Raw genomic sequence first — 68,080 nt, 5'->3', positions numbered from 1 at the left:
CCCGTTCCCCTAATCCTAACCCGTACGCTAACACTAACCCGCGCCCTCACACGCACGCTCCCCCTAAAGCGTTGCCGTACCCTCACCTGGACCCTAAACCATCCCCGTCCCCTAACCCTAGCCCGAACCCTAACCCTTCCCCGAAGCCTGACCCTCACCCGTCCCCTAATCCTAACCCGTACGCTAACACTAACCCACGCCCTCACACGCAGGATCCCCCTAAAGCGTTGCCGTACCCTCACCTGGACCCTAAACCGTCCCCGTCCCCTAACCCTAACCCTAGCCCGAACCCTAACCCTAACCCTTCCCCGAAGCCTGACCCTCACCCGTCCCCTAATCCTAACCCGAACGCTAACACTAACCCGCGCCCTCACACGCACGCTCCCTCTAAAGCGTTGTCGTACCCTCACCTGGACGCTAAACCGTCCCCGTCCCCTAAACCTAACCCTAGCCCGAACCCTAACCCTAACCCTTCCCCGAAGCCTGACCCTCACCCGTCCCCTAATCCTAACCCGTACGCTAACGCTAACCCGCTCCCTCACACGTACGCTCCCCCTAAAGCGTTGTCGTACCCGCACCTGGACCCTAAAACCTTCCCCGTCCCCTAACCCTAACCCTAGCCCGAACCCTAACCCTAACCCTTCCCCGAAGCCTGACCCTCACCCGTCCCCTAATCCTAAACCGTACGCTAACGCTAACCCGCGCCCTCACACGTACGCTCCCCCTAAAGCGTTGTCGTACCCTCACCTGGACCCTAAACCGTCCCCGTCCCCTAACCCTAACCCTAGCCCGAACCCTAACCCTAACCCTTCCCCGAAGCCTGACCCTCACCCGTCCCCTAATCCTAACCCGTACGCTAACGCTAACCCGCGCTCTCACACGTACGCTCCCCCTAAAGCGTTGTCGTACCCTCACCTGGACCCTAAACCGTCCCCGTCCCCTAACCCTAACCCTAGCCCGAACCCTAACCCTAACCCTTCCCTAAAGCCTGACCCTCACCCGTCCCCTGATCCTAACCCGTACGCTAACGCTAACACGCGCCCTCACACGTACGCTCCACCTAAACCGTTGTCGTACCCTCACCTGGACCCTAAACCGTCCCCGTCCCCTAACCCTAACCCTAGCCCGAACCCTAACCCTAACCCTTCCCCGAAGCCTGACCCTCTCCCGTCCCATAATCCTAACCCGTACGCTAACGGTAACCCGAGCCCTCACACGTACGCTCCCCCTAAAGCGTTGTCGTACCCTCACCTGGACCCTTAACCGTACCCGTCCCCTAACCCTAACCCTAGCCCGAACCCTAACCCTAACACTTCCCCGAAGCCTGACCCTCACCCGTCCCCTAATCCTAACCCGTACGCTAACGCTAACCCTCGCCCTCACACGTACGCTCCCCCTAAAGCGTTGTCGTACCCTCACCTGGACCCTAAACCGTCCCCGTCCCCTAACCCTAAGCCTAGCCCGAACCCTAACCCTAACCCTTCCCCGAAGCCTGAACACTCACCCGTCCCCTAATCGTAACCCGTACACTAAGGCTAACCAGCGCCCTCACACGTACGCTACCCCTAAAGCATTGTCGTACCCTCACCTGGACCCTAAACCGTCCCCGTCCGTTAACCCTAACCCTAGCCCGAACCCTAACCCTAACCCTTCCCCGAAGCCTGACCCTCACCCGTCCCCTAATCCTAACCTGTACAATAACGCTAACCCGTGCCCTCACACGTACACTCCCCCTAAAGCGTTTTCGTACCATCACCTGGACCCTAAACCGTCCCTGTCCCCTAACCCTAACCCTAGCCCAAACCGTAACCCTAACCCTTCCCCGAAGCCTGACCCTCACCCGTCCCCTAATTCTAACCTGTACGCTAACGCTAACCCGCGCCCTCACACGTACGCTCCCCCTAAAGCGTTGTCGTACCCTCACCTGGACCCGAAACCGTCCCCGTCCCCTCACCCTAACCCGAACCCTAACCCTAACCCTTCCCCGAAGCCTGACCCTCACCCGTCCCCTAATCCTAACCCGTACGCTAACGCTAACTGGCGCCCTCACACGTTCGCTCCCCCTAAAGCGTTGCCGTACCCTCACCTGGACACTAAACCGTCCCCATCCCCTAACTCTATCCCTAGACCGAACCCTAACCCTAACCCTTCCCCGAAGCCTGACCCTCACCCGTCCCCTAATCCTAACCTGTACGCTAACGCTAACACGCGCCCTCACCCCTACGCTCCCCCTAAAGCGTTGTCGTAACCTCACCTGGACCCTAAACCGTCCCCGTCCCCTAACCCTAACCCTAGCCCGAACCCTAACCCTAACCCTTCCCGAAGCCTGACCCTCACCCGTGCCCTAATCCTAACCCGTACGGTAACGCTAACCCGCGCCCTAACACGTACGCTCCCCCTAAGGCGTTGTCGTACCCTCACCTGGACCCTAAACCGTCCCCGTCCCCTAACCCTAACCCTAGCCCGAACCCTAACCCTAACCCTTCCCCGAAGCCTGACCCTCACCCGTCCCCTAATCCTAACCCGTATGCTAACGCTAACCTGCGCCCTCACACGTACGCTCCCCCTAAAGCGTTGTCGTACCCTCACCTGGACCCTAAACCGTCCCCGTCCCCTAACCCTAACCCTAGCCCGAACCCTAACCCTAACCCTTCCCCAAAGCCTGACCCTCACCCGTCCCCTAATCCTAAACCGTACGCTAACGGTAACCCGCGCCCTCACACGTACGCTCCCCCTAAAGCGTTGTCGTACCCTCACCTGGACCCTTAACCGTACCCGTCCCCTAACCCTAACCCTAGCCCGAACCCTAACCCTAACACTTCCCCGAAGCCTGACCCTCACCCGTCTCCTAATCCTAACCCGTACGCTAACGCTAACCCGCGCCCTCACACGTACGCTCCCCCTAAAGCGTTGTCTTACCCTCACCTGGACCCTAAACCGTCCCCGTCCCCTAACCCTAACCCTAGCCCGAACCCTAACCCTAACCCTTCCCCGAAGCCTGACACTCACCCGTCCCCTAATCCTAACCCGTACACTAACGCTAACCAGCGCCCTCACACGTACGCTACCCCTAAAGCGTTGTCGTACCCTCACCTGGACCCTAAACCGTCCCCGTCCGCTAACCCTACCCCTAGCCCGAACCCTAACCCTAACCCTTCCCCGAAGCCTGACCCTCACCCGTCCCCTAATCCTAACCTGTACAATAACGCTAACCCGTGCCCTCACACGTACACTCCCCCTAAAGCGTTTTCCTACCATCACCTGGACCCTAAACAGTCCCTGTCCCCTAACCCTAACCCTAGCCCGAACCCTAACCCTATCCCTTCCCCGAAGCTTGACCCTCACCCGTCCCCTAATCCTAACCCGTACGCTAACGCTAACCCGCGCCCTCACACGTACGCTCCCCCTAAAGCGTTTTCGTACCCTCACATGGACCCTAAACCGTCCCCGTCCCCTATCCCTAACCCTAACCCTAGCCCGAACCCTAACCCTAACCCTTCCCCGAAGCCTGACCCTCACCCGTCCCATAATCCTCACCCGTACGCTAACACTAACCCGTGCCCTCACACGTACGCTCACCCTAAACCGTTGTCGTACCCACACCCGTACCCTAAACCGTCCCCGTCCCCTAACCGTAACCCTAGCCCAAACCCTAACCCTAACCCTTCCCCGAAGCCTTACCCTCACACTTCACCTAATCCTAACCCGTACGCTAACACTAACCTGTGCCCTCAAACGTAGGCTCACCCTAAACCGTTGTCGTACCCTCACCCTGACCCTAAACCATCCCCGTCCCCTAACCCTAACCCTAGCCCGGATTCTAACCCTAACCCTTCCCTGAAGCCTTACCCTCACCCGTCCCCTAAGCCTAACCCGTACGCTAACACTAACCCGTGCCCTCACACGTACGCTCACCCTAAACCATTGTCGTACCCTCACCCGTACCCTAAACCTTCCCAGTCCCCTAACCCTAACCCTAGCCCGAACCCTAACCCTAACCCTTCCCCGAAGCCTGACCCTCACCCGTCCCCTAAGCCTAACCCGTACGCTAACACTAACCCATGCCCTCACACGTACGCTCACCCTAAACAGTTGTCGTACCCTCACGCGGACCCTAAACCGTCCCCTTCCCCTAACCCTAACCCTAGCCCGAACCCTAACCCTAACCCTTTCCCGAAGCCTTACCCTCACCCGTCCCCTAATCCTAACCCGTATGCTAACACTAACCCGTGCCCTCACACGTACCCTCACCCTGAACCTTTGTTGTACCCTAACCTGTCCCCTAAACCTTCCCCGTCCCCGTCCCCTAACCCTAACCCTAACCCTTACCCTTACCCGAAGCCTTACCCTATCCTGTCCCCTAATCCTAACCCGTACGTTAACACTAACCCGTGCCCTCACACGTACGCTCACCCTAAACTGCTGTCGTACCCTAACTTGTCCCCTAAACCTTCCCCGTCCCCTAACCCTAACCCTAACCCTAACCCTAACCCTTACCCGAAGCCTTACCCTAACCCGTCCCCTAATCCTAACCCGTACGCTAACACTAACCCATGCCCTCACACGTACGCTCACCCTAAACAGTTTTCGTACCCTAACTTGTCCCCTAAACCTTCCCCGTCCCCTAACCCTAACCCTAACCCTAACCCTTACCCGAAGACTTACCCTAACCCGTCCCCTAATCCTATCCCGTTCGCTAACACTAACCCGTGCCCTCACACGTACGCTCACCCTAAACCGTTGTTGTACCCTAACCTGTCCCCTAAACCATCCCCGTCCTCTAACCCTAACCCTAACCCTTACCCAAAGCCTTACCCTAACCCGTCCCCTAATCCTAACCCGTACGCTAACACTAACCGATGCCCTCACACGTCCGTTCACCCTATACCGTTGTTGTACCCTAACCTGTCTCCTAAACCGTCCCCGTCCCCGTCCCATAACCCTATCCCTAACTCTTACCCGAAGCCTTACACTAACCCGTCCCCTAATCCTAATCCGTACGCTAACACTAACCCGTACACTAACACGTATGCTCACCCTAAACCGTCGTACCCTAAACTTTACCCTAAACTGTTCCCTAACCCTAACCCTAACACTTACCGTAACCCGTCCCCTAATCCTAACCCGTACGCTAACACTAACCCGTACCCTAACACTTACGGTCGCCCTAAACCGTTGTCGTACCTTACCCTGCACCCTAAACCGTTCCCGTCCCCTAACCCTAACCCTAACCCTAACCCTTACCCGAAGCCTTACCCTAACCCATCCCCTAATCCTAACCCGTACGCCAACACTAACTCATACCCTAACACGTACGCTCACCCTAAACCATTGTCGTACCCTAACCTGTACCCTAAACCGTCCCCATCCCCATACCCTAACCCTTACCCGAAGCCATACTCTAACCCGTCCCCTAATCCTAACCCGTACGCTAACACTAACCCGTGCCCTCACACGTACGCTCATCCTAAACCGTTGTAGTACCCTAACCTGTACCCTAAACCGTCCCCGTCCCCTAAACCTAACTGTATCCCTAACCGTTACCTGAAGCCTTACCCTAACCCGTCCCCTAATCCTAACCCATACGCTAACACTAACCCGTTCCCTAACACGTACACTCACCCTAAACCGTTGTTGTACCCTATCCTGTACCCTCTACCATTCCCATTCCCTAATCCTAACCCTAACCCTAAACCTAACGCTTATCCGATGCCTTTACCTAACCCCTACCCTAATCCTAACCCGTACATTAACCCTAACCCGTACCCTAAAATGTATGCTAACCCTAAACCTTTGTCATACCCTAACCTGTACCCTAAACTGACCCCGTTCCCTAACCCTAACCCTAACCCTTACCTGAAGCCTTAACCTAACCCGTACCATAATTCTAACCCATACACTGACACTAACCCGTACACTAACATGTACTTTAACCCTAAACCGTTGTCATACACTAACCTGTACCCTAAGCCGTCCCCATTCCCTAACTCTAACCCTAAAACCAACCCTAACCCTAACAGTTACCTGAAGCCTTACCCTAACTTTTACCATAATTCTAACCCATACACTAACACTAACCCGTACCCTAACACGTACGCTAAGCCTAAATAGTTGTCATATGCTGACCTGTACCCTAAACTGTCCCCGTTCTCTATCCCCAACTCTTACCCTATCCTTAACTCTTACCCGAAGCCTTACCATAACCTGTACCCTAATCTTACCTGGTACACTACACTAACCCATGTCCTAAAACGTATGCTAAACCTAAACCGTTCTCATACCCTATACTGTACCCTGAAACGTCACCATTACCTAACCCTAACCCTAACCCTTACCCGAAACCTTACCCTAACCGGTACCCTAATCCTAACCCTTACACTAACATTAACCTGTACCCTAACATGTACGGTAATCCAAAATCTTTGTCGTACACTAACCTGTACCCTAAACCGGCCCCGTACCCTAACCCTACCCCTACCCCTTACCTGAAGCCTTACCCTAACCCGTACCCTAATCCTAAACCGTACACTAACTCTAACCCATATCCTAACACGTATGCTAACCCTAAACCGTTGTTGTTGCCTAACGTGTATCCTAAACTGTCCACATTCCCTAACCCAAATGCTAACCGTAAACCTAACCCTTACCCGAAGCTTTATGCTCACTCGTACACTAACTCTAACACGTACCCTAACACGTACGCTAACCCTAAAACCGTTGTCATACACTAAACTGTACCCTAAAGTGTCCCCATTCCCTAACCCTATCCCTAAAGCTAGCCCTAAACCTATCCCTTACCTGAAGCCTTACCCTTACCCGTACCATAATCCTAACCCGTACACTAACACTAACCCGTAACCTAACACGTACGCTAACACTAAACTGTTGTCGTACCCTAACCTGTACCCTAAAACGTCCCTGTTCCCTAAACCTAACCTTAACCCTAACCCTAACACTTACCCGAAGCCTTACCCTAACCCATACCATAATCCTAACCTGTACACTAACACCAAACCATACGATAAGAAGTACACTAACCCTAAACTGTTGTCATACCCAAACCTGTACCATAAACCATCCCCGTTTCCTAACCCTTACCGGAAGCTTTACACTAACCCACACCCTAATCCTAACCTGTACACTAACACTAAACCATACCCTAAGAAGTACGCTAACCCTAAACTGTTGTTGTAAACTAACCTGTACCCTAAACCATCCCTGTTCCCTAACACTAGCACTAAACCTTACCCGAAGTCTTACCCTAACCCGTACCCTACTCCTAACCCATACACTAACACTAAACCGTAACCTAATACATACGCTAGCCCTAAAAATTTGTCACACACTAACCTGTACCCTAAACCGTCCCTGTTCTCTAACCCTAACCCTAGCCCTAACCTTAACCCTAAACCTTGCTGGAAGCATTACCCTAACCCGTACCCTAATCCTTAACCGTACACTAACAGGTACCCTCACATGTACGCTAACCCTAAACCATTGTCGCACACTAAATTGTACCCTAAACCGTCCCCGTTCCCCAGCCTTAACCCTAACCCTAACCCTTACCCGAAGCTTTACCCTAACCCGCACCCTAATCCTAACCCGTGCACTAACACTAAACCATACCCTAAGAAGTACATTAACCCTAAACAGTTGTCGTACACTAACCTCTACCCTAAACGGTCCCCATTCCCTAACCCTATCCCTAACCCTAAACCTTACCCGAAGCCTTACCCTAACCCGTACCCTAATCCTAACGTGTACACTAACACTAACCCATACCCTAACACGTATGCTAACACTAAAACATTGTCGAACCCTAACCTGTACCCTAAACCGTCCCCGATCCCTAACCCTAACCCTTTCCCGAAGCCTTACCCTAACCCATACCCTAAATCTAACCCATACACTAACACTAACCCATACCCTAACACGTACACTAACCCTAAATCTTTGTCGTACACTAACCTGTACCCTAAACCGTCCCTGTTCCTTAACCGTAACCCTAACCCTTACCCGAAGCCTTACCCTATCCCGTACCCTAATCCTAACCCATGCACTAACACTAATCCATACCCTAACACGTACACTAACCCTAAACTGTTGTCGTACCCTAACCTGTACCTTATCCCTTACCCGTTCCCTAACTCTTACCCTATCCCTAACCCCAATCATTACCCTAAGCCAACATCACTAATTATTAGAGCAATGCAAATCAAAACTACAATGAGGTATCACCTCACACCTCTTAGAATTGGCATCATCAGGAAATCTACAAACAACAAATGCTGGAGAGGGTGTGGATAATAGGAACCCTCTTCCACTATTGGTGGGAATGTAAATTGATACAGTCACTATGGAGAACTGTATGGATGTTCCTTAAAAACCTAAAAATAGAATTACCATATGATCCAGCAATCCCACTACTGGACATATACCCAGAGAAGACCATCAATTGAAAGGACACATTCACCACAATATTCTTTGCAGCACTATTTACAATAGTCAGGTAATGGAAGCAACCTAAATGCCCAGAGGCAGACGAATGGATAAAGATGTAGTACATATATAAAATGGAATATTACTCAGCCATAAAAAGCAATGAAATTGGGTCATTTGTACAGACATCGATGGATCTAGAGACTGTCCTACAGAGTGAAGTAAGTCAGAAAGGGGAAAACAAAGATTGTATATTAATGTATATATGTGGAACCTAGAAAAATGGTACAGATGAACCGGTTTGCAGGGCAGAAATAGAGACACAGATATAGAGAACAAATGTATGGACACCAAGAGTGTAAAGCTGTGGGGGGGGCGGGGTGGGAGGTGATGGGAGATTGGGATTAACATGTATACATTTATATGTATAAAATAGATAACCAATAAGAACCTGCTGTATAAACAAGTAAATAAAATAAAATTAAAAATTTTTTAAAATAAAATTTTAAAAAACAGAAAGAAAGTTATTCCCTTCACATACATGTATTTATAGGAATGAATTATTTCCATGCTTATATCTATGAATACAAAAAAGGGGAATAAAATCTACCTTGAACCAAAAAAGAGAAAAACGAAAAAAGAACCCACCAGTTATACAGAGGAAAACCCTATCAGGGTACTTGCTCCAGTGGGAAACAATGCTGAAGTTGGTCAGAGGTGGGAAATCGTCTCCCATGCAGCCAGCAGCCCCCCACCCCACAAGGAGCATCCTCATTTCAAAGCTGGGGGACCGTGCCGAAGCGTCTGTGAGTAAACGTGAGCTGAGCCCCAGGCCAGCTGCTGCTGAACTGTTCCCACCCTTCCCAGGTAAAACACCTGAATATGTACAAGGACTTGAAAGCCTACAGGAAGGGCCGTGGAGCCACACCAGCGACAGCACACCAGCCGACTTGGTGCCTGCAGGCCAGCCAGGATTGTCCTGGCCCCGGGCGCTCTTCTGGAAGCTTTCCATTTCCCTGCCTGAGATACCCCTCCTGTCCAGGCCCCCACTGCTTTTTTCCTTCCTCACCTCTGCCCGGGGAGAAATTCCAGCGGCAGTTACGGGTGACACATCCTCTTCTTTAGCAGGTGGCAGCTTGGCAACTCCTGCAGAAAGTCCAGCAGAGCCCCACTCACACTGGGCCACCCACAAAGGCGTAGCCCCTCACTCCCACCCACCAGCCCAGCCCCGACACTGCTGATGGGGCAGAGAATATGGCGTCAGGCACAGCTGCAGGGCCTCTTGCTGCCTGGAGCGGTGTTTATATTGACCTCAACCCAGGCACACCTGGGGAGGGCTGGCCCATACATTCAGGCTGCCCAGGTCAGCCAATCCTCACCCCTCAGGGGCTCACAGTTGCAGAAAATGGACCTTGCTGAACCGGCCACGTCCAAGGAACAGGTGTGGGCTCCTGAGAGTCAGGATAGACAAGGGACTGCAGCTCTGGCTTGTTTTCTAATCATTTTATCTGGCCCATGAGTGGGAGACAACTTCAAAAAGACCCTCTCCTAATGAGAGGAACCCAGGAGTCAGGGAGAGGAGGGGTGGTGGGTGGAGACAGAGGCCTGGTGCCCCAGCAGCAGTGGAAATCTCTGGAAGGCCAGGCGGAGGGTGGCCGCACAGAGTGATGCCCAGGGTCACAGACCTGTAGGCGCTGCTGTTTGTTAGTTCAAGTCCTGCTCTGAGGTGCTCTGTGTCAGCTCTGAGCGACAGGTGAGCTGGGGGTGCTCTGCAATGAGGGCTATGTGCATGGTTCCTGTGTGCCCAGCCCTGCCAGGGTACCAGCCCAGGGGAGCTCTGTATCCTGGGAGGGGCCTGACCACGAGAGCCTCATGGGCTGCTGGGTAGCTGCACAGGTGAGCTCCATACCCTGGGAGGGGCCTGACCATGAGAGCCCCGTGGGCTGCTGGGGACCTGGTAAGGGATGTCAGGACAGTCAGTGAAGCCACCGAGGATATACATCCAGTAGCTCCTAATTCCTACACCCTGCTGGTCATTCTACCATCCACCAGGACATGGCATTCTGTATTAGACTTCAATGATGCCTTCTTCTGTATTCCATTAGTCCCAGAGTCACAAGAAATTTTGGCTTGTGAGTGGCAGGACTCAACATACAACAAAAACAATGCTGCTGGGCCGTCCTGCCCCAAGGGTTCAAAAATACCCACACCATCTTTGGGGAAACGTTAGCTAAACACCTAAAAGTTCTACCTCTGCAAAGGGGAACCCTCCTTCAATATGCAGACGACATTCTGATCGTCAGCCCTACTAAGGAGGCCTCTGAACTACCTAGACAATAAAGGATAGAAGGTGTCGAAAAAAAAGGCTCAAATATCACAGACTATGGTGACCTCCCTGGGCTTCATTCTCACAGAAGGTCGGAGAAGCCCATCCCAGGAAAGGGAAGAAGCCATTTGCAACCTTACCCCTTCTAAAACTAGAAGACAGCTTAGGGGTTCCTGGGGAGGCCGAGGATTGCTGCATCTGGATCCCGAACTACAGTCAAATAGATGGGCCTCTATATGAAACACTGAAAGGAAAAGATGATGATCCTTTCGAATAGAATCCAGAAGCAGCCTTTCAAGAATGCAAAGAGCAGTCAATTCAGACCCTTGCCCTGGAACTCCCTAATTTAGCTAAACCCTTTGAACTTTACATCCCCATAGAATGTGACTCGCCCTTGGAGTATTAGTGCAAAAACTGGGACCACTTGAAATGGAACACTGCAAGAATGCCCTCCAGGTAGGATAAACTACAGTCACCAATGGCTTGGCCCACCACCCCATCCGGCCAGGGTACTGGGGGTATCTAAGAACCTGGAAATCAGCAGCCCGCAAATCCAGCTCCCTCCTAAGGGAAAAGGACCCCACGTGGTTATCCTAACTACCCACCATGCCCTGAAGTTGCAGGGGTCGCTCTGTGGGCACGCTGACCTCGAGTGAGGAGGCCCTCCAACTCCAACCTCCAGAGAGACAACCGGGGAAAACAGGCCCCCATGACGACTCGTGTGACCATCACTTGACCTGGAGCTTCTCTCAGAAAACAACAAGAGTGTGCCCCAAAAGAGCAGACTACTGCTTGCAGGACTTACTGCACCCAGAGAGGAGCTAATAAGCTTGTCAGGGGAACCATATATCATGCTGTCACCATAGAAAAGCCTACAGACACCGCAGTGACGGTGCCCAATGAGAGCGGCTGGACTCCTGGCTACTTGAAAAGGCCGTTGACTCAGTGGCCGTCATGGTCCTGGATCACCACCGGGCCTGGACTGTCTGGGAGTTGAGCGGGCAGGGCTCTGACATCTGGTGCTGTTTGTACGTTAATTTAGGGGCCTAATTGAAGAAAGCACAGACTACTGGTCAGAGCATCTAGGCTGGCAGAAACCGTCAGCCTAAGGTGGCCAAACAAATGTGGGGCGGAATAAAACCGGCCACCCCAGCATCTCTGCGCATCTCTCTCCTGGACCCTTAAAAGTCATTAGAATCTATATCACTTCCAATGCTGGCGCTCAGGCGGATGAGCAGTGAGGCAGGAGGCCTGGGGAAAATCAACCTCACCTAGAGGCTGCTGGGGAGAAGTTCTGCCCCTCCCCACGAGTATGAGGACTCCCAACTCAGCACGAAGCAGTTACAGAAGAGGGGTCTGCACCCACAGCGCCCCAAGAATGAGGAATGGGACAAAAGGCAGAGGAGTGGTTCGTCACCGGCAAAGCCCATGAAAAATTCCTGGGAGATAAAAATAAAATCTGGGCAATAAAATAAAGTCTAATCTTTTTTCCTCTGTGCTTTGTCTAATTTCACATGCTCCTAGGGTCCCGCAAGCAGAGTTCCCACACCCGGTTTCCTAATGCACCCGATTTCCTAATGCAGAATGGCTGGGTCGACACTTCAGCTCCTTGGGCCCCATGCAGACTCCGCGACATAGAGCCTGAGCTGCAGCCAACCCACCCCTCAAGAGCTCCGCTCCTCCCTCCCGCTGATGCTGCTGGGATCCCTACACAGCAGCTCAGCCCACAGCCCGTGGGGCAGTGCACGTTCTCATCTCTCCATTCTCTGAAGAAAATATAGAGTTTCACTTGCTTCTGAACCAAACTCAGTCTCAATCTGTTGGCTCCAAAGACACTGGGCAAGGAGAGCCTTGTTGGGGCCCACTCTGGTGGATCAGTAACAGAAATTGACAACATTGTAACTTCAATTAACACATGTGTGAGCAAAACTGTAATTAACATATAGCAGTGTATAAGGCTCGGGTAAAATAAGATGTTTCTAACACTTCCATTGGATATTTCCATCACTTTATATAGAGCACAGGGGCACTGCAATTCACCCGTTCCCTAACCCTAACCCTAACCCTAACCTTAATCCTAAACCTAACCCTTACACTACACGGTACCCTAACCCTAACCCTAACCCTAACCCTAACACTAACCCGTTGTCGTACCCTAAAATGGAGCCTGAACCGTCCCCATTCCCTAACGCTAACCCTAAACCTAACCTTAAACCTAACCCTAACCCTAAACCTAATCCTAAACCATACACTAACACTAACGCATACCCTAACACGTACACTAACCCTAAACCATTGTCGTACCCAAACCTGTACCATAAACAGTACCTGTTCCCTAACCCTAAAACTTACCCGAAGCCTTACCCTAACCCGGACCCTAACCCTAACCCTAACCCTAACACTAACACATACCCTAACACATACGCTAACCCTAAACTGTTGTCATACACTAACCTGTATCCTAAACCGTACCCGTTTCCTAACCCTAACCCTAAACCTAAATCTAACCCTTACCCGAAGCCTTACCCTAACCTGTACCCTAACCCTAACCCTAACACTAACCCATACCCTAACACATACGCTAACCCTAAACTGTTGTCATACACTAACCTGTACCCTAAACCGTACCCGTTCCCTAACCCTAACCCTAAACCTAAATCTAACCCTTACCCGAAGCCTTACCTTAACCCGTACCCTAATCCTAACCCATATACTAACACTAACTGGTAACCTAACACGTACGCTAACCCTAAACCACTGTCGTACCCTAACCTGTACCCTAAACCGTCCCGGTTCCCTAACCCTATCCCTAACCCTAAACCTAACCCTTACCCGAAGCCTTACCTTAACCCGTACCCTAACCCTAATGCGTACACTAACACTAACCTGTACCCTAACACGTACGCTAACCCTAAACTGTTGTCGTACCCTAACCTGTACCCTAAACCGTACCCATTCCCTAACCCTAACCCTAATCCTAACCCTAAACTTAAACTTTATCCGAAGCGTTACCCTAACGCGTACCCTAATCCTAACCCGTACATTAACACTAACCTATACCCTAACACGTACGCTAACCCTAAACCGTTGTCATACCCTATCCTGTACCCTAAACCATCCCCGTTCCCTGACCCTAACCCTAACCCTAAAACTGACCCTTACCCAAAGCCTTACCCTAACGCATACCCTAATCCTCACCCGTACACTAACACTTACCCGTACCCTAACACGTACACTAACCCCAAACTGTTGTCATACACTAAACTGTACTCTAAACCGTCCCTGTTCCCTAACCCTAACATTAACCCTAACCCTTACCCACAGCCTTACCCTAACCCATACCCTAATCCTAACCCATACACTAACACTAACCCATACCCTAACACGTACGCTAACCCTAAACCGTTGTCATTTCCTAACCTGTACCCTAAACCGTCCCTGTTCCCTAACCCTAAACCTAATGCTAAACCTAACCCTTAACCCGAAGCCTTACCCCAACCCGTACCCTAATCCTAACCCGTAAACTAACACTAACTCATACCCTAACACGTACGCTAACCCTAAACCATTGTCGTACCCTAACCTGTATCTGAAACCATCCCCGTTCCCTATCCCTAACCCTAACCCTAACCCTTACCCGAAACCTTACCCTAACCCATACGCTAATCCTAACACATACACTAACACTAACCCATATGCTAACAGGTATGCTAACCCTAAACCATTGTCATACCCTAACCTGTACCCTAAACCATCCCTGTTCCCTAACCCTAACCCTAACCCTAATACTTACTCGAAGCCTTACCCTAACATGTACCCTAATCCTAACCTGTACACTAACACTAACCCATACCCTAACACGTACACTAACCCTAAACCGTTGTCGTACCCTGACCTGTACACTAAACCATACCCGTTCCCTAACCCCGACCCTAACCTTAACCGTAACTGTAACCCTTATCTGAAGCCTTACCCTAACCCGTACCATGATGCTAACACTTACACTAATGCTAACCCATACCCTAACACGTACGCTAACCCTAGAGCTTGGTCGTACCCTAACATTTACCCTAAACTGTACCCCTAACCTAACCCTAACCCTAACCCTAACCGTAACCGTAACCCTTACACGAAGCCTTACCCAAACACGTACCTTAATCCTAACCCGTACACTAACAGTAACCATTACCCTAACACGTACGCTAACCCTAGAGTGTTGTCGTACCCTAAACTGTAACATAAACCGTACCTGTTCCCTAACCCTAACCCTAACCGTAACCGTAACTCTTACCCGAAGCCTTACCCTCATCCGTACCTTAATCCTTACCCGTACACTAACACTTACCCATACCCTAACATGTACGCTAACCTTAGAGCATTGTCATACCCTAACCTGTACCCTAAACCGTACCCGTTACCTAACCCTAACCCTAAACCTAACCTTAATTGTAACCCTTACCCGAAGCTTTACCCTAAACTGTACCTTAATCCTAACCCATACTCTAATACTTACACGTATGCTAACCATAGAGCAGTGTTGTACACTAACCTGTACCCTAAAACGTACCAGTACCCTAACGCTAACCCTAAGCCTAACCATAACCGTAATCCTTACTGGAAGGCTTAACTTAACCCATAACTTAATCCTAAACTGTACACTAACTCTACCCCTTACCCTAACAGGTATGCTAACCCTAGAGCATTGTCGTGCACTGACCTGTACCCTAAACCGTACCCTTTCCCTAACCCTAACACTAACACTAAACCTAGCCGTAACCCTTACCAGAAGCCTTGCCATGACCCGTTCCTTAATCCTAATCCATACACTAATACTGACCTGTACCTTAACATGTACGCTAACCCTAGAGCGTTGAAGTACTGTAACCTGTACCCTAAACCGTACCCATTCCCTATCCCTAACTCTAACCCTAACCCTAACCCTTACCCAAAGACTTACCCTAACCCATACATTAATCCTAACCCATACACTAACACTAACCCGTACTCTGACACGTATGCTAACCCTAGAGCATTGTCATACACTAACCTGTACCTTAAAACGTCCCTGTTCCCACACCTTAACCCTAAACCTAACCATAACTGTAAACCTTACCCGGAGCCTGACCCTAAACCGAACCTCGATCCTAACCGGTACACTAACACTAACCCATACCGTAACACATACACTAACACTAGAGCGTTATCGTACACTCAACTGTACCATAAATCGTACCCGTTCCCTAACCCTAACCCGAACCATAACCGTAACCGTAACTCTTATCCACAGCCTTACCCAAACACGTACCTTAATCCTACCCCGTACACTAACACTAAACCATACCCTAACATGTATGCTAACCCTAGAGCATTGTCCTACCCTAACCTGTACCCTAAACTGTACCCATTCCCTAACACTAACCCTAACCTTAACCGTAACTGTAACCCTTACCCGAAGCCTTACCCTAATCTGTAACTGAATCCTAAACCATACCCTGACACTAACTCGTACCCTAACACGTACGCTAACCCTAGAGCGTTGTCGTAAACTAACCTGTACCCTAAATCATACCCGTTCCCTAACCCTAACCATAACCATAACCGTAACCTTTACCTGAAGACTTACCCTAACCAGTACCTTAATCCTAAAATGTACACTAATGCTAACCCATACCCTAAAACATACGGTAACCCTAGAGCATTGTCGTATCCTAACCTATATCCTAAAATGTACCCGTTCCCTAAACCTAACCCTAATTTTAACCGTAACCATATCCCTTACCTGAAGCCTTACCTTAACCCATACCTTAATCCTAACCCGTACACTAACACTAAACCATACCCTAAAATGTACGCTAACCCTAGAGCATTGTCATACACTCACCTGTACCCTAAACCGTACCCGTTCCCTAACCCTAACCCTAACTCTAACTGTTACCGTAACACTTACCCGAAGCCTAACCCTAACCCGTACCTTAATCCTAACCCGTACGCTGTCAATAACCCATACCCTAACATGTACCCGAACCCTAGAGCATTGACGTAACCTAACCTGTACCCTAAATCATACCCGTTCCCTAACCCTAATCCTAACCCTAACTGTAACCCTTACCAAGAGCCTTATCCTAACCCGTACCTTAATCCTAACCCGTACACTAACACTAACTCGTACCCTAACACATACGCTAACTCTAGAGTGTTGTCGTACACTAACCTGTACCCTAAACCGTACCCATTCCGTAACACTAACCCTAACCCTAACTGTAACCATAACACTTACCTGAAGCCTTTCCGTAACCCGTACCTTAGTCCTAACCAGTACACTAGCATTAACCCATACCCTAGCACATACGCTACCCTAGAGCATTGTCGTACACTAACCTGTACCCTAAACCATACCTGTTCCCTAACCCTAACCGTAAGCATAATCCTTACCCGAAGCCTTACCCTATCCCTAAATTAATCCTAACCCATACACTAACCCATCACCGAACACGTATGCTAACCCTAGAGCGTTGTCATACCCTAACCTGTACCCGAAACCGTACAGGTTCCCTAACCGTAACCCTAACCATAACCATAACTGTAACCCTTACCCGCAGCCTTACCCTAACCCGTACCTTAATCCTAACCTGTACACTAACACTAACCCGTACCATAACACGTACCCTAACCCTAGAGCGTGGTCATACCCTAACCTGTACCCTAAATCATACCCATTACCTTACCCTCACCCTAAATCTAACAGTAACCGGAACCCTTACCAGAAGCCTTACCCTAACCCGTACCTTAATCCTAACCCGTACACTAACACTAACTTGTACCCTAACACGTACACTAACCCTAGAGTGTTGTCGTACACTAACCTGTATCCTTAACCATACCCGTTCCCTAACACTAACCCTAACCTTAACCGTAACCGTAACCTTACCCGAAGCCTTACACTAACCCGTACATTAATCCTAACCTGTACACTAACACTAACCTGTCACCTAACACATATGCTAACCCTAGAGCGTTGTCATACACTAACCTATACCCGAAACCGTACAGGTTCCCTAAACCTAACCCTAACCCTAATCTTAACTGTATCCAAATCCCTTACCCGAAGCCTTACCCTAACCCGTACCTTAATCCTAACTCATACACTAACACTAACCCATACCCTAACACATACAGTAATGCTACAGTGTTGTCGTACACTAACTTGTACCCTAAACCGTACCCGTTCCCTAACTCTAACCCTAACACAAACTGTAACCGTAAACCTTACCCAAATCCTTACCCTAACCCGTACCTTAATCCTAAACCGTACACTAACAATAACCCTTACCATAATACGTACACTAACCCTAGAGTGTTGAAGTACCCTAACCTGTACCCTAAACCGTACCCGTTCCCTAACCCTAACTGTAAGAGCAACCCTTACCCGAAGCCTTAACCTAACCTATACCCTAATCCTAACCTGTACCCTAACACTAACCCGTACCCTAACACGTACGTTAACCCTAGAGCGTTGTCATACACTAACCTACACCCTACACCGTCCCCGTTCCCTAACCCTAATCCTAACCCTTACCATATGCCTTACTCTAACCCGTACCCTAATCCTAACCTGTACACTAACACTTACCCTTACCCTAACACGTACCCTAACCCTAACCCGTTGTCATACCCTAACCTGTAACCTAAGCTTTACCCGTTCACTAACCGTAACCCTAACCCTAATCGTAACCCTTACCCGAAGCCTTGCCCCAACACGTACACTAATCCTAACCTGTACACTAACACTAACCCTTACCCTAACACGTACCCTAAGCCTAACCCATTGTCGTACCCTTACCAGTACCCTAAACCGTCCCCGTTCCCTAACCCTAACCCTAACCCTAACCCTAACCCTTACCCTAGGCCTTACCCTAACCCGTTCCATAATCGTTACCCGTACACTAACACTAACCCATACTGTAACACGTACCCTAACACTAAACTTTTGTCGAACCCTAAGCTGTACCCTAAACCGTACCCGTTCCGTAACCCAAACCCTAAACCTAAACCTAACCCTAACCCTTACCCTAAGCCTTACACTAAACCGTACCCTAATCCTAACCCATTGTCGTACCCTAACCTGTACCCTAATCTATAGCCGTTCTGTAACCCTAACCCTAACAACAACCATAACCATAAGCCTTACCCTAACCCGTACCTTAATCCTAACCCATACACGAACACTAACCCGTACCCTAACACGTACCCTAACTCTAACTCATTGTCATACTCTAACCTGTACCCTAAACTTGACCCATTCCCTAATCCTAACACTAACCCTAACACTTACCATAAGCCTTACCCTAAACCGTACCGGAATCCTAACCCATTCCCTAATGCTAACCCAAATCCTAACCCTAACCATAACCATAACCCTTACCCTACGCCTAACCCTAAGCCATACCCTAATCTTAACCCCTCCACTAAAACTAACCTGTACCCTAACACGCACACTAAACCTAACCCGTTGTTGTACCCTAACCTGTACCCTAAACTGGACCCGTTCCCAAACACTGACCCTAACCCTAACCCTAACTCTATCCCTTACCATATGCCTTAACATAACCCGTCCCCTAATCCTAACCCGTACGCTAACAGTAACCCATACCCTAACACGTGCCCTAACCATAACCCGTTGTGGTTCACTAACCTGTATCCTAAACCGTACCCATTCCCTAAACCTAACCCTAACCCTAACTCTTACCCTAACCCTTATCCTAAGCCTTACACTAACCCGTTTCCTAATTCTAACCCGAACACTAACCCTAACCCTAACACGAACCCTAACCCTAACCAGTTTTCGTACCCTACCCTGTATCCTAAACCGTACCCGTTCCCTAACCCTAACCCTAACCCTAACAAAAACCCTAACCCTAACACTTACCCTAAGCCTTACGCTAACCCATACCCTATTCCTAACCCATACACTAACAGTAATCCGTACCCGAACATGTGCCCTAAACAGAACACGTTGTCATACCCTAACCTGTAACCTATACCGTACCCGATCCCTAACCCTAACCCTAACCCTAACACTTACCCAAAGCCTTAACCTAACCCATACACTAACACTAACCCGTACCCTAACACATAGCCTAACCCTAACCAGTTGTCTACTGCAACCTATACCGTAAATCATACCCGTTCCCTGACACTAACCCTAATCCTAACCCTTACCCTAATGCTTACCCTAAACCTTACCCTACCCCGTACCCTAATCCTAACCCAAACACTAACTCGTACCCTAACCCTAAACCATTTTCACACCCTAACCTGTATCCTAAACCATTCCCGTTCCCTAACCCTAACCCTTACCCTAAGCCTTACCCTAACCCGTACCCTAATCGTAACCCGTACACTAACACTAACCCATACCCTAACACATACCCTAACCCTAACCCGTTGTCATACACTAACGTGTACCCTAAACCGTACCGGTTCCCTAACCCTAACCCTATCCCTAATCCTAACTCTAACCCTTACCCTAAGACTTACACTAACCCATACCCTAATCCTAACACGTACACTAACACTGACCCATACCCTAACACATAACCCTAAACCTAACCCGTTGTCTTACCCTAACCTGTACCCTAAACCATACCCTAATCCTAAACCGTACACTAACACTAACCCTTACCCTAACACATTCCCTAACCCTAAGCCATTGTCGTACTCTCAGCTGTTCCCGAAACCATACCCGTTCTTTAACCCTAACCCTAACCCTTACTCTATGCTTTACCCTAACCCTAACCCTAACCCTAACAGGTTCCCTAACCCTAACGTGCTGTCTTGCCCTAACCTGTACCATAAACCGTATCCATTCCCTAACCCTAATCCTAACCCTAGCCCTAACACTAACCCTAACACTTACCCTAAGCCTCACCCTAAACCGTACCCTAGTCCTAACCCATACACTAACACTAACACGTACCCTAATCCTAACCTGTTGTCGTACCCTAACCTGTATCCTAAACCGTACCCATTCCCTAAGCCTAACCCTAAGCCTAACCCTAACCCTAACCCTTACCCTAAGCCTTCCCCTAAGCCGTACCCGAATTCTAACCCGTACACTAACACTAACCCATACCCTAACATGTACTCTAACCCTAACCCATTGTCGTACCCTAACCTGTACCATGAACCGTACCCGTTCCCTAACCCTAACCCTAACCATAACCCTAACCCTTACCCTAAGCCTTACCCTAAACCGTACCGTAATCCTAACCCGTACACTAACATTAACCCATACCCTAACCCGTACCCTAACCCGTACCCTTTCCTGTACCCATACCCTAACCCTAACCCTAACCCTTGCGTAGCGGGAGCTCAAAGCTCTCTCCTCAGGCACGGCTGTGGTCTCTGGGGGAGGCAGAGCTCTGGTCTAGGAGATGCAGCTGTGGGGTCTTTTCCTCTGCCTGGTGACGGATCCCCAAGGTGAGTGTCTCAGGTTCAGGGCCGGTCTATGGGGATGATTGTGGCTTCAGGTGGCTAAGAGGGACTGATTCTCCTTGTTCTCAGGTGTCTTGTCTGATCTGACACTGCAGAGTCTGGCCCAGGACTGGTGAAGCCCTCACAGACCCTGTCCCTCACCTGTGCCGTCTCCGGGGGCTCTGTAACCAGCAGTTACTACTGGAATTGGATCTGCCCACGCCCTGGGGAAGGGTTGGAGTGGATGGGGTACTGGACAGGGAGTACAAGCTACAACCTGCTTTCCAAGGCCGAATCTCCGTCACTGCTGACACGTCCAAGAACCAGTTCTCCCTGCAGCTGAGTTCTGTGACCACCGAGGACACAGCCGTGTATTACTGTGCAAGAGACAGTGAGAGGAAGTCAGTGTGAGCCCAGACACAAACCTCTCTGCAGGGAGACAGGAGGGGCTGGGCTGTAGGGGAGCTCAGAGACTAGTCCCAGGAGCCGGTGCAGCGGGTGGCAGGGAAGGTGGTTTCGGTTGGGATTGAGAATTACCTCTCCACGACGTTCAGCTGCCCCAAGGGACATTTCAAGTTTTTTCTGTCTCTGAATTCTCATATTCTCAGTGCAGCCAACAAATGAGAAAGTTACATTGTCTATTTGCAGATGGGATATCATCAGTCACTAGGGATGTGTCCATCAAGTTCCTATATCTTATTTATTTTTCTTGACAAAGAGAACATCCAGAAGACTCTCAGCTTCCCTGTGATTCGAAAACATTTCCACAAAGGGAGGTACCAGCACATTTCATCAACTCTGTGTCCAAACCCAACTTCGACCCCCTCACGCACAGGTGGCCCGCATATAGGACCTCCTGTCAGACAGGCACATATGACCTCAGGGGGTTATGATCAGTGCACCCCCAGGACCTCTGTCCACAGGGTCTCTCTCCCCCCAGGATATGTTAACCTCCTGCTTCTGATTTACTGGGGTGGATGTTGAACCCACCCCAACATAACGCTCTGCCTTCTACCTTTTAAATTCTCCCTCTACCTGTCCTAGACCCTGAGCACCGTGGGGTTAGGGTTAGGGTTAGGGTTAGGGTAGGGTTAGGGTTACAGTTAGGGTTAAAAAAAGCACACAAGAGCTCAGAAAACCAAGTAGTGTTTCCCTCTGTGAGGGGAATTTATGAGGTAAATCTCCATTTGAAAGGGTGTCTCCCTCTCTGTACCAGGAATAGGGTAACTGAAGCTCAAGAAACTTTTACCTGTGGAGAAGGCCTGGACTTAAATCTACATAACAAACATACCCTTGTTTACTATGCACTGCCCGATGACCTCCTTTAACTGGCTTCCCCCCTCTCCCAACACCTTTTGTGTTTTAACTGAAGATGGTATGTAAGGGAGATTAGGTCATTTCCTGGGTTAGTTTTCCTGGTGTTGACCTGAAACAAACAGACAGCCAGATATTTCTCCAGCAAATATGGGTTTATTCTCAGGATCGGGAGAAAATCACAACTTGGAGGTCTGCAACCACAGCAAGGCACATGAGCATCCCCATGAGTCAAGGGAAGGAAACACCTCTGCAGAAAGGAAGAGGACCCTGGACGGGCTATAGCAAACAGTACACAACTTTTTATTGGCTGAGTCCTTGAGTCCTGGCTCAGTCCTTTCCTGAGGCCAGGAAACGAGAGTCTTTCTTCTCACTGTGGGGCTCCGCAATTGCGGTAACGCATGAGAGCTCTCCGTTCTGGTCTCCCCGTCCTATTTAATTGAGGTTTCTGCTTATTAATTTTTACAACACTAACCCCCAACTCTTAGCCCTTGGCCCAATCCCTAAACCCAAACCTAACTCCTAACCCTTAACTCTAGGCCCTAACCCCTAAGCTTATCCCTTCCCCACCATCCTAAACCCTCTCCCTAACTGCACCCTTCACGCCACCCTCCGTCCCTTTCCTGGACCAACTGGGCCAATGACATTTCTGAATCTTTCAGCATCTCCACCCTGCCTCTCCCCGCCACCCTACAGCCCCGCCTCCAGGGCTCAGGAGGCGACTGCGGTCATCCGCCCCTAGGTGAGCGGATATGTGCTCCCAGACCCAGAGCATTCAACAGCGTCTGCAGGACGTGCCCAGGCCGTGAGGAAGTCAGAGAGCCCGCGCTCCGCTGCACTTAGCTCACCTAAACGCCCTCCAAGACCTCCACGTGACCCCCGGGGACTCAAGCGGCTTCGCGCCCCTGCCCCAGCAACCAATCGTGAGTCAGGGACAACGAAGCCGGCCCACGCCAGGCCTCCCCATGGCCCCGCCCCCTCTCCACTGCCGTCCAATTACTTCTGGCCGGCCGTCCTCCGCGCTTCCGCGGCGACTTCCGCTGTCGGCGGCGGGGTGGCAGGTCGAGGGGCCTAATTCCTGCGCCTATGGCATCCGGGAGCGTCGGGCTGGCTGAGCTGGGTTTTGTGGAGGCGGCGCCGGCGTGGCGGCTGCGCAGCGAGCAGTTCCCCAGTAAGGTGGGCGGCCGGCCGGCGTGGCTCGGCGCAGCCGGGCTGCCGGGGCCCGCGGGGCTGGCCTGCGCGCTGTGCGGCCGCCCACTGGCCTTCCTGCTGCAGCTGTACGCACCGCTTCCGGGCCGCGCCGACGCCTTCCACCGCAGTCTCTTCCTTTTCTGCTGCCGAACGCCACCGTGCTGCGCCGGCCTACGCGGTGAGCGGCCCGGGGCCCGGGTAGCGCGTGCGCGGTGAGAGGCCTGCGGCCCCGGTCGCGCGTGCGCTGCCTTGCTCGCGGTCAGGGCCCAGGGACCGTGCAGCCTCCTCTGCGACCCCGCCGCGGGCCTCTCCCCTGTACCCCGCGAGCGTTTCCGGGGGTGGGGGTGAGTTCCAAGGGCTCGCGCCTTCTTCGACCCCAGCTTTTTGTTAATCAGTCGGTAGTAGGTGTTCAGATAATAGAACCTGTAATTTTTCGGAAACCTGGGTTCCAACACGTTGCTCATATGTATGTAGTCTGACTTAATGTTACTTTTGTTACTAATTTGAACAAGCTCAAAGAGCCTACTTAGTTGTATGGACTTTAAAAAGTTTCTCGTTTTCACTCTTATTTTTTCTTCCTTTCCAGCAAATAAGCTTTTTGAAAGCAAAAACTTTCTATTTTTCTTTTTAAAAAATGACTGTCTTTTCAGTCCTGTGTGGAGTGAAGGCACAAATATTTGAATTGCTATGTTGTTTTATTTAAAGCATGTGTAACGTTTCTCCTTCTCTCTCCTTAGTTTTTAGAAATCAGTTGCCTAGGAGAAATGACTTCTATGCCTATGAGCCACCTTCTGAGGATCCCCCGCTGGAGACAGGAGAATCCGTGTGCCTCCAGCTCGAGTCCGGTGCTCATCTCTGCAGAGTTTGTGGCTGTTTAGGCCCCAAAACATGCTCCCGATGTCACAAGGCACATTACTGCAGCAAGGAGCATCAGACTCTGGACTGGAGATTGGGACATAAGCAGGCTTGTACACAAGAAGGTCAGTCAATTCTGTTTTTATTTTTAAATCTCAGCTCAGTTTCATAGTGTCTGTCAGGCCAAATCTTTCATTTTGAGGATAAACATTAACATTACAAAAGGTGTAATACTTTTCAAAGCTTTGGTTAACTAGTGACATAAACACCTTTATGAAGAAGGAACTGTGAGGTCTTGCCCACTCACGTCCCAGCCTAGCTTTAGTATAGTCATTTAATTTATGAGCCATAATCTAAAATGCTGGAGCTACATATGTTAATTACTAGGGAAAACTGTTATGACATGGAATACACTTCAGATATAGGAAATTATTTGACCTTCCAAACTAAATGATTACTAATGATGCTAGTTACCTTACTTTGTTTCAGGTGATTTGGACAGTACAGTTCCAGACCACAGCTTCCTTTTTCCAGAATTTGAAATTGTAATAGAAACAGAAGATGAGATTATGCCTGAAGTTGTGGGAAAAGATGATGAATCAGAGATTATAGGTAGCATGGGTAAGGAATCAGTTTCAAAACTCATTCATTAAATATACACTACTATGTATAAAATAGATAACTAATGAGAACCTACTGTATAGCATAGGGAACTCCACTCAGTGCTCTGTGGTGAACTAAATAGGAAGGAAATCTATAAAAGGGGATATATGTATAAGGAAAAAAAGGAAAAAGGTGGGGGGAAGAATAGTGAATCTAGTTGAAGCAGAGAGGAAGTAGAGGGTCAGGTGTCCCAACATTCCAGCCTCAAGGGACATGTTGTCACCCATTTCAGGGGACACTGACGGCCTGCCATGGAGACCTAGGGATTAGAGAACCAGTTTGGAGACACCCGTCTTAGATCATTGCTAAGACAAAAAACGTTTTTCTTTTTAACTAACATATGAGAAGATTCAGTGCCAGATGTTTAAAAGCACCTAGGGAGAGGGATGCTATGTTTGTTGGTGGGTAGTAGTGTTAGAGAGTGTGCTTTGGGGAAGAATTCACTGATGAAGGAGTCTGATAGAAAATTTCCAATAACAGGTGAGAGAGAACTCCCTGTATTGAGTGTCCAGTGAAATGAAACCATGCTGTATCTAAACTGGACAGTGCGTGCCATTGATCCACACTGCCTCTGCTCCCTCAGACATGGGGCCAATAAAGTAATAAGCAATAGAAATGTAAAAAAAAAAAGAATAAAAAACTCTTTCATTAAGTGATTAAATATAATGCTTGAAAGGAAGGGCTCAAGATGCCAAGAAGAGAAGCACTGATAGGAAAAGGCAACTCACTTGGGAGGCTGCAACCTATACTTTTCAAATATTGCCTCATTTGAAGATATCCTTTCTGTACTTCCCTCCTTGGCATATACAGGAACGTTCTGGTTCCTGTAAACATGTCAGAGGAAGTATCCAGGTGGTCAGTTGGGTGGGGCTGCACAGGATGCTGGAAACTTGGAAAGTTTATCTGGCTCCAGGATTTGTTTCTCTGATTGAGATGGTGGACATGAGAGTGACTAGCAGTGTTTGGTGGGCAGCAGGGGGCCCTTTTATCTGGCAAGTTTCAGATACTTGATTTCATCAGTTACTTCAAGGTTATCATACTCTGGAGCAGTGCCTGTGCTGAGACTGAGCCGTAGCCAAAATTGATCCAACACTTACTCTGTACCACGGGCCTTTTGTGCGTGATCTTACTAAAGTCTTGTCATCAGAACAATATGTTAGAAACTCTGCCCCATTTTGCAGTGAGGAATTTGAGGTTCTGGGTATAACTTGCTTGGTCGTATAACTGACTAAAGTTGTTAAGTTCTAGAACTGAAGTCTGAGCTCACGTCTTACTCCAAAACTTGAGCCAAAATGTAGATTTCAGAATCTAAATTAAATTTTGGATTAGAATGTCAGCTTACTGGCTTACAGTTCACATTCAGGGTATCAGAAATATCTTCTGAGTTACAAAGACTCGATCCTGTTGGGGATGGTGGTGTTTCAGGTAGCTGAGATTCCAGAGGTGAGTGTGAAGGAGTGAGCTGGTAGGGTTAGGGCATGTGATGACTGAATGAGTGTAAGGGAAAGGAGAGATGAAACATGAAGAGATTGGAAGTAAGAGTCCAGATGGGTGAAGGACACTAGTGATAAGCAGGGCTCATATTTTTTGGGTGCCCTTTTGTGTGCTGGGCACAGCAGTCCTCAGACTGGGACTTGGGGTCTGTTCTTTTAATTTGGAGTTTTAAAGAGAAGCTCTTACTAGGAGCCGGCATAGTAATAATGCTTCATGGAGTACCTGCAAAGTCAGATGGTCTTAAAGCACAAACATTAATGAATTAAAATAGGAAAGCCTGTAGAAACATCTGGCCTTCACTGTCTGATTTAACACTAAGTTGGTTGTTTAAAACTGGCTTCCCTCAGCATGTGTTTATTGTCCAGACATGGAGATTATTCCTGTTGCATAATAGTTATGTTGATAATTTTTTAGGTGAAACACCTGAGGAAGAACTGGATTCCATGGCAAAACATGAATCTAGGGAAGATAGAATTTTCCAGAAGTTTAAAACCAAAATATCCTCTGAACCAGAACAGGTAAAATAGAATTCACTTACAGCTCCTTCTGTTCTTTTCAGGTGGTGGTTTAGGGGTATAAACCCTGAGTAGGGAATTCCCTGGCAGTCCAGTGGTTAGGACTCTGCACTTCCATTGCTGGGGGCCCAGGTTTGATCCCTGGTTGGGGAACTAAGAAACCAACCTGCAACATTAGCACAAAGACCACTGTGGTTTTGTGAAAAGAATAATGGGTTTTGCTGTTATGAAGAATTCTGGCTTTTTGAATTACATATTGACCTTCTGATGTAATTGTATCTACGGTGTGGGGAAAAAAAAAAGAGTGGTTTCGAGGATTAAGGTAGATTGTAGACTCACAGTAAGTATTCAGCAAATGCTTCCCTTTGCCTCTTTTCTTCCATTAACTTTATTCCCCTTAACTTCCCTTACCATAAACATAAATCACTAAAGAAGACAGCTAAATTCCCATAAGCCAGTCGCTAGAGCAAATCAACATCCAGGGGCTTATAGGAAGAGTAGGTCTAGGTCCTAAATACTGAGAAGGTAGTTTTTAGCAACACATATGCTTTTAACAAGAAATATTGAGGAAGGTCACTCATTTGTTACATAAGATGTTATAACAAAATTTACTTCTGTTTTATTTAAACACTGTGGCTCACTTGGTATTTGTTCCTTTAAAAATTGTTAACTAAGTTTCCTTATATCTGTGTGAAGGTAAGCACAGACCCTGGGCTGCATGTTAGATTGACAACCTGGTGATGGGGAAATAGGATTATTGTTAGTCTCTTCACAAAATAGTCATAGGATTCAGATTCTAACCATATTGACATCTAAGAAAAATAATTTGGATATCCTGAATCAGATAAGCTGAAACAGTCCCTTTGATCAGGGGCCCCAAACCCTGGGCCAAGGACCGGTACCGTGAAGCTTCAGCTGCCACTCCCCATCGCTCGCATTCACGCCAGAACCACCCCCTTCCCCCTCCCTGTCCGTGCAAAAATTGTCTTTCACGAGACAAAACCAGTCCCTGGTGCCAAAAAGGTTGGGCACCGCTGCCTTTGATGACGCTGAGAACGGTCTTAATTGTGCCCAGTGGAGGGGCGCAGGGGGACAGACAGTAAAGTGGTTTTCAGATGAGCGTTTCATCAATCGTAAGAGTATGTACAAAGCTTCTCTAGATGATCCTCAGATCTCATGAGATGTTGGTGATTTAAACTGACCCTTATTGATTTTAGATTCTCAGATACGGCAGAGGGATTGCCCCCATCTGGATCTCTGGTGAAAATATCCCTCAAGAAAAGGATATTCCAGATTGCCCCTGTGGTGCCAAGAGAATATTTGAATTCCAGGTATGACCTTAAATAAGTACTATTTTAGTATGTAATTACCCTGATTTATAATTTTAAGCATTAAAAAACTTTGCCAAAGTAACATATGTGTATGGGTCCCTATGGTGTTATGGAAGGTTCCCTATGATGAAAATCAGTAGTTTCCTACCCCACCTTAGGGCTTGTTACAAGGAGGGAATTATCTTTTACTGGTTATCTGGTAGTTATTTCTATCTTTAAATAGCATGCTTTTTCTGAGATTTATCAGTTTACTAGTTTTTTAGACATCTGTTGACTGACTTCTGCAGTAGTGAGGATTTAAATGTAGTCACTCACACCATCTAGACCATCGCCCACTTCCCAGTGTGGTTAGGGTCAATATTATTTTAGTGCCTCTATTGTTACCTTTATAATTTAAAATAATATACCTTTTTTTACAATATTTGACTCTCTCCTTTGTGAGAGTGTTTCAGAACGCTTACTCTGTTTAGTCTTGGTTTGTAGATTTGTTAGGAGAACAAATTAATGTAATCATTAAGGTAACCCCCCCCCCCACAAGAAGTTGTTAGCATCAAAATCCGTTTGGGTTGGGCGGAAATGCTCCTGAATTGTGGATTCACTAACCTTATAAAGTGATATTTGTTTCTTAGGATAAAAAAAGGATTTTTGTGGACTGATCCAAAACTAATTGGTTCTTACTGCCAGAGCTCTGACTGACGCCCAAGATGAGCTGACGGTGGTTGTATAAAGCAATTTGATAACAGTAGTGGCAGTGCTGGCTCTTACTCTTTCCCATGAGACCACTGACTCCTAAGACCCATTTCTAGTCTATACAAATACATCAATAGATTTCCTTTTTGTATTCTACTAGGTTAGTGTTTCTTCAGAGTCATAGTAACAGCATCTGCTATTCAGGTTGTAAATAACCCAAAATAAGAGCTGCCCAAAGAGAAGCCTCATCCCTATTTTGCGGCATATTATTAATAAAAAAATAATTAGGTTAACAGCCAGGTCAAATAGATCAGCTGATCTTATTATACTTAGGAACTTCTTTCTTAAACGAAAAAGAAAGACACCAAATAGAGAGGGACTTTAAAGAAACATAGAGTTGCAAAGTATTTTTAGATTGTTAAGTATGTTAACACCATTAATGTCTTTAATCTTGCTGTGGAGTGTGGAGATGGAGAGACCAGGATCCCCAGGAAGGTCTGGTCTGTTGAAAGCAGACTGTGCTCATCACCGCCAAGGAGCGCTCTGACTGTGCCATCCTTTTCCCAGGTCATGCCTCATCTGCTCAACCACCTGAAGGCCGACAGACTGGGCAGGAGTGTCGACTGGGGCGTCCTGGCCGTCTTCACCTGTGCCGAAAGCTGTGGCCTGGGCACTGGCTACACAGAGGAATTTGTTTGGAAGCAAGATGTAACGGATACTGCCTAAAGACAACTGTGTGAAGCCTCAAAATAGTCATCATCTCTTAGACCTTCCAATTCCATTTCTAGGACTTTATCCTAAGGAAATAATCATACCAGAGATACACAAAGATGTTGTTTTAGGTGTTGTGTATCTGTCCAGCAGGAGGCTACACAGTCTTAATGATACAGACTTATATGCACATCAAGTAAGATAAAGATGCCAAGGTACCATTGTAGATGGTATTCATAGTATGCTATTTTTGTAAAAATACTTATACACATGTATATACACCAAAAATATCTGGAATGAAATGCACTAGGTGTGAACTGGCTAACTGAACAGTGGGACTAAGTGACATGATCTTTTTACTTATATGTATGTTTCTTTCTATAATAAAAATGGGTTATGTGCCTAATTAAGTCAAACCATCACTCAAGAGCATCTCTCCCCTAAAATTTGCAAAGTTAAAACAAGGAGAAAAATATTTGGGTAAAACCCCAGAGACTTCCTGAGTTCAAAGAGAAGCTCTACTTCAAGACTGGCCTTGGTCAGCCAGTGGCACTGCTTACAGACCAGAGACTGAAAGGTCTTCTCTTTCCATCTCCCCATCTCCCAGCACTGTCCACATGGCAAGTAAACCCAAATAAGGACAGGGAATCAGCCGCGGGAATTTCCCTGGGTCAGCCTGAGGGAAGGCTCTGAGGCAGCTTTCAAGTGAGGGATATTGTTTCCGATGCCTCTGTTTACACAAGCGGTTCCTGAATCAATGCCACCAGCCACGCTAAGGCTCCTTCCAGCCCCAGGTGATTTATACTTGTGATAATTCCCAGTTCTCTTGGTGCTGGGCAGGCTTCACTGCTGCGAAGGCAAACCTGGAGACACTGCTGTTGATCACTGCGCGAGGACCAGCGGCTAGTTCTGGCAACATCCCTGCTAACCCTGAAATGCACTGCCACCGTAAACACATCTTTTTGGAGGTAATATCACTTGCTAGTATCACTGACTTGGCTATTTCACTATAGTTTTTTATCAGGAAATCCTGGCCTTTTAGTCCGTATCACGTGTGTGTGGATATGTATGTAATTTATATAAAGATACATAAAATACTGGACTAGTGGGGCCTTCATAGCCCAAACTATAAATCAGAAGTTTGCCCCAGTAGGACAGCATCCTGACTGCGAAGGACTTTTTAAGCAAATTGTTTAGGGTCTGTCTATTTGGAGAGATCCCCAGATTATGTAGACATTCTTGCAGGCATGTTGGTAACCCACCAAGCTATCCTTTAGGTGTGTATCCCTGCCAAGGTCTGGAGATGACAGCAAGTTCACCGGGCATCTCCATTTGGAGACAGACTTCCAGCACTGACTTGGCAACCATGTCCAAAAAAAGCAACTAGTTGAAAATAACTAAAACAAAAATAAGAAAATTTACATAAATAAAAAAAGCAACTCAGTTGCCTCTAGATATGTCAAGACATTTAAAAACCTTCATGCCAACCATGAAATGACCGACACATCTCACCCAGCAGCTGCTCCTGCGGAGGACATCAATCACTACTGCCAACCCATGCATGCTGTCCCCCAAACCTCTGCTTGGCCCGGATACTGCCTGACCAGGCAGCTCACCCTACTGTAGAGAGCAGTGCAGTCACCTGTCCCTTTTTGATACATTGAATGCTGGTCTCATCATCCTTTGACAATTCAGAGATCACAGCAAAGAAAAAATGTTTCAGTGCTTTTGATATTCATATTAGTGGTAGTGTTCTGTTATTCTAACTAACTCATCATCCCACGTGTCTTTAAAAATTAAGGGTTCTCAGCGTAAAATACGCAATATAGAACTGATCAAATAAAAACCCTGTAGTCTGAATCTGGATTGGATATATTAGTACGAACTCATGAGGTATTTTATCTTGAAAACTTTTAAAGGGAAAGAAGCAAGAACTTATCCTGCTATGTGAAAGAAGTATATAACTATATAAAAAAGTATTCTAACAAATCATGAAAAAAGTAATTAGAATTTTATCTTTCGCAACCCACTAATGAATTAGTGGGTCAATCAGAAGACGCCAATCAGACATTCAATCCCTAACAAACACTACTTACAGTCTTTACAAAGAGATCAAGCCTTTAGATGCGGCCACCCACCGGCAGGAAATGCAGGGAACAGAGGGACATGCTGGCTGCACCATCCTGAGTTTGCAAATAGCAAGACAGACTGTAAGAAACTACCAGCCAAACAGCCTATAAATTTCCTTAAATGAGATGGCAGGGGAACTTAAGGAATACAGCAGACATAAAAACATCAATTTATTAAAATGGAAGACTAACCTATATTGGTGTTTAGGTAATTACTGTAAAAGGATAATGGTTATTTGGGTGGGTGGTGTTGCTGGACTGGTGCATAAGGAGTAACAAGAATTCAGTAAAGTGACTGGAAATAAATCTATCAGCAATAATTTTAATGTCTTATGAAAAATGCCATTAATAATGAACTAAAATACTTAGGAATTAACTTTTATGTAATGTAAAGCCCTATATGAAAAAAATTATGAAACTTTACTGAAGAACCTAAAGGAAGACTCACACGTGGGGAAACAATTCTTTCTTGAATAGAAGGAGATTATACTGGACTGATGTCTTTCCGATTCATCCATACATTACCGACATCACTGATGACTGGAAAATGCAAGAAAAGGGTACCTCATACACCATGTTCTCTCTGGACTGTAACCTGGTATGGATCTATCAAAACCTAGAATGTATAAATGCTCTTAATACAGTGACTCCTCTTCTAGGCATGTTACTACAGAAATACCTGTACTTATCCACAAATACACATAAAAGGATGTTCCCTGCAGCACCTGTTTATAATAGTAAAACACTACAGGTAACATAAATGACCATAATTACGGAAATGGTTAAATATATAAAGTTGTGTAACCATCAGATTACATCATGTGGCACCATCAGATTCCATTTCATGGCAGTATGTTTGTCATGGAAAAATGTGTATGATATAGTGACTAAAAAAAGGAAGCTATAGGGGCTTCCCTGGTGGCGCAGTGGTTGGGGGTCCGCCTGCTGATGCAGGGGACACGGGTTCGTGCCCCGGTCCAGGAAGATGCCACATGCCGCGGAGCGGCTGGGCCCGTGAGCCATGTCCGCTGAGCCTGCACGTCCGGAGCCTGTGCTCCGCAACGGGAGAGGCCACAACAGGGAGAGGCCCGAGTACCGCAAGAAAAAAAAAAAAAAAAAAAGGAAGCTATAAAATCAAACATATGCTTTACTATTTTTTTCAATATGATAACAAAAGCACCCCCAAAAGAAAAAAACCTGAACAGAAGAGGGCTGGGGAGGTACCCACCAATCTGGTAGTTAACCTAGGGAAACAGACAGAAGGGAGAGGAAGGAAGAAACTTTCTGGTTTCTGAAAAAATATTTTTACAATTAAAAAGAAAAACACATGCCCGAACAATGAACCCCAAGAACTTACACGTGCTCACCTGATATTCATGAGAAAAACACACCTCACCAGTCAGTGGACAACCCCAGCTCTAACACTGAAGGCCTTTGGCTTAGAGCCCGTGTTTGCCACTTAACGGGCTCTGTAACCTTGGGCTGACCCTCAGCTGGGGCCTACCTTACCCTACCTGTGAAAGAGGAACAAAACCTAACTGCAGCTTTTGTGAGAAGGCAACATATCTGGGAAACGGGAGGTGCTCAACGTATGGGACGTAATAAACATGTTTTGTGAGCAACTTAAAATTTTCAGACAACTCTTCCATTTTCACTGCAACATACAATTAAATGTTGATTGAAACAAACAACAAGCAAGCAAGCAAGCAAACACACTGAAATGGTTTCAGGCATTATATCTAAAATACGACTTTTTAAACAGTATGATCACATGAATCTTACAAAGTTTCATTTATAACATCAATCTAACACTTTTATAAACAGCATTTATTGTACAGAGTACTCTGAAGGAAGAAAAATATGTACAGCCATTTGTTTTCATTAATACATTTCTATTCTGTCCTGCAATACTGGAAAGGCGGAATGTGGCACAAAAATAACCCTTAGGAGTTACAAATTAGAAAACAACACTTTTTAAAAAGATTTTTACTTTTCTGGTAGAAATATAAAAACTGTGGTTTATGGGGAAGAAATTAAACAAAATAAAGTCCAATCGATTGTTGAGGTGGCTTTAACACTTAAAGTTTTGTCCCTTAAACCAACTTGTCAACAGCAGTAAGTGTTTAAAATCTAAATATAAATAAACGGGCAGCGCTGCCCACATAGCAGCACAGTTCGAGCAACTTACAGTAACACTTCGGTGATCTCTGTGCAGAAATAACGCCCCCTTCCTGGCATCCCTACGGGGTACACATGCAGGGGAGCTTCACCTCGTGCTGCAACCTACAACCAGACATCCATCCTCTCATCACATGGGGCCGTCCACAACACCACTAAATGTACCAGAACTGATTTGTTTTAAAAAAAACAAGTGGGTGGGGGAGGCAGGAGTACATGACAGCCATTACGTTGTCTTCCTGAAACCCTTTAGAATAGGGTAGATGTTCTCAAAGGCTTCATAAATTTCTGCTCTGACTTTAGCACCTATGAAGACAAGTTGGAGTAGAGAAGAGTGTGAAACGGCATTTCTTAACATAAAACCACAAGCACAATTCTCTCCACACCTAGTAAGACAGATGCATTAAAACATTAACGATGGACCCTTGTCATAATCCTATTTTTGTTTTTAAGGTGGTATTTTTTTAAGTTGGCTTCTTAAAAAAATTACAGAAGCAGCGCCCCAGGTGACTCCAGCCTCCTTCCCCAGTCTGCCCATGTGACTGGTGTTGGGCTCTGGACTGTGTCAGAACCCAGCAGGGCAGCAGTCAGAGTGGCTGAATCTTATTCTCCCAATCGCTGCCTTCAAACAAGCTCTTTTGAATCTGCCTTTGTTGTCGCAAAATGATAATGGTGATGAACCCCAAAGTTTTAGACAATGGTACCCAACTTAAAACGCCATCTGTTATGCTGTAATGCCCACCTCCCCCTTCCCCACCAAGGTCATGCTTCAGCTGAAGAACCAGCAGGGCTGTGCTCTGACTTCCCTCGGCTCACTCCCTCTGGTGGGTGTGTTTCCCATCAGAGTGTTGGGGTCAGGGGAAGACAAAAAAGGGGCAAAGCTTCTTTACAAGTCACTAGTCAACTGTCCCGACACTGTGATATTACTTCTTAGCACTGAGAAAATGCCATTCTTCACACTTTCCAAACTTCGAACACTACTTCCTGTTGCAACTTACCTGTTAATACAACTTTTCCAGAAACAAAAATAAGGAGAACAATTCTCGGTTTGATCATTCTGTAGATTAAACCAGGAAATAACTCTGGCTCATAACTAGAAGGAAAATGGCAAAAACAGTTTAGAAATTAACAGCTGCTCATGCCTTTAGAAAAAATGGGGACCTGAACAAGGGAAAGTACTGAGTAAGCAGCAAACTAATGAGGAGGTGAAGCCCAATTCTTGAGGAGCATCACAGGAGAGAGGGCTCAAGTGAGGCCAACTTGTAACTGGCACTTGAAGACCAACTAACTATTTCTAATGAATTTGGATTTCCTGACATAAGAACAAGAGCTTTATAAATATGTTCTATAGTCTCTGACCTTTATCAAGTTTCATTCTGGACAAGTTTACACCGACTTACAAGAGCCCAATAATCATTCATTTATAAGATCTGACAGTCACAGTTTACCTTCTAATCATTCACATCTCATCTCCTTAAACTGAAATATCTCTAGCTGTTAACTTTGTTCAGGCAATTTAACCAAAGTGATAGAAAAGATACTAGTTGGAGACTGAATCTTTCCCTGACTATGTTGTCTAACTAAATGCACTATTGGTATGTTTTATTCTAATCCTAGTAATCTCATTTTCTTAGTTAGAGAGATTGAAAACAGTTAGGATGTGTGACTCTGTTTAACCTAGTGGAAAATTCAAGATAGGCTTCTCTGAGGAAGAGATGCTAGGGTGGATATGTGAAATGCCAGTGGGACTTTCCTAGGTGAAAAGTGATATAAGAGTGTGCCAGGTATAAAAGTGGGATGTGCAAGGGCCCTGGTGCAATAAGGGCATGATAAGCCTTGGGGGTGCTACGAGCAGAGAGGCTGGAGAGGTGGGTAGGGACCACCTGCCTTGTAAGTCTTCATCAGGAAGTAGCAGGGAAAATAAATGTTGACTAGCACAAAAGATTCAAACTGGGGAAAAAACTGATACAAGAGGTTGTGGACTTTGTTCATGTATTTAAAATGTGTTTAGTGAGCAATAAAATGATAAAACATACAGAAGGGGAATCAATTTCATCCCAGTAAAGGGGACTTTTGGGTGTCGTTAAGTGAAGTGACAGGAAGTAGGAGGCTGGTGAGAATAATAGGTGTTACCAAAGACATCAGGAAGACACTTCAACATTAAATATACCTATAAGTATTATCATTTGTTCTTACATACTAATTAGTTTGCACATGTTTTATCATGAACAATGTTTAAACAGATTATAAATTACTTGTTGCCAAAGCAATCACAATCCATTTCAGACTCACCTACTGAACTGTTGGTGGGTAAGCACAAGGCCTTCTAACCTTATGGGGAACTTCACATCGCAGCTCCCCACCATATTCTGAATCTTGAAGTCCAAGAACTTAGCTGGAAAACCCAACTTCTGTACAACCCTGGCATATTTTCTTGCTGCTAGTCTGGACTGTTCTTCACTAGGGAAAGAAAAAGTGAAATATTCATACTCAAAGACACCTAAAATAATTATTTAGATGAAAAACTTATAAAAAGTCCAAATTAGGAAAGATATTTTATAAAGTGTAAACTGGTCACCCCTTCCAATAAAGAAGAGCTCAACAGACATTAACAGTTTTATGTACAAAGTATTCCTGTGTCCTTGACAGAAAACTTAGGCCTACCAAAATGAATCCCTCTTCAATTCACCAAATTACTGATAGCCCTAGATTTTTTTTTAAAAAAAAGTTATTTATTTATTTGGCTATGCCGGGTCTTAGTTGCAGCACACGGGATCTTCATTGCGGCACACGGGATCTTTAGTTGCGGCATGTGGAATCTTTAGTTGTGGCATGCAAACTCTTAGTTGCCACGTATGGGACTTAATTCCCTGACCAGGGATCGAACCCAGGCCGCCTGCATTGGGAGCACAGAGTCTTAAGCCACTGGGCTACCAGAGAAGTCCCAACAGCCCTAGATTTTATACGTGTGAAACATAATATCATCATCACCATTATCATTAATATTATTGTATTTTAGCTCACAAATTTCTACTGAGATGAAAACTAACAAGCTTCATTTGGATAGGAAAATAATGATGAGACTTATACTCAAAGAATGCATACGCTAATTCCTCTTTTACGCCAAGTCTTTCTTTATCCATTCCTAGAAGTCATCTCTTGGACAAAACTATGACTTAGCAGAGCAGGGCTCATGTAACAAAAGCATAATGATAGCAGTATCATCGTCGACAAAAGGTTCTCAAGTGCAGGGTCATGAATGACAAAAATGAGGCATGCATACATGCTGAATTGTATGGAAATAAGGTGATAGCATACACCCTAAACTAATGCCTGGTTTTAAGAAAATGAAGTTACTGCTGTCTAAAAGTGATGAGAATCAACTATTTTAATAAGAAAGCAACAATAACATTTTATTAAAGTATTAGCCTGACACCTAGAAACCATGACACAGCCATTTCTTTCATAACATACAGACCAGGACAATGAACTCCTTTAAACCCACCTCTTGGCTCCTGTGCACACCATCTTCCCAGAACTGAATATCAGTGCAGTGGTCCGGGGCTCTCTTATTCTCATGATTACAGCAGCAAACCGCTAAAACAGCCAGAGACAATAGTTAATGATGTCACGCCAGACTGCTGACTTCTGTCAGGAGAACTAGACAATGAGAAAAAACACCCCAAATAGTAAGAAGGACCTGGTACTTCGTTATCAAGATATCTGTCATGTGTTTCCATACAGGGCTCCCTTACATCCCCATGTGCCACACATCTTTTGCATATGGAGCAAGCACACAAGTTGTGACTCTAAGGCGGCTGGACCAAGATCTCTGTGTTCTGTCATACATATCCCAACACCTGAAGACAAGGAATATTTGCAAAAATATCTTTAACTATAAATTTTGTTTTATTAATTTTTTTAGACAAATCTGATAAACCTTTTCCACATCCAGAAGGAATTAATAAATCAGATTACAAGCATATCAACGCATAGTGACGTTACCTCCCGTTTCCAATACTTTAGAAACTGAATTGGTGGATTGGCATTTATATAAATGTAATGGCCTCAGTGACTAGGTTACATGATACAAAGCAAAAAATTAGTTTCAAAATAACTGAAATTTAATATCTGCTATCTAATTACACATGAAAAAATTCGTATTATTTCTAATCAAGATCACTCTTTGACAAATTAGATTGCTTTCACAATTTTAGTTTAAAAACTACTATATGTCTTCTCTCTGATTTTACCACCATGTAAAAATGCTAGCATTATATTCTAGTTTATACAAGTCCCAGGAAATGCCTAATTATTTTGCATTTCCTAAATTCCCTCTACTGGTTTTATTGCTTGGATAACTAATATCATTTCATTAGAAAAAATTATGTAAAATCATGTATTCAACTTAATAAAATTATGACAAAAGATTAATTCTTATAATGCTACATTCATATGGACTTTCCATATGCATTAGGCTGTTTTTTTTTTTAAATAAATTTATTTATTTAGTTTTGGCTGCGTTGGGTCTTTATTGCTGTGCACGGGCCTTCTCTAGTTGTGGCGAGCGGGGGCTACTGTTCGTTGCAGTGCGCGGGCTTCTCATTGCGGTGGCTTCTCTTGTTGCAGAGCACGGGCTCTAGGCATGCGGGCCTCAGTAGTTGTGGCTCACGGGCTCTAGAGCGCAGGCTCAGTAGCTGTGGTGCACGGGCTTAGTTGCTCCGCGGCATGTGGGATCTTCCCAGAGCAGGGATCGAACCCATGTCCCCTGCACTGGCAGGGGGATGCTTAACCACTGCGCCACCAGGGAAGCCCTAGGCTGTTATCTTAAAATCAGAAAATTTGTAGGTATTTTTCCCTTAATCTTTTTATTATAAAAAAATCGGCAGTTATACAAAGGTAGAAAATATAATAAACTTCTTGTACTTATTATCCAACTTTAACAATTATTAACTTTTGGCTAATCTTGTTTCATCCATATGTCCCTTTCCCAATTCTCCAACTGGACTACTCTGAAGTAAATTCCAGGTAGCATGGCATTCGATTCTATATAGTTTTCAAAACATAAATGGGATCATACTATATATTTTGCTCTGTAACTTCACATGATCCCCTCACAATGGATACGTCAGACTTCATCCTGTGGACTGCTGTATTCCTAGAGTCTCTATATATTTTGCTCTGTAACTTCACATGATCCCCTCACAATGGGTATGTCAGACTGCATCCTGTGGACTGCTGTATTCCTGAAGTCTCTATATATTTTGCTCTGTACCTTCACGTGATCCCCTCACAATGGATGTGTCAAACTTCATCCTGTGGACTGCTGTATTCCTGGAGTCTCCTACTTGGCAGCTAGTCAATAAAAATGCTGCATATTTTGCTTTAAATCCTTGTTTTGCTGGTGTCAACAAACTTAAACACAACATATTCTTTTTGATCTAGAGACCTTTGGAAGAAAATTCTGTATTATTATAGTCTGAAATACATTAAAATTGTTCTGACCTTGGGATTATATTCAGCATTCCGGGCACGAAGTGCAATGGTCTTCAGGTCAAGTTTACAACCAAGATTCACTGTGGATACAATATTTCTGTAAGAAATTAGAAAAGAAAACATGATTATTTACTGTTAGTGTTAGATGATTACTTAGAAATTGTATTCTTTCATTAGAACTAATTTAATGAAATTTAATGAGATTAGTTTAATTTAAACTATCCTAATTTTTTTAATTAAAATTTTTAAAAATTGCTGACATTTATTAAGTGTTTAAACAAGTACCAAACACCATGCCAACATTTTACAAAGATAATCTCACTTAATACTTACAATGCACTATGAAGTAATAACTATTTAGTACTGCCATTTTCAGATGAAGAAGCTGAGGCTTAAGTGGGGGTAACTTGCTCTGTACACACATGGTTCCTAAGTGAGGTATGACTTTCTCACTTCTCTCAAAATAAGTATCTTTTGGAAGAACAAAAGTTCAATTATCTTTGACAAAGGAAGAAAACCAGCTTTTTCCTCTGATTAACCCTCAGTAAGTCAAGAAAAACAAACATCACCATTTATTAGATGGGTCCAATGAACACTTTTCATGTTTTAATATTCTTATATAATTTTATAAATAACTTCTAAATGAGTTGTAACATCACTCTCTTGTGAATACTGATCCCAGACTGCAAATACATCTCCAACTGTTCCAGCTCATGGCTGCTTCTGGGTCTTTTCTTGGCACTGTCAAAATGCAATACCTTTGAAAACTTGATAGCTCATAATTAGGTTGAAAAGAGGTTGGGTGTCTTCTTTAATACACAATTGTAATGCCAGTTAGGTTGATCAACTCAATGTTCTCATTTCTACATCACCTATTTCCTTCCAATCAATTTTACATACACAAGTTCACAGAACTTTCTTATCTATTTTATTTGTGTAGAATTGGTAGTAACATCCCTACTTCCTTTTCTGATTTTAGTAATTTGAGTCTTCCCTTTTTTTGTTAGTCTAACTAAACGTTTGTTGATTTTTTTCAAAGAACCAACCTTTTGTTTCATTGATTTTCTCTACTGTTTTTCTTTTCTCTATTTCATTTATCTCTGCCCTAATCTTTACTATTTCCTTCCTTCTGCTAGCTTTGGGGTTAGTTTGTTCTTTTTTCAGTTGTAACATTAAGTTATTGATTTGAAATATTTTTGTTTGTTTTTTGGCTGTGTTGGGTCTTCGTTTCTGTGTGTGGGATTTCTCTTGTTGCGGCGAGCGGGGGCCACTCTTCATCGCGGTGCGCAGGCCTCTCACTGTCGCGGCCTCTCTCGTTGTGCAGCACAAGCTCCAGACGCGCAGGCTCAGTAATTGTGGCTCACGGGCCTAGCTGCTCCGCGGCATGTGGGATCTTCCCAGAGCAGGGCTCGAACCCATGTCCCCTGCATTGGCAGGCAGATTCTCAACCACTGTGCCACAGGGAAGCCCTCTTGTTTTTTAATGTGATCATTTGTAGGTATAAATTTCACCCACAGCACCACATTTGCTGCATCCCATATGTTTTAGTATGTTGTATTTTTGTTTTCATTTGTCTCTAAGTATTTTCTAACTGTCCCTATGATCTTCAATCCATTGGCTGTTTAAAAGTGTGTTATTTGGACTTCCCTGGTGGCGCAGCAATTAAGAATCCACCTGCCAAGGCAGGGGACACGGGTTTGAGCCCTGGTTCAGGAAGATCCCACATGCCATGGAGCAGCTAAGCCCATGCACCACAACTACTGAGCCTGCACTCTAGAGCCCACGAGCCACAACTACTGAGCCCGTGCACCACAATGAAGAGTAGCCCCCGCTCGCCGCAACTAGAGAAAGCGTGCGCATGCAGTGACGAACACCCAACGCAGCCAAAAATAAAAATAAATAAATAAGTTCGTAACAAAAATAAATTAAGAAAATACAAGTATGTTATTTAATTTCTACAATCTTGTGAATTTTCTGGGACGCTTTGTGGAATACCAGAAATATTACGGTGTTGGCAAGAAACAAACACCCCATCTGAACTAGGTAGAATTCACGATTTAAACCAAAGGTGCAAACTTAAATACACATAGGAGCCAGCTAAGTGTTAAAAGACAATAGGGTATGGTGTTTATAGAGGTGAACTAACAAGTGCTTATCTTTCTAAAATCATTAAGATTAAAATTATTTTGTTTTTAAAATTGTTTCAGATCAAACAAACACCCACGCAAGATTTAGGCCACTGGATAAGAGTCAGGATCCATGGTTAAACATTACTTAGTTCTAAAAATGATCAGGAATGACTTACAAGAAAACTGGGTAACATAGTTGTTACAAATATCCCCTGATATGGCCATAAACTTCCTAAAGGCAAAAGCTATATACTTCTCGGCGACAGATATTTAAGAATATTTGGTTTTCAGGAAGGAGAAATTTTCCCTACCCGTCCCCTACCCCCCAGTTCTGTTACATACAGGACCTAATTCAATTAGATAGAAAAATACATTTAGGACAAGAACAGCCATCCTCAGCTTGTGGGAAGGGCACAGTTCTTCAAAAATTTACATGCAGCCCTTACAATGACCAATGAAGGAAAACAAGGACCACTATGAACTATAATGATTCTGTGACTAAGTAATTAATCTTCCCAAAAACTAAAAATATCACACGGGAAGGAGACTACATAAAGCTTCATTTGGTAAATCAGCTACAGCGAAATGTCTACAATAACAATAATGCAATCTAAATTGGACTTCATTGGCCCAAACATATAAGCACAGCTACTAAATTTCTGAAGATGTTATGAGAGCCTTTTACTGGGGGCACTGACTCACTAAGACAGCTTCCCCTTTTCTTTTTAAAGCGAGTTTTGATGCATGATCGCCATTAGTGCCACACAAATAACTCAATCCATCTGAGAACAAAGAACAGCAGCCCAGTTCCAGTGGACCCCTCCAGGGCAGGGAAAGGACGTACAACAAGTACTCACTGCAGCTGCGGCACAATCCCAGAGCTCTCCGAGGCTGGCGTGGCAGGGGTAATGGGGGTCATGGGAGTCATGGGGGAGGGATACAGGGGAGTGGTGCCCGGCAAGGGTGCGGTCGTAAGAGTCTGTGAGTGGAAAAGCTGTGGTGTCTGGCCCGAGGCCCCCTGGGTCGCCTGCTGGGAGGTCGACTGCTGAACGGCTGCCACTGCCGCCTGCTGCTGCTGCTGCTGCTGCTGCTGCTGCTGTTGCTGCTGCTGTTGCTGCTGCTGCCTTTGCTGTTCTTCCAAAATAGACAGACTGTTGGTGCTCTGAATAGGCTGTGGAGTCAGTCCTGTGCCATACGGCATCATCGGACTAAAGATAGGGATTCCAGGAGTCATGGCCCCCTGTGGGAAGTTAGGAGAACAATGGGTTAGGCTGGCTGGTGTTTGTGTCTGTAGGACTTGGCTGGTAGAACAGCAGATGAGATTTGCAAAGACAGGCACCTTCCGAGTACAAAGGGGGTTATATAGCAGTAATGGGGAGGAACTTGCTGTTCTTACACACATCACTTTCTTCTTCAGCATAACACAGTAGGTAAGAGCTTAGGATGTGGAAGCAGACCTGGGTGTGAAATCCAACTCTGCTACTTACAACACGTGAGAATTTAAGGAAGCTCCTTAACCCTTCAGGCTCTAGAGGATAACAATGCTTTAAGACTTAGAAAAAATCGAGAACTTCTACTCTTTGAAAGATACCATTAAGAAAATTAAAACTTGGGACTTCCCTGGTGGTCCAGTGGTTAAGAGTTAAGAACCTGGCTTGCAATACAGGGGACGCCGGTTCGATCCCTGGTCAGGGAACTAAGATCCCACAGGCTGCGGGGCAACTAAGCCCATGTGCCACAACTGGAGAGCCCGAGTGCCGCAACTACAGAGCCCATGCGCTCTGGATCCTGTGCACCACAATTAGAGAGAAGTCCGTGCGCCACAACTAGAGAGAAGCCCGTGCGCCACAACTAGAGAGAAGCCCACATGCCGCAACGAAAGATCCCATGTGGCACAACTAAGACCCTACGCAGACAAAAAAATAAAATAAATAAATATTTTTTTTAAAAAAAGAAAATTAAAAATTAAGCCACAGACTACGAGAAAACATCTACCATACATATATCTGAGAAAGAACTCATATCCAGACTACATAAAGAACAATCAAAATTCAATAAAAGATGAAAAAACAGACCAATAAAGAATGGGCAAAAGATGTGAAGGACATTTTACAAATGAAGATCTATAAATAGCTAATAAGCACTTGACAAGATGTTCAAGATCATAAGTCAGAGGAAAATGCTTGTACTTCTAGAACGGCTGAAGTAAAAACCCAAGGGCCGGTGAGCACGTGGAGCAACTAGAACTCTCACGTGTTGCTGGCAGAGCCTCAGAACATGCTTTCTTATAGAGTTAAACATGCACGTACACAATGACCCAGCAATCCCACTCCTGAGTACTCACCCAAGAGAAACAAAAACATAGCAGACACGGAGAAATGTACACAAACGCAAAGCACCTTTATTCACAATGGCCCCAACCTGGAAACAACCCTAATGTCAGCAACTGGAAAATGGACAAACTGTCGGACACCCATACAACAGAGTGCTACTTGGTGATAAAAAGGAACTTGCTGATACACAAAGACAGACACAAATAAAAGCATATACTGGTATGGTGCCATTTGCATGATATTCTAGAGTAGGCAAAACTATCTCTAACTCTGGAAAGCAGATCATTAGTTGCCTGGAGCTAGGGGAGTGACTGCAAAGGGGCAGGAAGGGACTTTTAGGGTGATTGAAATGTTCTATAACCTTCACAGGTGCATACACTTATCAAAACACATACTTAAAATGGGTGTTTTTTGACTTCCTGGTGGCACAGTGGATAAGAATCCACCTGCCAATGCAGGGGAAACGGGTTCGGTCCCTGGTCTGGGAAGATCCTACACACCGCGGAGTAGCAAAGCCCATGCGCCACAACTACTGAACCTGCGCTCTAGGGCCCGCGTGCCACAACTACTGAAGCCCACACACCTAGAGCCCGTGCTCTGCAACAAGAGAAGCCACCGCAAGAAGCCCGTGCACCACAACGAAGAGTAGCCCCCGCTCGCCGCAACTAGAGAAAGCCTGCTCGCAGCAACGAAGACCCAATGCAGCCAAAAATAAATAAAATTAAACCTTAAAAATAATAGTGTTTTTATTTAAGTATGTAAACTACACTTCAACAGAAGTTATTTAAAAATTTAAAAGTAGCTACGTTATTTGGAACCTTAAACATAAAAATGAAAAGAAAACTAGAAAATAATTTGGTTAGAGTTATCTCCAAAATCAAACACCCTATAATCACTCAGATCACTTTCATAAGTGCTTATCAAAAGATTAAGTTTTACAAATACACATTTTAGCTTCCAAACAAACTCCCCAAATCAAACACTATCATGTTTATTCAAAGCCTAACAGAACTTCTCAATGAAATAAAGGAGGCTTAAAAAATATAAATCCATTTTCAACAACAGATGGTTAAATTCCCTTGCTTCCCTTTTACACTGTCTCTAACAATGCAGATTCTGTCCTACGTGTACCCTCCCTCCAGTTGTATTACCTGAGGGGAGGCCAGGCCCTGGGCATAAGGTGGGAGGCTGTTGTTCTGATCCATGAGGTTCACTTTCTTCTTGGCAAATCAAAAACCTTTGGACTGGGAATCACCTCAGCATTCAGTCTTTTCCTAGAGCATCCCCAGCACACTCTTAGCGACTTCCTCAACTCTCTGGGTTATCTTCATGCACACCAAGAAACAGTGATGCTGCTTTGAAAAAAGTTTGAAGTTTAATGTAAGAATACAGGTAAGCTATACAGTCTTATAAACCAGTTTCATGGTTAAACAAAAAACAAACAAACAAAGAATGGAAAAAACCAACGAAACTATTTTGGAATATATTTCTTTTTACCTTACAAAGCTGAAATCTTATTCCTTCCACATTTCCTGTGGCTGCATGCAAAATTGCCAACAGAACAAAAATTGTTTTTTTATGTGTTTAATTTATAGTCTTATAATGTTAAAAATTAAAGTACATAATCAGCATTAAAAACTTTTGGGGAAAAACACCCAGGGAAAACAAATTCCTAAGGAACCTGTCATATCTGAGTAGAAATATTTATTATGCATTGTATACACAGCGCTATTAGGCTAAATTCAAGTTTTAAAATATTCCATTCAGCATTCTATCCTCTACAATGTCTTGGGCATTAAGTTTAATAAATTTTGAATTGGATCCAATACACTTTAGTGTGCTCATTTATTGAGCAACTACTTTAAATAAAACACTGTGATAGATGCCGTACAGACATAAAAATAAACATCATGTTTTTATGTATGTAATAACTTTAATTCTTCAGAACACATAAATACAAACTATGCCTGTATCTGGCTTTCCTTAAATCATGTCTTTACTGGCTACACGTTTGAAATTTCTTTTAGTCAAAAGAACCGAGTGACTGATGAACTACCTTTTATTGTTTAGTTCAGATGGACTCCTACCGTGCTCAGGATTGCTGTGAGAACTGACCGATTCAAACAGGACTGATTAACACCTCAAGAACAGCATCTAATTATCACACAGTAAGCACAGGATAAATGTTAGCTATTATTATTAGATTTCAGTTTAAACATTACCATCTAATAAGATATTCTCACACAGAACTTACAGATCTTAAAGTTACAAGTTATATGTCAAAGACACACGTGTAACTCAAGCATGTACTGGTACAAAATAAGCACTCAGAAAGAATCTGATAATGACTTTGAAAGGACAAAGGACCCCAAAGACTACATATCCTACATATTCATCAATGGAAAACAGACCAAAAAAAAGAGAAAACTCTGCTTCAGAAAACATCAGACATATAAGAAAATTATGCTCTTTCAGACATTGTTATCCTCTTACAACAACAGAAGTGCTGCAAATATAAAAATGAAGAGGCATTTGATCCCTGGCATCAAAGAGTTCAATTTGAAGGATTTGTAAATAATCACTGCAAAACTTAAGTGCTATAATAGCAGATATGCACTATGCTAAGCCCCTTGAGTGAAGAAATCAGCAATATATGTCTTTGTAATCTCTGTACTTAGTACAGGGCCTGGCATATAGTATGTGATCATGAATGAATGCATACATGCTACACAAAAGAAGACAATATAACTGCCAAGTGTTTTGAAGAGTATGTTCATAAAGCAGGGACCATATGACTTGGGTCTAGCAAGGTGAGAAGGAATTTATATTCAGCATTTCAGGCAGAAGAAAGATGAAGCAGAAAGAGACAAACACTGAAAGAGCACGCAGTATGCAAGCAACAAATTTAGCATGACTGCATGGAACGTTCCTGCAGGGGATGAGACAGCAAATATAAGTGAGGTCACATTATCAGGATTCTAAGTCATTATTACATGAGCAATATGAGCAGTGACAAGATTCTGAAGTGCACCATGAGTAGATCTACTTTGGCAAGAGTGTGGATGAATTCCAATAGATAAAACTGGAGGCTGGAAGTTCGGTTTAAGACTCACTGCTGTGGTTCAGGCAAGAGCTAATGAGGGCAGGATTTAAACCACTCATTAATATGACTACAGATTATCCAGAAACTGGTGGCTCCAGACCCCTTTTTACAAACTAAGTCTAGAGAACAAATCTGTGGAACTAGGTTGAGGCCTCATGTAACCATTTTCAGAGCTCATCTCTCACTCCCAGTGATGGAACTGACCATCTTTCCTCCCCTGTGTCATTAAAACCGCACAACTATTACCGCACTACTGTATCCTCACAAAAGAGAGTTGTTTGCAGAATCTCCTCATTTTTTGGTCAAATTCGATATTTTTTGGAAATAATCACTGATAAGGGAAAAGACTCAATTAATTCTGCATAGCCTTCTAGTGACTGCATATGTAAACCAAGCATAATCTTTTCAGAGACGTCTACCTGGAGTTTTAAACGAGAAAATCACACAGTCCAGGGCCTAGGGAGGGAGACCTCGTAAGGAAAGTGGTGTGTATTTGTATCTTAACGCTCTAGCGTGCCTGAACTCTCCGGCCTCTGACAAAACGTTAAAAAGTCTCAAGCGCAACTTTATTATAAAACCACCACTGCTGGTAGCAAAACAGGTGGGCACAGGCCAGGGTGAATCTCCCTTTGAATATCGAGAGGAATTAACGGATGGCAGGACATAAAGACTCCGCGTCTTGGATGCGCGGGACTGTCCTGTCTCAGGCCCCTCCCAGCACCCTGCACCACACGCTCGTACTATGGGAAGCCGCTTTCGAACTACGGCAGAGGAAGGCACTCGGTGGGATAGGCAGCCGGTACAGGCCGAAGCTGCGGCAGCACGAGCGGGAGGAACAGCCCCCGCGCGGTGTCCCCGTCCATTCCGCGCCTCCTCCCACCATCACCCCAGGGCCCCGCTGCAGCGGTCACCTCTACACGAAACCTCAGAGAAAAGCTCAAAGGGCTTTTTTACCTGGAGTCACTGCAGAGACAACTAACAGTCGGCGAAAACGACGTTAAGCCGCAAACGGCCCAGGCGCCCGCTACGGCGACCGTTCCCGACCCTACAGAACTCCTGGCGCGCGTTGTTAACGTCACTTCCGCCAGTTCCGCCCTCGGCTTCGGCCGGCAGCCCACCGTGCAGCGCGGGCCATGGGAAGTGTGGGTGTTGCGTCACTTCCTGTGATTTGCTGGGTATTCGGCTTAAGGGAAACAAGGGGCGGGGCGGAGCTCTTCTGCCTTCCGGCGAGGCCACCCTGTCAGAGTATTTTACGATTGGTTGTTGCTGGATGTAGTAGGCAAGACTGATTTTTAAATGTTGACTGCTTAAACCGACTAGCGATGTGACATTTAGCAAGTTACCAGACCTCTCCGCCTCAGTTTCTTCGTCTGTAGGATGGAGTAATAATAGCACGTGTCCTCTAAGGACTGTGAGATGGATTAAGGAAATGCATGAACAGCGCCTGGCACATGGTAAGCATGTTAGCTATTCTCAAACATGTAGAATGATAAAACAAACAAACAAAAAACACACCTGGTTTACAAATTCGATTATATTTTAATTCTGCTGCTACCATCTTATGCAGTATTTTTACATTGGTCACAAAGAGACTATAGGTAGTTGGACCCCAGAGTACCTCTCCTATGGCTCATTTAGGCATAATTACATGTTGTAATGCTTTCCTTTGTACTTCATATAATCAATGAGGTTGTGAGCTCCTTAAGGATAGGAAATGTTTTACAGAATTCTTCTATCCAGGCCAGTACCTGAATAAGTACAATACTTCTCTGTCCATAACCATCAAAGAAAATCCTTTGTTTAAGTATGGGGAAAGTTTTAATTAAAAAAGTACTTTTCAAAAATCTTCTCTGCTTCCAGAATTGCATGTATATATCAGACAGTCCATTCTATATTAGCCAGCTGCTTGTCTGCTTTTTTACATAACATTTTTAAATTGTAAAATATAATATTCATATACAGAAGTACATAAACCCATGTACAGATTAACAGACGGTATTAAATCAAGTAAAGACAACCAGTACTGCCAGCACCACGACCCGTCCCCAGCCACACAGGCCCTTCCTACTTACTGTGTACTCCTAAAGTATATAGTATGTATTCTTTTGCTCAACGTTAGAAGACTCATCCATGTTGCTGTGCCTTCGCTCTAGCTGAAGTAGGTTAATTTTTTGCTGTGACACATCCCTCAGTTGCTTTATCCATCCTGCAGTTTATGGACACTTAGCTCATTTCTACTTTGGGGCCGTTAAGAACAATGTTTTATGAACATTCTTACACGTCTTTCTGGCCAGGGTACCTACCTCTGCGTGACACTGCTGGGTCATGATGCGTGTGTATTTTCAACTATGCCGAGTAATGCCAATCCCTGTTCGAAATATGGCTGTACCAATTTACGCTCCAATAGAGTCTTCGAGCTTCCGTTGCTCCATAGTTTTGCCAATTTCTTTGTAAGGTCAGACCTTAAAATTTTTATCCATCAAGAGTGATTTCGAATGTTTCCTTGGGAGAGAAAGCCTTTACCTCTCTGTCAGCTCTCTTGGAAGAGCGGGCGCCGGCTACTCACCGGAAGGTTACGGCGCTTGCCTCTAGGACCAATGACCGGCGTGAGACCGAGCGGCCGGAGGCAGTGCCGCGAAGCCGGAAGTGGCGCCATTTCCGGTAGGGGCCGCCATCTCGCCGTGAGACAGCAGGAGCGGAGCAGCGGGATGTTGTCCTCGGCAGCCGCGTACTCGGGCCCGGGGAGAGACCCGGCCATGGAGCCTCACAGCGCCCCGGGCCCTTTGCAGCTGCGCTTTTCGCCCTACGCTTTCAACGGAGGGTAAAGCCCGGAGAGCCGCCGCTTCCTCTTTCTCCCCCCATGTCCCTGCCTAAGGCTGTCGGCATGGCTACCCGGCTTTGCCCCGCCAGCCGCAGGCCTCCCTCTCCGTGGTTGCTCGGTTCGATCTTGTTCCTCAGGGCTTCACCGTACAGGCCGGTCACTGGGTCTCGATGTGGACGGGCAGGTTTGCGTGGACGGGAGGTAGAAATTGATATCTGGGCTCTGCTCTGGAAGAGGTTTAAAAATGGACCTAACCGTTCGTTACTATCTGAACGTGTTTCTCGCGCCAGCAGGCAAGGGGCAGGTTGAGCATCTGAGATGAAAGAGTTAGGATTGATTGGCCGTGTCGTTAGATGTAGTTGTGTCTGTAGCTAAATGAAACTACTTCATCATTTTCTGTTATTTTAAATAGCGGGTAGGATTAGTCGGCCAGACTTAGTTTCATAGATAAGCGTTTATTTTTAAGGGTTAGCGTTAAGTTAAGGAAAAAAAATACTCAGAAGGGGGACCTTTGAATATTGTATTCTTGCGTGTTGCATTCAAGTTGTCTTTTTTTTTTAGTTACCATCTTTACCTTAAATAATACTTTTCCTTGATAGTACACTAAAAGAATCAGGGTTATGGAAAAACACTCTGTTGAGGACTCCTAACAATGAAGAGCTGTATATTTAAGCACTGATTATAGTTTACCGACCAAACTTTGTACTTTAAAATATCCCCACCCAGTTGGAACAAACAGATGGTCCTTTAAGGCAACCAGGTTAATTAATCAGGTCCTTATGGATTTGAAATTTTAATGCAGATTTTCGCGGTATGTTGCAAACAGGGTGGAAGGCTATGATTTTAGCCTTGTTTCTGCCACTAAAGAGCATTGTGGTCTTTGGGTACCCCTCAACTTCTTGAACCCAGATTTCCTTGTCTTTCTTAGCTACTCATATTTTGGCGAGGGGAGAATCAAAAGAGAAGCATTTTGTAAATTGAAAGCAGTTATCTTTTTTAATCCTTATGGTGACTGAGTGTTAGGTGGTATATGCCTCAATTTTACAAATGAGCCTGGGCCCTTAGAAGTTAATTTTTTTTTATTTATGGCTGTGTTGGGTCTTCGTTTCTGTGCGAGGGCTTTCTCTAGTTGTGGCGAGTGGGGGCCACTCTTCATTGCGGTGCGCGGGCCTCTCACTGTTGCGGCCTCTCTTGTTGCGGAGCACAGGCTCCAGACGCACAGGCTCAGTAGTTGTGGCTCAGGGGCCCAGTTGCTCCGCGGCATGTGGGATCTTCCCAGACCAGGGCTCGAACCCGTGTCCCCTGCATCGGCAGGCAGATTCTCAACCACTGCGCCACCAGGGAAGCGCAGAAGTTAAATTTTTTTAGGCACAGAGCTGGTGTGAAGTTGAGCCGCAGGATTTGAATCCATAGCTGTGTTGCCATGGAGTGTGTGTATGCTTTTACTATTGCACTTCTAAATATCTCCTGTGACAACTAATGAAGTAGTTATACCACAAAATGCGTTAATAGACCCATTTCACGAGGCAGTTGCAGATTCTATGTAAGACTTACAAGGTATTCAGTGTTCATTACTCACTTTTTAACCTTTGTAATCCAGTTACTGCCCTAAAGTTAGTTGCTATGGCTTTTCTCATTATTGAATTACCTTTTCTCAGTCTTCGTTCTTTTTCTTTAATATTTATTCCTGCTGGCTCTTGGGCAGCCTTTGCTTCTACAAAATAAGACTTAGTCCTATGTCTTTCTCTATTCTCACTAAATGTGGTTAAACCCCAATTGATGAGCCTTCACATTTGTCACTGAGTAGTCTCACATGTTTCATTTATGGGAAGATATTCCCAGATCTGTTTCTCCAGTTCTACCTTTCATGAGCCCCTCGATTCTGGCTTCTTAAATTCAACTTTCCACCTGGATTTTCTGCTTTCACCATAACTTAAGATATTAAAACAAAAAGTAGGGCTTCCCTGGTGGCGCAGTGGTTGAGAGTCCGCCTGCCGATCGAGGGGACACGGGTTCGTGCCCCAGTCTGGGAGGATCCCACATGCCGCGGAGTGGCTGGGCCCGTGAGCCATGGCCACTGGGCCTGCGCTTCCGGAGCCCGTGCTCCACAACGGGAGAGGCCATGGCAGTGAGAGGCCCGCGTACCGCAAAAAAGAAAGCAAAAAGCAAACTAATTATTCCTCTCAATCACTTCTCATTTACACGGCTTATAATTAGGCCATCATGCTGCTTGTCAGAGTTTAAAATCTTGGATGTCAAAATTGGCTCTTCCAGCGTCTAACACATTTTGGTAGTTACAAAAACCTGTACAGTTCGTGTGTTTATGTTTTTTGGAGATACCTGTTTCTTCCTGTTCACGTTGCTACCTTCCTACTGCATTAGTCTTATTGAAAGAGTTTCCATCCTAATTTCACATATAGTGTTATTGTCACAGTAGTCTTCTTAAAATTCCACTTTGCAAAGGAACTTTTCTCATTCTGCTCGTATAACCTTTGATTCCTCACAAAAATTCCTAGATCTGTGCTTTTCCATGTGAGATTTTCTGCTGTTGGATCTGTCCATCACATAAGCCTTATGCCACTTCACTTGTATACACAAAAAGGGACACCTGAATAAGTTGTTTGAATGTTTTATTTGAATTATACCAGTTTTCCTTTATTCAGTGTTCATGTTATGTGCAATACCATCCTTTTGTACTTCAGAGTTTTAGTGCCATCCCACCTCGGTAAGAATAATGGCCTAAGTTTTCTGAGCGCTTATGTTCTGTGAGGCACAGTGCAGGTGTTTTATGTGGGTCATGTCTAATTCTCACAGCCACCCTTTAACACAGCAGCTGCTGATATCATCACCTTGAACTTGGATGATTTGTCCAAGGTCACAGAGCTGTTAAGTGGCAGGGGCGGGTTTCGGGTAACTCCAGAGCCCAGGTTCTCAGTGATCATACTCTGCTGCCTCATGCTTACGCCACAAGGATCATAGCTAACACTTTACTGGAGGACCAGTTATGTGTCAGGCACTGGTATGAGGGGTTAACAATTATTAACTCATTTAATCCTCTAACACCCAAATAAGGTAGCTCCTGTTATGATCTCTGATACGCATATGAGGACATTGAGGCCTTGAGAAGTTAAGCAACTTACCCACCATCTCATTACCTGCTAAGCAGGAGAGCCAGACTTAGAACCCAGACGGTCTGCTTTTAGGGCTCATGCTCTAGACCTCCACTAAACTGCTAGCATGAGCCACACAGCCACAAAGGGAAAAGTTTGTTCTTTGTTGGTCCATTTTCCAACAGATATTTGGGTGTCTTCCTGAGTGCAAGACATAATATAAAGACTTGGATATAAAGAAATGAAAAACATTAAGCCTTTGGACTTCCCTGGAGGTCCAGTGGTTAAGACTGTGCACTTCCAATGCAGGGGGCAGGGGTTCCATCTTAGTTCCCTGGTGAGGGAACTAAGATCCCACATGCCGCTTGGCGTGGCCAAAAAATAAAAAATACAAAAATAATTTTACGGGGGTGGGGGGGGGTGGTATGATGAATTGGGAGATTGGGATTGACATGTATACACTGATGTGTATAAAATGGTTGACTAATAAGAACCTGCTGTATAAAAAAATAAATTTAAAAAATAAACAGTGGGATAGGTTCTTAAAATGAGCAAATATATATATATTTATACATACGTGCTTATGACTTTTATGTGCAAGAGAATATAAATTTTTAAAAAACAGAAAAAAGAATAAATTTTTAAAAAGAAAAGAAAAACACTAATCCTCTCTTCTCTGAGCTCAGATAGCTTGTGTTGTAGCGCCACTATCTACACCTAACTGCCCTCCCACCCCCCCGGCGGGCAGGGCCATGGCCTTTGGCTGTTTTATAGTATCGGTAGATGTTAATTTTTTGATGACGGTGATAATTTAGTGATTTGTTTCTGTTACCTTCTGCTAAGGAACCTTTGCTCTGATTGAGGCTTGTGTTTTTTACGAAGTACTTAATATTTTTTTCCCAGATGACTTGTAGCCCAGGGATCCTTTCCCCTTATCTTTCCTCTTCCATCTGAATCCTGCACTTGCTTACATCTAGTATATTTTATCCCACTATATGCTGTGGAGCATTCTCATTTTGGGAAAGGTGTTATTACCATCCAGAAGAATTCATTAATTTTCTCTTTTGTCTTTCTTTTCCCCTCAGTACTGTATTGGCAATTGCTGGAGAAGATTTTTCAATTGTTGCTTCTGACACCCGATTGAGTGAGGGGTTTTCAATTCACACACGGGACAGCCCCAAATGTTACAAATTGTAAGTAAATATTTCTAAGGACATATTCTCAGCATCTTGTGATGATTTAATACTGCAGGAGATTTAACTTCTAAATGACTTGTTTCATGAATTTTTTAATTGCCTGTTTGGAGCTTAGCTTGCATTTTTGTTAGGAAATTGTTTTCTAATAATTCAGTATGTAGTCTTCATGATATTTGCCATATCTAGGTACCAACAGTGTTTTTGGTAACTTAAATATTTTTTACTTCAACATCTTATGAAAAATTTCAAATATACGACAAAGGTAGGATAATTTTGTAGTGAACACTCATGTACTATCACCTAGATCTTATCAGTATTTTATTATTATTACTTTATCATACATACTTTCATCCTTCTATGCATCCATTAATACGTTGAATTTTTTTCTAATCTGCACCTTAAAAAAGAAGATAACCTGAAACATTCAATTTAACCATACGGTAAGCAGTTGTAGCCATCGTTCACGGTTTTAATGGGGTGCTTATATTTTTTCTAAAACATAAGAAAATAAAGGCATGTGTACAGGGGAAGAAAGTCTGCGTAAGTTACCTAAATGCATCTTGCATGTTAGCAGTGGTTTGTATTTAACATTTTTAGACACAGTTAAAAGTGGTGGTTACGCCTACATTAGTCCACGAGATGGTCTTAACCTTGAATTGTAGCAGGAGTGGACTGATGAGGTTCGGGTCCTTTGGGTGGGCCTTGCGGTGCTGCAGGGCATGAGCTAGCCCACATCTTAACCTAAAGAACAGTAAGCTTGTCTTCATCTTCCCAGTTCCCTTTCTGTCCACTTCTCTTTTGATACCCCTTTCTCTTCTCTGATTTGTACTGTACCCATGCTATAATTTTTTCTTCTAAGTTGTAACTTTTATAATTTGAAAGTAGTAACGTCATAAATAAAATTTAAATACGTAATTTTATATATATTATCCTTGTGTAAGATTCTGCTCATCTTTATAATGTTCTGTTTTAGTTTGTGTGCTGCCTAAGTGAATACCGATTTTTTTTTTAATGAAATTCTTCAGGTATATAGAGACAGACGTTAATGTGTTCCTGTCACGCATGTTTTGCACTAGACCATACATGCAGTTGAATTGCCTGCGTGCCTCTGACCCCATGCCCTTTGGGGCTGACCTAGAGCCAAGTCTGCCTCTTCCCCACCTGTTTGAGACTTACATTTCCTCTTTATTCTTTGCATAAAAACGCCTCTTCATTTATGTACCTGGATATTTGGCAAAAGCATTTTGAAGCTCAGATTTTGTCCTACCCTCTTGGTACTGTCAACTCTTCTTAGTAGTATAGGCAGTGAAGCCTTATGGTATACTGGGGGTCTTAGGCTCAGTGCAGTGAGGTTGGGTATAGGGGTGGATCAGGAAATGCTGGTGGTGCCCCTGGAGGTGCCAGTGGTCTCCCCAGCTGGACACGTGTGTTTTGTATGAGTCATTCTTATATTTCTGAAAGGAAGGGTATCATGTGGCCTCTGCTGATCATCTCTTGATGAGATTGGTTTGTGTTTCCTTATACATGTCAAGACTTGGGAATTAATTTTTGAGACATAGATGTACCAAGATTTTACCAGTTTCCCTCTGGTGGGCATTTGGGTTGTTTTTGTTTGTTTTGTTTTGGAGAGCCATTAAAATAATACGTATACTTACACACAAGTGAACCCAGAGTATATCTTTGCAAACTTGCATAAGTATATTGACTGGATGAATTTCTGGCAGTGGAATTATTGAGTGAAAATGGTGTGCATTTAAATTTCTACTAGATACTGTCAAACGAGCCTTCTAAAAACTTGCATCAGTGTATCCTCTTTGCCAGTATCTGAGAGTACACATTTCCCACAACATCACCAGCATTAGGCATTATTAGTCTAATAGATTGAAATCATCTCTTATTTAGATTTGAATTTCTGATTGGCATGGAGGTTCTTTTATATGTTTATGGTGACTTGTGTCTCTTTTTATGTGACCTTCATATAAGTTACCCATCTTTCCATTGTGTTTTTTTTTAATTGAGGTATAATTGACATATAATAGTTTCAGGTATACAACATAATGATTCTGTATTTGTATATATTGCAAAATGATCACAATTAGTCTGGTTAATATCTGTTACCACACATAGTTACGACATTTGTTTCCCTGTGGTGAGAACTTCTAAGATCTACTCTCTTAGCAACTTTCAAATACGCAACACAGGCTTATTAACTGTAGTCACCATGCTGTGTATTACATCCCCATGAGCCATTGTGCTGTTAATGCTTTTCGTATTTTTAGGAACCCTTTGTAGAATAAGGAAATTAAAATTAGACTTTGGTTGTATGTACTACAAATACATTTCCTTAGTTCTTTTTTTTTTTCTTTTTGGCTATGCCGAGTGGCTTATGGGATCTCAGTTCCCCGACCAGGGATTGAACCTGGGCAACGGCGCTCTTGGTTCTTTTTTAAAACTTTGTTCATTGTATTTTTATAGAAGTTTTAATTTTTTATGTAATAAAATTTGTAAAGCTTTTTCTGTGTGAACATTGGGTTGTATCATATGTAAATTGGCTTGAGTTGTGAGCTAAACTAGCTGCTCACAACTCAACCTAAGGTTGTAAAAAAATTCAGTCATATTTTCCTTAGTCCATTCATAGTTTCATTTATTCTTTTGAGTGAGATGTTGGGATACAGGACCTCCCAACCCCCCCGCCTCCCCCCAAAAAGAGCTAACTAAATAGTTGTCCCATTACCATTTGGTGAATAATGGGAATGGGAGTTTTCAGTTTAAAATTACCCAAGACATGTCTTCCTCTACTGTCAAACCAACTTAGTTTCCTGAAATGTGGTTTTTTTTTACAGAACAGACAAAACAGTCATTGGATGTAGCGGTTTTCATGGAGACTGTCTTACCCTGACAAAGATTATTGAAGCAAGACTAAAGGTAGATGCCTTTGTATATGTCTGCACTATTGAAAACTAATAACAGTCCTTTAGGTTCTTTTAAGCATATACATCATGACTTGCTCAGAATAGCTGCAGAAGAGCTAGACGTCTAGCAGGTGAAACTAACCTATCCTGGAAATGAAATGATAGTGTTAATGCAGCATCATCAAAGTAGCAGAATGTGAAACTACAGCAAGTTCCTTTTGTTAAAATATATGTACGGTATAAAGTAAAGGATTCTCTACGTTTTTTGAGGCAGACTGGGAGGGGTTTCTTCTGAAGACACTCTTCCCTCAGAAATGAAACAAATCAATTTCTGCAGAGGAGGCAAGCTTTTAGACCGAAGCTTGGTCTGGAGCACCGCCAGCTGACATGCTCTCTATATAGCACTGCACTGTTAGCAAGAGCAGGAGAAGAAGGAACAAACCAGCTGTTTGGACCAGAGGCACAACCTGCGCCATTGTTACCTGCCCCTCAACAGGCTTTAGTTGATAGCTAGCTGAGGAAGGAGATTTGATGCAAGGTGGATGAGGGTGGAAGAGACGAAAAGGGTGGTATTCGGAAGAAGTAAGAGAACGAGACAGACTAACCTGTTTTACAGTTTTTAAAGGGCTGACATTGCCTGCATGTCTTTTGTGGAAGCTGGGGAGGCATAAAGAACAAAGGAATGCTGACTTGATGAAAGCAGAGGGCCGTCTGGATTTTGATCATCGCCTGTGCGTATTAGCAGTGTTTGCTGCTAGTAGTTTCAGGGAGAATAGGATAGGTGTAATTTGGACTGTGCTAAAATGGATTTTATCTGTAATAATAACCAGTAACTACTCTCTTCTTAGTTGATAACAGTATAGGGTTGGAGTAGGATTCTCAATCACCATATGTCAACATTCAGAAGTGTAGCTCTGTTTCTTAATCAGTTACAGCCTGCTGACATTTTTTAAACTGCTGATATTTACAGTGTCAATATTATATGCTGTTAATATTCTTATTTAATTTTGTAGGCTACGTGTCGTAATTTTTAATTTAGTAGTTGGTTAAGTCCAGCTGGTACATGAAAAAGTGAGCCGGGTTGGTCACATTCTGTTTTGCCTATTTGTGATAACCCTTAAGATTATGTGTGATGTCACTGGAGTATGTAATGAATTTGTTTAACTGATACTTGCTCTTTGAATGTGTAGAAATGATTTCATTTACTATTTATCAATTGTTAACATTTATTTAAAATCTATTTATATTGAAAGCTTTAGTGACTTATATTTATTGATGTATTTGTATGATTCCTAATGCATATTTTATAAATGGCATTTAGAGGACAAAAATAAACATGACATGGAGAGTTGTTAATAAAATAAAACAAGCAACAGTGAGTTCAACTCAGTGTACAGTCCTTGAAATTTTTCTTTCATATATTATTGTGTAAATGGTGAGGTGAATAAATGTTGGTGCTCGGTTTTGAAATGAAGAATTTTCTTTATAACCGTGGAAAAAATGTTTCTGTACACTGATTTATCCAAGTAGCTCATTTCTCATCTTTCTTCAGTATTTGTCATTGTTTGATTTTATAGTACTTCTTAGGTGTCTCTTTAGAGGTGTTTGCTATGTAGCTGACAAACTGGTGAACTTAAATTTCTTTTATTGGATAATTTGGGATTCCTAAGGATGTAGTAAATCTGAGATTGGCAGTCACTGTATAAGATGCTGTTTGGGATACTTCTGTTCTCCATGGTAGATGCTCTAAGGGTCAAGACCACTGCACTGTATTCACACACAGTAAGGGCGCTGCCCTCGCACCTCACAGGTACCTACTCTGCAAAGAGACGGACTTACGTCTGAGTCTGATCAGGAGTTAGCATAGCAGATATCTTCAGCTTTATGAGCCATTTGGTTTCTGTGGCAACTGTTCAACTCTGCCCTTGTGCAAAAGCAGACAGACAATATGTAATGAATGAACGAGACTGTGTTCCAATAAAACTTTATAGAAACAAGTGGTGGTCTGAATTTGGCCCATGGACTTTCCTGACCACTGTCTGTTTGCAGAGTGGAGAGCTGGATTTGGAACATCCTCTCCAGGTCGCCTCATATGCTCTGTTTGTATATATTTGCTCTTGAGTTAGCAGTGCCTGGGATAAGGATGGCATGGAAAGTAGTCTTTAAACCAGAGAGCTGAGGGCAAACTTAGCATTCTTTCCGATAGAAGTGTTTGTAGCCCCCAAAAATGATAGGACATAATAAAGTATTTTATTTTAGTAGTATTGTGTTGTTTGATCATGAAAGAAACAGGTATCCTTTCCCATTTCACCAAGATAGGCTTTCATTCTTTTCAATTTACTGTTCATTGTTCTAGTCTTTAATATATTCTGCCTCTACATGCCTGTTATTTTTGTTAATAATTGCAGATGTACAAACATTCCAATAATAAGGCCATGACGACAGGGGCGATTGCTGCAATGCTGTCTACAATCCTGTATTCTAGGCGCTTTTTCCCCTACTATGTGTACAACATCATCGGGGGACTCGATGAAGAAGGTAGGATGTTTTCTTTCTGGGTGATGAATGGGGTGGCATTTCTTAGATGTGTGTGTGTTTCAAACCAGAGTTGAAAAGAACCGGATACCCTCTTGAGCAACTTCATTTTCTCATAATTAAAGCAGTGAAGAAACTGAAGCTAGGGCTTCCCTGGTGGCGCAGTGGTTGAGAGTCCACCTGCCGATGCAGGGGACACGGGTTCATGCCCCGGTCCGGGAAGATCCCACATGCTGCAGAGCGGCTGGGCCCGTGAGCCATGGCCGCTGAGCCTGCACGTCCGGAGCCTATGCTCCGCAACGGGAGAGGCCACAACAGGGAGAGGCCTGCGTACCGCCAAAAAAAAAAAGGAAAGAAAGAAAGAAACTGAAGCTAAAAGGGAAATCAATGATTATCCAGAGACACACAGCAAGTGGTGTATTAAGTGAATGTTGGGCAGTCAGTTGTTTCACTATTTTCTCAAGATCTTGCATGAATTTGATAGTATATTTAGCATTTTAATCTTACAGAAAGAAACCTGACTTGGAGAAGCTTGACCTAGGTATGATTCTAAGTAAGACAAACGTACTTCAAAAGGTTTTTATGAAAGTAATGTGTTAAAGAAGTGCATTTCCACCAGTATTTTTGGATAATTTTTAAAATCCCTCTTGGATTTTCTGTCAGAGTCATACCAGGAGGGCCAGTGAAAATCAGCATTGTTACTTGACATTTCCATGCTGTTTTTGATCCAAAGCATGGATCAAAGGGCAGCAGTGTTTTTCACCAGGTCTGATTTGAATTGACTTTTAGTTGCTTCCAGAAATCAAATACAGTCTCCCAGGACAGATCTGTGCTGCCTTTTAGAGTAGTCCAGTGTAAAGAAGTTACAGGAATGTCTTGGGTATCATTGAAACAGTCTATCTTTCTGAGAGGGAAGGTTTCTGGGTAGGATGGAGTCAGGTTCTTCTTATCTCCTCTCGTTTTTACTCCTGTCCGTTCCTGTTCCATGGGTTTTTTCTTTGTTCTCCCTCGCTCTCTCTCTCACCTCTGCCCCTGTATGTGACCTCTGGGAGCATTCTGATCATTTTACCTACCATGGTTTATACGTAGACAAATTAGGTTGACACAGTTTTTTCAGGCTTTCAAACTTGCTTGAAAACTAAGAGAAAATATAAAGCACAGAAATGGTACATAGAAATTAATTACACTTAACCTGGGTAATTAAATTCTAGCCACAGGTTAGCTTGCCTTACCCAGCATGCTGGACACTTCTGGTGCCTTTTTTGACTTCAGTTATGTCTGACTTGAATGTCAGGTTAATAAATTCAGATTTTAGCAATGTTAATAATAGCTACCATTGAATTTCAGCAGGCCAGACAACGTCCTTTGAGTTTTTCTGAGCATCAGACTGATTGGAGAAACCTCGTGTGTGCTGAGCTCGTGTGTGGGCAGAGCTAAGGCTCGGATCTGCTTGACTTCACAGCCCTCTTCTTTGATTTCCAGATTACACTCACTTGCTTTGGTGGTATTCTCAGGCATTTCTAACCTTTTTTTCCCCCCTCTAATCTTGTCTGGTTTGATTTGGTTTTATTCCTTAGAGGAATTTGTGTGTGTAGTAAAGCAGTCCTTTGCCGCCTTTTTCTGTTTCCCAGGACAGCCTTCAGCTCTCTCACCCGTGCTTTCCTCTTTCTTGGTTTATTTCCTTGTTTGGTGGTGTGCATCTCTAGAGAAATTTCTGAAGAAAGGAATCAGGAGACCTTTTTGAGTCCTTGTTTTTTGAGTCTTTTCTTTATCCTGGTGTTCTGAAAGGTTCCAGCGAGGCTCCTCGCCCAGAGTCTTGGCTCATTTATTTTGTCTCCTCTACTGTTCTCCTCTTCTCCCAACCCTGCCTTCTCCACAGCCACCTGGGTTATGATCCATAGTTCCTCATTTTTTCCCCTGCATGTTGTCCACCTGTTTATTTTTTTGTTCTGCTCTGAAGATTTCCTCAACTTCAATGCCTCATTCTTTACTGAGCTTTCTATTTTTGCCATCATTAATTTCCAAGAGCTTTTTCTTCTTTGTTAGCTCCTTTATTTTTATTTTAAGTGTCCTGTTACTGCTAGATTTTTTTGTACTTCTTTGAAGTTTTCTTGTGTTCTCTGCATTTTCTCCAGCTGCTTTTTTTTTTTTTTTTTTTTTGCGGTACGCGGGCCTCTCACTGCTGTGGCCTCTCCTGTTGCGGAGCACAGGCTCCAGACGCGCAGGCTCAGCAGCCATGGCTCACGGGCCCAGCCGCTCCGCGGCGTGTGGGATCTTCCCAGACCGGGGCACGAACCCATGTCCCCTGCATCGGCAGGCGGACTCTCAACCACTGTGCCACCAGAGAAGCCCCAATTGCTTTTTTTTAATGCATTATTTGATAAGTTTGGAATATGTATACACCCACTGAGACAATTTATTCCTTTTTTAAATTTTTATTTATTTATTTTTATTTTTGGCTGCATTGGGTCTTCGCTGCTGAGCGTGGGCTTTCTCTAGTTGCGGCGAGCGGGGCCCTGCTCTTTTTTTTTTTTTTTTTGGAGGCCTGCTCTTCATTGTGGTGCGTGGGCTTCTTGTTGTGGCTTCTCTTGTTGTGGAGCACGAGCTCTAGGCGTGCAGGCTTCAGTAGCTGTAGCACTCGGGCTCAGTAGTTGTGGCTCGCGGGCTCTAGAGCGCAGGCTCAGTAGTGGTGGCGCACGGGTTTAGTTGCTCCACGGCGTGTGGGAAGAAATCTTCCCGGGCCAGGGATTGAACCCCTGTACCCTTCATTGGCAGGCAGATTCTTTACTGTGCCACCAGGGAAGCCCTCAGATTGCTTTCTTCATCTTGTTTATTTTTGGCTGCTGCCTTCTACATTGGAGGCTTCCTTCAAATTTCTTTTGAATTTTGGCCGTCCATTTGTACTGAAGATTGATAATCAAAATCTGGTCATAAAGGTCTGCACTGAAGGAGCACATCAGCTCTCCATTTAACACTTCTGTTTTTGTACCTGCCTTTCACCCTGTCTATGGTAAGGCCTGGTGCCTCCAAGTCCAGAGCCTCTGCTGAAGTTTTGAGACTTTTTTTTTTTTTTTTGGCTGCGTTGGGTCTTTGTTGTTGTGTGCAGGCTTTCTCTAGTTGCGGCGAGCAGGGGCTACTCTTGGTTGCGGTGTGCGGGCTTCTCATTGCGTTGTCTTCTCTTGTGGCGGAGCATGGGCTGTAGGTGCGTGGGCTTCAGTAGCTGTGGCTTGTGGGCTCTAGAGCGCAGGCTCAGTAGTTGTGGCACACGGGCTTAGCTGCTCCACGGCATGTGGGATCTTCCCGGACCAGGGCTTGAACCCGTGTCCCCTGCATTGGCAGGCGGATTCTTAACCACTGAGCCACCAGGGAAGTCCCTGTTTTGAGATTTTATTTCCTGTCTTCTGTGTTGGTGGAAGTGGGGCTCTGTTCCTATGGAGACCCTCAGGACACTGGGTCAGCAGCTGACTCTAGCACACAGTCGACAGCTATCTACTTTGACCTCTGTGCCCTTACCTCTCCAGCTGCAATCATGCCCTCTTGTAAAAAATTTTCCCCAAGTTAATGAGGGCTTTAGTTTTTCTGTAATGAAAACAATAATGCTTACAGAAGTCAAATAGTACTGGAAGATACAAAGATAAAAGTAGTAATCCCCCAACGCCTGTCCCTAGAGATAATTACTATTCAACTTATAGCGAACATGCTTTTAGACATCTTGGTGTGCATACGTGCTTGTACACTACATAAGTAGGATGTAGTTTATACGTGTTTCTGGGACTGTCCAGTGGATGTATTATCACTGAGGTAGCTTTATGCTGGTGGATAAAGGCATGCATACTGATTCTAGGCTGACATATGGGCTAGGGCGGCACCATAGTTTCCCCACCAGTCCTCTGAGGATTATTTAGGTTGCTTCCAGTTTTCTTAATATAAACAATATGGCAACTCCTGTACATACAATTTTGTGTATTTCTCCGACCCAGCTTATCTCCCTGGAAAAAATTCCTAGAAGTCGAGCTTCTGGGTCAGAGAATATCTATATGTTTGCATCCTGCTGACACCATGGGCGTGCCCTTCAGAAACAGTCCTCCTGCACTCCACCAGCAGGGGTGTGAGTACCTTCTTTTGTTTTGGGTTTTTTTGGTTCTGTTTTTGCATCCTAACCAGTCTCAGAATTTTGACACATTCTAGGTCTTTGCCTAGTAAATACTTTGTTGTTTTAATTTATATGTATTTTTTGTTTATAGAGGTTGGGTGTCTTCGTGTTTATTGCCCTTTGCATTTCTTTGGAGACTGACCCATGTGTTAATCTTTGCTTATTCCCTTATTCGCAGGTCAGTCTTTTCTTACTGATTTATAAGAACAACTGTGTTAACCCTGTGTAACGTGTGTGGCAGATGCCGTGCACGAGCGTTCTTGGTCTCTGACCTTTTGGGATGTGTCTTGAGCTATACAGAAGTTCCTGACTTTCATACAAATCTGTCAGTCTTTTCTTTATGGTATTGAGTGTCTTAACTTTGTTAGAAACGCCTTCCCCATCAAAGGTTTACCTGTGTTTTTTTCTAGGACTTGTCTGGTTTTATTTTATTTTTTACTTTGAAATCATCGCACTTTTTAAGAATTATTTTGATGAGGGAAATCACTTTATACTTACAGCCAAGATTCAGGCCTTCTGCACTCATGTTACAGGTGTCTCTTGCTTTTTCTAAGGGAGTCTTTGAAGCTGTGGTCTTGGGTATATTCTACTCTTTTGTTTTCCTCAAAGCTGTGTGTGTGGTTTTCTGAGATTGGTTTACCCTTGGGTAAATCTTTTGAGCCTCATTTTACTTGTGGCCTATTGGCCTCATGAGCGATACAGTTGTTCTTTTGGCTTTATACCTCATAGCGCTTCTTTATGTGTTGAAGTTAGTGGCCTTGCTTGCTGTGACCTTGTTTCTTGTTCTAAGCCTGCTCCCAGCAGAGCACTTCTCCAGGTTCTTTCAGGTGCTGCCTCCTCAGCCGGGTTAGGGTTAGGGTTAGGGTTATATCTCCGTAATTCTGCGGTGGGAAAAATACACACAGCTAATGTTGGCAGTTGTCCATGGTAGTAAGAAGATTGTCCTTATCTCACATCTCCCAGGGTAACTACTGGAGTGTTTCAGTTATGGCATAATGTGTTTTAAAAATCAGTTGTGTCACTTTTAAGTCATACCTTATAAATGATCCGTGATTTCTCACACTTAGAACACAGTTGTTTTAAAAGGCCTTTTTAAAAATTAGTGACATGTATTCTTTGTAATAAACTCAATACCAGAGCATATAAAGTGATTCCCTTCTTTTCTTGTCTGTAATCCCACAAAGATGAATAACTACAGTTTACTTATTAATCTTTCCATATGTTTTTGTGTGTATATGTAAATGTGTGTACAGTTTACTTAATGCCTTTAAACAAAAATAGGACTGTACTCTACATAGCACAGAGCTCCTTATTTTACATTGTCCCATGGATGTGTCCCACAGACCTGTCCTCCTCTTCCTAGTCTGCACATGGCTATGTTGACATATACCATTTTCTGCTAATGGAGTTGGTTGCTTGTAAATTTTTGCTCTGTAAGAGATACAGAAATGATCTTGTACATATTGCTTTGTGTGTTTATGTAAGCATTACTTGTAGGTAAATCTTAATTCTGTAAGTGAAATTATTATTGGGTCATAGGGTACGTACTTTTTCTCTAGTTGCGGCGAGCGGGGGCTACTCTTTGTTGTGGTGCGCGGGCTTCTCATTGCAGTGGCTTCTCTTGTGGCGGAGCACGGGCTCTAGGCACGTGGGCTTCAGTAATTGTGGCTCGCAGGCTCTAGTGCGCAGGCTCAGTAGTTGTGGCACTCAGGCTTAGTTGCTCTGCGGCATGTGGGATCTTGCTGGAGCAGGGATTGAACCCATGTCCCCTGCATTGGCAGGCAGATTCTTAACCATTGCGCCAGAGAATTCCAGGGAAGTCCCTGGAATTTCTTCTTAATTAAATTGATTTTTTTATGGTGCTGATGCTAAAGAGTGTGCTTACTATTAGTTTAAAAGTACACAGTAAATTTTTCATGCTTCTCACATTTAGCACCAGGAAAATCTTACACTTGTGTCTATACTGCAACTACACCAGTTAGATTTTTAGGAATGTTGTGAGGAGTTTGGTGCAGAACTTAGAGCAGGACCTGTGATTGTTAACTAGTGAACCTGTGAGACCACATACATAGTGGGAGCCACGGCGTGGTAATCGGTGATGGTAGCTTGGAAGAGAGCATGACGCTCCTGGGGGCAAACGCCTTAGTGGACAGGAGTGGGCAGGTGGGCCTCCGATTGCATTCTGAGGGGAGGGGAGGGGAAAGGCAGACTGCACTTCTTCTGAAATTTTAGCCAAGTTGATAGTCCATTTTGTATCACATTTTGAGTAGATTTATTTTACCACGATTTGGGAATGTGGTCAAGATGCATCCTTATGGAGACTGTTTTCTTCTTTAAGGGAAGGGAGCTGTGTACAGCTTTGATCCGGTGGGTTCCTACCAGAGAGACTCCTTCAAGGCTGGAGGCTCAGCCAGTGCCATGCTGCAGCCCCTGCTTGACAACCAGGTAATAAGACTGCGTCCAGGGGGCGGTGGCATTAACACAAAGTGCCTCCCCTGCATTCTCTTCACCAGCTTGGGGGAGTGCGGAAGTCAGCGCTTTCTTGTAGTTCGCTGCTGAGTTTGCTGGGCTGATTTGCCCCACCCAGCCTTCTTGTCTCTGTTCCACTGGTTCTCCTGCCGCCCCTCCCTTCCACGGCTCCAGCTTCTTCCCTGTTCTCACGGCTTGGAAGGCGCTTCTGTCTACAGTGGTTGGTCCATGTTTTTGGTTCTCCTCCTGCCATTTTTACCTGCAATCATGAAAATGCATTTCTGCCCCAGTCTCACCGTTTCTGTGTCACCTCGTTTTGTATTCTAATTTCCAAGTATACGTTTAACTTGCCCCCTCTTCTGTCACTGCTGGCTGCATTCAGGCTTGCGTGGCATCTTGCCTGGGTCATTGTGTTTATTTCCAACATCCTTTTTGCCTCCAAGCTTACTTCCCTACTTCATCCTCCTTGCTTGTCTAAAATTCGTTACGTAGTATGTAGTTACTTCTGCTTGTTGCTTATCTGCCTCATCTCCTGTCACTCCATATTCCACTCAGATCTTGAAGTGATGTGCCTTCCCATCTCCATCCCTTTGGAGATGCCACAGCCTCCATCTGCAATGTTACTCCATCCTTGAACTCGTTTATCCTTTAGCACTCCTCTACTTAGATGTATTTTCTGCTGAAGCCTTTCTTTTCTTCTCCCAGGAGATTTAGTTAGGACAGCTTGGGGCTCTCCTGGCTCTATTTTCTTCTTAGTTTCAGTAGATTCTGTAACGATAGTTTGCTTACATATGTTCACGCCTCTGCTGTGTGCTTCTCAAGAGCAGGGCCTTTGTCTCAGTGGATATTGGTCAGGTGTTAGGTATGTGTAATTCAGCCAGGTCTGGAAATATTTCAGTTGAGGGACATTTGACGTTTGTGTGATGTACTCATGTTGAACCCTGAGACGTGTGAAAGCTTTGGGGGAGACTGGACTGCCTTTGTATGGTCACATGATGCCTCATCCAAGGTTTCTGTCCCACCAGGTTGGTTTTAAGAACATGCAGAATGTGGAGCATGTCCCACTGTCCTTGGACAGAGCCATGCGGCTTGTGAAAGATGTCTTCATTTCTGCTGCCGAGAGGGACGTGTACACTGGGGACGCACTGAGGATCTGCATCGTGACCAAGGAGGGCATCAGGGAGGAGACTGTGCCTCTGCGGAAGGACTGAGTTCTGTGCCGTTGTCCTTGATTAGTTCAAAACTGGTTAAGTTTGTACCTTGGAACTGTTGGACTGATCTGTTTTATTAAAGAATAAAACCCTGAGCACTTATTTTGTTATGACTTGTTTTCTTCCGGGACAGAACTAGGAAGTAGGGTTTCTTTTTCCTTTCGTTTTCTTCATTCTTCCTGTATTTTTCTGTCATCCAGAGCTATTTTTGTATTTTAAGGATACAAAATCTTTTAGCTTTCATCCATCTGGGAAAGTTCACCGTTTTGATCAGCTTATCGTCTTATGGTAGGTCAGCCCATC

At 44.6% G+C, this 68,080-nt stretch overlaps 3 protein-coding genes across 13 annotated transcripts; 2 read left to right on the top strand and 1 right to left on the bottom strand.

The window, feature by feature from the left end:
- The first annotated feature begins 23,577 nt into the window (after positions 1-23,577).
- PDCD2 (programmed cell death 2) lies at positions 23,578-30,408 on the top strand. 2 transcript variants are annotated; one of them, XM_019951834.3, is made up of 6 exons: positions 23,578-23,921; positions 24,481-24,723; positions 25,088-25,219; positions 27,170-27,273; positions 28,488-28,601; positions 29,859-30,408. In XM_019951834.3, the coding sequence occupies exons 1-6, from the start codon at positions 23,639-23,641 to the stop codon at positions 30,015-30,017; spliced, it is 1,035 nt and encodes a 344-aa protein (XP_019807393.1). In that variant the 5' UTR covers positions 23,578-23,638; the 3' UTR covers positions 30,018-30,408. The 2 variants fall into 2 exon arrangements, with proteins under 2 accessions (XP_019807393.1, XP_019807394.1); XM_019951835.3 differs by lacking the exon at positions 25,088-25,219.
- Positions 30,409-33,937: 3,529 nt separating this feature from the next.
- On the bottom strand, positions 33,938-49,899 carry TBP (TATA-box binding protein). Of its 10 annotated transcripts, none has more exons than XM_033836615.2 (9): positions 48,325-48,475; positions 46,324-46,421; positions 45,419-45,622; positions 42,792-43,174; positions 39,815-39,902; positions 37,815-37,906; positions 36,602-36,769; positions 35,308-35,402; positions 33,938-34,615 (listed from the first exon to the last, which is right to left on the bottom strand). In XM_033836615.2, exons 3-9 carry the CDS (start codon positions 45,470-45,472, stop codon positions 34,536-34,538), a joined length of 960 nt encoding a protein of 319 aa, XP_033692506.1. In that variant the 5' UTR covers positions 45,473-45,622; positions 46,324-46,421; positions 48,325-48,475; the 3' UTR covers positions 33,938-34,535. The 10 variants fall into 10 exon arrangements, with proteins under 10 accessions (XP_033692506.1, XP_033692505.1, XP_033692509.1 ...); XM_033836614.2 differs by having other exon boundaries at positions 45,419-45,619; XM_033836618.2 differs by having other exon boundaries at positions 45,419-45,619; positions 46,355-46,421.
- A 129-nt stretch (positions 49,900-50,028) lies between these two features.
- On the top strand, positions 50,029-67,879 carry PSMB1 (proteasome 20S subunit beta 1). Its single transcript, XM_019951744.2, has 6 exons — positions 50,029-50,191; positions 54,387-54,494; positions 57,341-57,422; positions 59,818-59,947; positions 66,436-66,542; positions 67,592-67,879. Exons 1-6 carry the CDS (start codon positions 50,079-50,081, stop codon positions 67,775-67,777), a joined length of 726 nt encoding a protein of 241 aa, XP_019807303.1. The 5' UTR covers positions 50,029-50,078; the 3' UTR covers positions 67,778-67,879.
- Positions 67,880-68,080: the final 201 nt, after the last annotated feature.

The sequence above is a fragment of the Tursiops truncatus genome, chromosome 12 (genome assembly GCF_011762595.2).
Source record: "Tursiops truncatus isolate mTurTru1 chromosome 12, mTurTru1.mat.Y, whole genome shotgun sequence".
Taxonomy (NCBI): Eukaryota; Metazoa; Chordata; class Mammalia; order Artiodactyla; family Delphinidae; genus Tursiops; species Tursiops truncatus.
The sequence above is the reverse complement of the archived record's forward strand: the minus strand, read 5'-3'. Positions and strand labels throughout refer to the sequence as shown.

Coding starts and splice junctions, on each gene's coding strand:
- PDCD2 (XM_019951834.3), top strand. CDS start 23,639: ATGGCATCCGGGAGCGTCGGGCTGGCTGAGCTGGGTTTTGTGGAGGCG. Junction 23,922..24,480: donor GTGCTGCGCCGGCCTACGCG/GTGAGCGGCCCG, acceptor CTCTCTCCTTAG/TTTTTAGAAATCAGTTGCCT. Junction 28,602..29,858: donor AGAGAATATTTGAATTCCAG/GTATGACCTTAA, acceptor TCCTTTTCCCAG/GTCATGCCTCATCTGCTCAA.
- PSMB1 (XM_019951744.2), top strand. CDS start 50,079: ATGTTGTCCTCGGCAGCCGCGTACTCGGGCCCGGGGAGAGACCCGGCC. Junction 50,192..54,386: donor CCCTACGCTTTCAACGGAGG/GTAAAGCCCGGA, acceptor TTTTCCCCTCAG/TACTGTATTGGCAATTGCTG. Junction 54,495..57,340: donor AGCCCCAAATGTTACAAATT/GTAAGTAAATAT, acceptor TTTTTTTTACAG/AACAGACAAAACAGTCATTG.
- TBP (XM_073789868.1), bottom strand. CDS start 45,472: ATGGATCAGAACAACAGCCTCCCACCTTATGCCCAGGGCCTGGCCTCC. Junction 37,907..39,814: donor ATGCTGAATATAATCCCAAG/GTCAGAACAATT, acceptor TGGCTGTTTTAG/CGGTTTGCTGCTGTAATCAT. Junction 36,770..37,814: donor GTGTGCACAGGAGCCAAGAG/GTGGGTTTAAAG, acceptor TTCTTTCCCTAG/TGAAGAACAGTCCAGACTAG.